General features: G+C 37.2%; 6 protein-coding genes across 10 annotated transcripts; 3 read left to right on the top strand and 3 right to left on the bottom strand.

Moving 5' to 3' along the window:
* Positions 1 to 27,791: 27,791 nt before the first annotated feature.
* Positions 27,792 to 28,520, top strand: LOC115959213 (protein RESPONSE TO LOW SULFUR 3-like). Its single transcript, XM_031077529.1, has one exon. It carries the CDS (start codon positions 27,916 to 27,918, stop codon positions 28,258 to 28,260), a length of 345 nt encoding a protein of 114 aa, XP_030933389.1. The 5' UTR covers positions 27,792 to 27,915; the 3' UTR covers positions 28,261 to 28,520.
* A 9,295-nt stretch (positions 28,521 to 37,815) lies between these two features.
* LOC115961121 lies at positions 37,816 to 38,751 on the top strand. The gene is made up of 2 exons (XM_031080154.1): positions 37,816 to 38,631; positions 38,743 to 38,751. Exons 1-2 carry the CDS (start codon positions 37,816 to 37,818, stop codon positions 38,749 to 38,751), a joined length of 825 nt encoding a protein of 274 aa, XP_030936014.1.
* A 4,972-nt stretch (positions 38,752 to 43,723) lies between these two features.
* On the bottom strand, positions 43,724 to 48,965 carry LOC115960933 (chloroplastic import inner membrane translocase subunit HP30-2-like). Its single transcript, XM_031079969.1, has 6 exons — positions 48,553 to 48,965; positions 47,136 to 47,251; positions 45,145 to 45,271; positions 44,213 to 44,361; positions 44,032 to 44,094; positions 43,724 to 43,952 (listed from the first exon to the last, which is right to left on the bottom strand). Exons 1-6 carry the CDS (start codon positions 48,850 to 48,852, stop codon positions 43,910 to 43,912), a joined length of 798 nt encoding a protein of 265 aa, XP_030935829.1. The 5' UTR covers positions 48,853 to 48,965; the 3' UTR covers positions 43,724 to 43,909.
* A 2,758-nt stretch (positions 48,966 to 51,723) lies between these two features.
* Positions 51,724 to 58,036, top strand: LOC115962191 (DNA-binding protein BIN4). 5 transcript variants are annotated; one of them, XM_031081083.1, is made up of 14 exons: positions 51,765 to 51,964; positions 52,078 to 52,113; positions 52,242 to 52,332; positions 53,088 to 53,403; positions 53,639 to 53,700; positions 54,938 to 55,217; positions 55,400 to 55,533; positions 55,617 to 55,670; positions 56,098 to 56,215; positions 56,678 to 56,724; positions 56,904 to 56,930; positions 57,150 to 57,225; positions 57,371 to 57,507; positions 57,663 to 58,036. In XM_031081083.1, exons 3-14 carry the CDS (start codon positions 52,285 to 52,287, stop codon positions 57,765 to 57,767), a joined length of 1,404 nt encoding a protein of 467 aa, XP_030936943.1. In that variant the 5' UTR covers positions 51,765 to 51,964; positions 52,078 to 52,113; positions 52,242 to 52,284; the 3' UTR covers positions 57,768 to 58,036. The 5 variants fall into 5 exon arrangements, with proteins under 5 accessions (XP_030936945.1, XP_030936943.1, XP_030936941.1 ...); XM_031081085.1 differs by lacking the exon at positions 52,078 to 52,113 and having other exon boundaries at positions 51,724 to 51,964; positions 55,478 to 55,533; XM_031081081.1 differs by having other exon boundaries at positions 51,765 to 52,113.
* Positions 58,037 to 63,516: 5,480 nt separating this feature from the next.
* LOC115959541 (thaumatin-like protein 1) lies at positions 63,517 to 65,984 on the bottom strand. Its single transcript, XM_031077979.1, has 3 exons — positions 64,644 to 65,984; positions 64,281 to 64,545; positions 63,517 to 64,142 (listed from the first exon to the last, which is right to left on the bottom strand). The coding sequence occupies exons 1-3, from the start codon at positions 65,125 to 65,127 to the stop codon at positions 64,004 to 64,006; spliced, it is 888 nt and encodes a 295-aa protein (XP_030933839.1). The 5' UTR covers positions 65,128 to 65,984; the 3' UTR covers positions 63,517 to 64,003.
* Positions 65,985 to 66,101: 117 nt separating this feature from the next.
* LOC115959542 lies at positions 66,102 to 69,509 on the bottom strand. Its single transcript, XM_031077980.1, has 2 exons — positions 69,339 to 69,509; positions 66,102 to 68,506 (listed from the first exon to the last, which is right to left on the bottom strand). Exon 2 carries the CDS (start codon positions 68,442 to 68,444, stop codon positions 68,004 to 68,006), a length of 441 nt encoding a protein of 146 aa, XP_030933840.1. The 5' UTR covers positions 68,445 to 68,506; positions 69,339 to 69,509; the 3' UTR covers positions 66,102 to 68,003.
* Positions 69,510 to 71,422: the final 1,913 nt, after the last annotated feature.

The raw sequence follows: 71,422 nt of genomic DNA on the forward strand, positions 1-71,422 counted from the left end.
AAGAGAGAAGGCAAAAATGGTCTATTGATGCATGTCCCTATTCTTGCCATATTTTCTCTCTTTGTTTTACCACTTTCTTTCTTTCTCTTCGTTCTTTCTTTACTCATAGTTTCTTATTACTCTCCTGTCGTGGGTTGTTCCCCCTTTTTGGTCTTTCCTTTTCCTGGGTACCTCTCTCTGAGTGCTTACTACTTTCTTACTATGAGTTTTCCCCCTTAAGTGCTTCCCTCCATTGGGTCTCCCTCTTTTAGTGTTTTTCTCTCTTCCCCTGTTTTTTCCTTCTCCTCTCCGTCTCCTGTTTTCTGCCATGGTTACCTTCCTTTTATAGCAAACTGATTCAATGAAATTTCTCCCTTTTACCCCTAGGGCTTCACCAACTGTTTTTGGTTTGTTGTGGGCATCCTTTCAAGATTACCCACTCACCCATTGGTTGCCCCTGTCATTGCTCAGTACATGTCTGCTGCAACGCTACTTATCTCACCACAAAATTCCCTTTTGTTTGTTCCTGCTGTATACCTCTACCTCTAGGTGACTAGAGAAGGATTGGGCTACCTCACTACCTAGCTCTATGGTATGCATCAGATGGTCCTAACCGTTTATTACTTCTTTTGGGTAAGATACCACCCCAGCAAGATATATTCCCAAAAGAAGTCATGGCAGGAAACCAAATATAGACCCCTTTTTCCCCCCACCACCAAACCACACCCTCTGAATCCCCTTGATCGTGGGTCCACCTCCCTTATATTGGCTGGGTACAAGTTGGTGGTGCCTCGGCCCTTCTGTGCTTGCTCTACTATCTTTTGTGTTTGCCTCCCACGTCGTTTCTGCCGTAGCAGATTAGTTTTGTTTTGGTCTGCTACGTGTTTTGTCTTATTTCTTTACACGTTTCCTGCTACGTTTGTCATTTTCCTTTGGTTTGGCTTTTCTTTCCTTCACGTGATTCCTGCTGCTGACACTTCCTGTCGTTCCTTATTTCTTTTCATTGTGCTTTTTCACATCAGTTTTCACGTCTATCCTTTTATACAAAAGAATTTGGGCCTTTGTGGGCCAGATAATGTTGACTGGATCAAAAGGGTCTTGAGCCCAATTTGTCTTTGTCTGCCGAAGCCATTCTGCCAAAGAACTGTATTATGCGGCAGATTTGTATTCTGCGACAGATTTGTATTTTGCTGCAGATCCCATTCCCTTGCACTTCTTTATTTGGACCTTTCTTGCTCCTCGGTCTTCTTGGTGGGTCTTTGGGCCTTGCTTTTCTTTGGGTTTTCCTCCGTATGGGCCTTTGGGCATGGATTCAAAAAATGGGCATCAATAGAGGTCAATGTGTGGTATAGCATTTTTAAATTTCATTCAAGTGATATAGACCTTGAAAGAGACAGTGAACCCCATCTTTTGTTTTCATTTTAAACTGGTTCCTGTCTAATCTTTAGGATGTTTTTGGTCTCCAAGTCAAGAATATTTCATCTGGGTCTTACTATTTTTTGTTTTTGACTTTTAAAGATAATGAAAATGATTTCACTTCAAATTAAATTTTTTTCAAAAAATTATAAAATTGGATGAAAAATATGATTAGATTCAAGTTCATAAAATATTTCTGAAGCTTGAAGTTTGTGTTTGATCTATTTTGCTTTATTGGTTTTTAGTGAGAATGTTTGAAAATTCTTGAAAAAAAATGTTTTCTTTCTAGGAATTTTCAATTTATTTTATTCTCAAGAAGGTTCCTTTTAGTTCTGAACACAGTAAAATTTAGTTTTCAATTTTTTTTTTTGTAAATTTTATATTATTAAGTGGATTATAAATATTTAAGATAGTAATTAGTATTTAAATTGTACACTGTGAAGTGATTTATCTTTATCTTTTTTTTTTGTATGGTACTTTAATTTCAAGAAATCAAGTATAATTTCAAGAAATCAAGTACTAGGTAAATTTTTTTTTTCTTTGTAAATTCTATATTATTAAGTGGATTATAAATATTTAAGATAGTAATTAGTATTTTGAGTGTGGACTATGCAGTGATTTATCTTTTTTCTTTTTCTTTTTTTATGGTATTTATTTGCAATAAAAAAAGTACTGGGTACTGGGTAATTTGTTTTCACTTTTTTTTTCTTTTGTAAATTTTATATTATTAAGTAGATTATAAATATTTAAGATAGTAATTAGTATTTATATTTTGGACTGTGAAGTTGTAAGGACGCGATTTGTAACGACCCGTAATAGTGTTGGGTTCGCACGTAAAAAGGCCCAAACAATATAATTTATAGAGCGTAGGTGTAAAGAACTAGGTTAACTTTTTTATCATGAAAAGATTCACTCTCACCTATATTGAAAGTTTAGAGTTGGCACAACGGTCCTTTTCTTTTGTAATCAATACCGTTCTTTTTCTCTCCTTTTGTTCTCCTTCTTTTCCCTGTGTTTTTCTTTCTTTTCTTTTTTTTATCTCCCCTTTTCTGCATGTTCTTCTTTCAGTTTATATACCCCCCTCTGTGTTCCATCCTTACCGCACACGTGTAGGTTGGGTTCGGAAGATTTCTTTCTGTCCCATCTAGCACCTCCTAGAACTTCCTATGGGCAGCTGTAAGGCTGCTCCCTTACTGTTCAGGTATCACCTCCACATTAATGCGACCAGAGAGTTGGTTGAGAGGTCATTAATGCGGAGGCAGCTGTAGTTACAGATATTTGTTTGCCTTATCTCTTTCATTCTTGGTCGGTTATTCTATCTTTAGTGGTGACTTAGTTCTGAGGTCTGGTTGCAACAAGACCGCGTTCTGATCATCCTCGGACACATGCTGCCGAGGAGTATGGCATCCTCAGACGGATACAGAACTCTACCCTCGTGATATTGACGACCACTCCCTTCAGTAATTACCTTATGACCTGACTTGGCCTCCTCGGACGGATATGCATCCTCGGATGGGCCACAGGCCCAACAATCCTGAACTTAATGGGCCTATTGATCAAACGGCCCCCACAGAAGTGATTTATCTTTTTTTTTTTTTTTGAATAGTACTTTAGTTTTAAGAAATTGAATACTGGGTAAATTTTTTTTTCACTTTTTTTTTTTAAAAAATTTTATATTATTAAGTGGATTATAATATTTGAGATAGTAATTAGTTTTTAGATTTTGGATTGTGGAGTGATTTTTTTTTTTTTTTTTTTTTGGTATGGTACTTTACTTTTAAGAAATCAAATACTAGGTAAATTTTTTTTTTCTATTATAAATTTTATATTATTAAGTGGATTATAAATATTTAAGATAGTTATTAGTATTTAGAGTGTAAAATGTGAAGTAATTTATCTTTATCATTTTTTTTTGTATGGTACTTTACGTTCCAAAAAACAAGTACTAAGAAAAAAAAATTCACTTTTTTTTTGGTAAATTTTATATTATTAAGTGGATTACAAATATTTAAGATAGTAATTAGTATTTAGATTGTGTACTGTGGAGTCATTTATTTTTATCTTTTTTTTTTTATGGTACTTTAATTTCAAGAAATCAAGTACTGGGTAAATTTTATTTTTATTTTTTTTACTTTTGTAAATTTTATATTATTAAGTGGATTACAAATATTTAAAATAGTAATTAGTATTTAGATTATGGACTGTAGAGTGATTTATCTTTTTTTCTTTCTTTCGTTCTGTATGGTATTTTACTTTTAACAAATCAAGTACTAGGTAAATTTTTTTTCGCTTTTTTTTTTTTTTGTAAATTTTATATTATATAGTGGATTATAAATATTAAAGATAGTAATTAGTATTTAGATTATGGACTGTGGAATGACTTATCTTTTTTTTTTTTTTCATTTTCTTTTTGTATAGGACTTAACTTTCCATAGATCAAGAAATAAATAAATAAAAAATTTCACTTTTTTTTTCATCTGTAAATTTTATATTATTAAGTGGATTATAGATATTTAAGATAGTAATTAGTATTTAGATTTTGGACTGTGGAGTGATTTCTCTTTATTTATTTATTTTTTGTATGGTACTTTAGTTTTAAGAAATTAAATACTGGGTAAAAAAATTTTCAAATTTTTTTTTTTGTAAATTTTATATTATTAAGTGGATTATAAATATTTGAGATAGTAATTAGTATTTAGAGTGTAGAATGTGGAGTGATTTTTCTTTTTTCTTTTTTCTTTTTTCTTTTTTTCTTTTTCCTTTTTTTATGGTACTTTACTTTCCAGAAATCAAGTACTGAGTAATTTTTTTTTTCACTTTTTTTTTCTTTTATAAATTTTATATTATTAAGTGTGTGGGGCCCGGCCCAAAAATAATGGGCTATTCCAAATCCAGGCCTGTCCGAGGAGGAGTTACTCCTCAGACATCACGAAGCCCAGACGAGGAACTCTCCCCATCCATTTCAGTTCATCCTCCCAACATATAAAATGAATAAAATCCAAAATATCTCATGGAAAGCTGCCACCACCACATTAATTGCGCCCCAACCATCCTCTTGGCCGCATTAATGAGGAAAAGACCCCTGAACAGTATCACCTTGGCCTCTGCAACTCACAAAGGAAGAGATGAGGGCGTCTGATGGGACAGGTGCTCAAGTAGATGCTTAGATGATCAACAAGTGTAGGGTGGAGATGAGAGGAGGGGAACTATATAATGTAGTGGAGTCCCTCAAAGAGGGGGACGGAAAAAACTGTATTAGGAACGGAAGAAATAGAATCATACGTGGGAGATCCATTCTTGTGTCTTTATTTTTTGCAACAATACTGTCCATGCATCAGACCGAATAGGCTCACTGAGGTCAAGTTCTTTGACTCATCCTCTACAAGTAATATATTGTGGGTTGAGCTTTGAGCCAAGGCCTGATCAATAGAATTTGGGCCAGGAAAATCGTGCAACTACAATTGGCGCCGTCTGTGGGAAGAACTAGGGCATCAGCTAGCACAACGGTCAAGCATGGCAGAACTAGGTCCACACCAGGAGAATCCTCACCAGGCTAACTCCCAACAGACACAACCCGCCGAGTCCCAGAGGCAAAATAACCCCGTCAACCCAGGCCACAGGGGAAATCGTGAGGGAAGTGTGCATACTATCCGGACAAGCCAGAGTCACACTCAGATAGGTAGTCATGTGTCCCAGAGGCGAAATAGTCACCAGGCCATGCAGCGAGAGATAGATGATCTGAAGAGAAAGCTGCGACGGGTACAGCGAAAACGATCTCCTTCAGACTCAGACGAGTCCTCTAATGCGGAGGATGCGAACTACCGACGGAGGTCAAGGAGCCCCCCAAGTGAAACCTTTTCCTATGAAAAGGAACCACGCCCTGTACGGAAATATGAGAGCACATCCAACAAGGGTTCGGGAAACGATGCCATGAAGAAGGCGTTGGACCAGGTTTCAAGGTCCCCCTTCACGTATAGAATTGAAGGGGTTAAGCTGCCTCGACGGTTCAACCAGCCGGCATTCGCCATCTATAACGGTCGAGCAGACCAGGTAGAGCACGTGAGTCAATTTAACCAAAAGATGGCGATCTACTCGCAAAATGAAGCCCTTATGTGTAAAATCTTCCAGTCCAGCTTGGGATCAATGGCGATGAGGTGGTTCAACGGCCTGAAGACAAACTCCGTAAGCTCATACAAGCAGCTCACTCGGGATTTCTGCTCCCACTTTATTACCAACACCAGAGTTCCCAAGCCCCTCGGTTCGCTATTGTCTTTATCCATGCACGAGGGAGAGACTCTGAAAGCATACTCGGATAGATATTGGGAAGTGTATAACGACCTGGATGACAACCATGATGCTGTTGCTATCAGCACATTCAAAAGCGGGCTCCCCACCGACCATGGCTTAAGGAAATCCCTCACTGGTAAACCGGTCGCTAACGTTGATCAGTTGAGGGATAGGATCGACAAGTACAAAAGAGTGGAGGAAGATCAGTTGCAAGGGCAGGGAAAGGAGAAGGTTATCCCCCCCAAAGCAAATGATTTCAGGTCGGAACGGCACAACCCTGGTCAGCCGAGGAGAGATTTTTCGCGACAGGCTGGGCAGAGCACCCCGCAAACAGTGAATGCCGTATTCAGAGAGCCAGTACAACAGGTACTGGAGAAAGTAAGGGATGAGCCCTATTTCAGGTGGCCGGGAAAGATGGCTGGAGACCCTCCCAAACGTAACCAGAACCTGTACTGCCACTATCATCAAGACCATGGGCATACTACTGAGGACTGCAGGAATCTATGGAATCACCTAGATCAGTTGGTCCGAGAAGGAAAGTTACGTCACCTACTGCACCCATCGAGTGGCCACCCCGGGCAAGCAACACAAGAGCCTCGAAAGGACGTGTCATTAAGACCCCCCACCGGGACGATACATGTCATCCTCGCTGCACCAGGAAGAACGAGGCCACCCATCCCTAGGGTGTTAGCTGTTGATCGGCTTCCCTCCGAGGGCAGGCAAAGGGAACCCAAAAGGTCGAAAAAGAGAAGCTCTTTGGTACTGGGATTCTCGGATGAGGATAAGAAAGGAACTATTCAACCTCACGATGATGCCTTGGTGGTCACGCTGAGGATTGGGGGCTTCGACGTGAAAAGGGTGTTGGTGGATTCGGGAAGTGCAGTAAAGATAATGTACCCTGATCTATACAAGGGGCTGAACCTGAAGCCAGAAGATTTGGCAGCTTATGACTCCCTCCTTCTCAGCTTCGAGGGAAGGATTGTTACGCCAAAGGGGCAAATCCGACTACCCGTACAGACTGGGGCGGAAGTGGTGGAGGTGAATTTTATCGTGGTTGACGCTTATTCACCCTACACCGCAATAGTTGCAAGGCCATGGATCCACGCCCTAGAAGCCGTGACCTCCACACTTCATCAAAAAGTGAAATACCCATCCAAAGGACAAGTAGAAGAGCTCCGAGGAGATCAGGTCGTGGCCAGGAAGTGTATGGTGGCCGCCATTTTACATCGGCCCCCAATCGAGTCCTCGGCCCCAGAGAGCTTATAGCAACCAACCCCCTCGGCAGGGCAAGACGATGGGCTGGCCGAGGAGATAAGGTGTGAAAGTTTAGATAGGATCACTGTCAACGACGACCCAGAGAAGTTCTTTCAGGTCGGCTCTGAATTACCTTCTCAGGAAAGAGAGGAGCTGATCAAATTTCTCAGAGAAAATGTCGACGTGTTCGCATGGGACGCCTACGACGCCCCGGGAGTTGATCCCAGCCTTATTTGTCACCACTTGAACGTCAACCCCTCTTCGGCCCCGAAGAAACAGCCACCCCGACGTCCTTCGAAGGAACACGCTAGTGCCGTAAGAGACGAAGTGGTGAAATTGAAAAGGGCAGGGGCTATCAAAGAGGTCTTTTATCCCGAATGGTTGGCGAACACGGTGGTGGTAAGAAAGAAGACAGGGAAGTGGAGGGTCTGCGTGGACTTCACGGACCTGAACAAGGCGTGCCCGAAGGACCCATTCCCCCTACCCCGAATTGACCGATTGGTGGATGCAACCGTGGGCCACCCTCGAATGAGCTTCCTGGACGCCTTCCAGGGCTATCATCAGATACCCCTTGCGCTGGATGACCAAGAGAAAACGGCTTTCATGACGCCCATCGAAAACTATCATTATAAGGTGATGCCGTTTGGGCTGAAGAACGCAGGCTCAACCTACCAAAGGATGATGACTCGGATGTTCGAGCCACAGCTGGGCAAGATCATTGAGGTTTATATAGACGATATGGTTGTGAAGAGCAAAAGGGTTTCCGAGCACGTGAATGACCTCGGAGTAATCTTCGCTATCTTAAGAGAGCACCGGTTGCGGCTGAATGCTTCCAAATATTCATTTGGGGTCGGGTCTGGGAAATTCTTAGGGTACATGGTCACCCACAGAGGAATAGAAGTAAGTCTCGACCAAATCAAAGCCATTAACAGCCTACAGGTTCCTCGGAATCCGAAGGAAGTGCAGAAGCTCACTGGCATGATTGCGGCATTAAACCGGTTCATATCGCGATCGGCGGATCGATGTCAGCCTTTTTACCTCCTGATAAACAAATGGAAAGGGTTCGAATGGTCAGAGGATTGCGCTCAGGCTTTCCAGGAGCTTAAGGACTACCTGTCTCGACCACCCATCATGTCCAGCCCTGAGGCAGATGAGGTGCTGTTTGCATATGTCGCTGTAGCTCCCCATGCTGTAAGCTTGGTACTGATACGGGATGATAATGGGGTGCAGCGACCGGTTTACTATGTGAGCAAATCATTACATGAGGCTGAGGTACGGTACCTTCCTTTAGAAAAGGCAATTCTGGCGATAGTGCATGCAACCCGGAAGCTTCCTCATTACTTTCAGGCGCACACGGTCATCGTTCTAACTCAGCTTCCCCTTCGAGCAGTGCTTCGAAGCGCTGACTATACAGGAAGGATCGCCATGTGGAGTACGCTCTTGGGAGCCTTTGACATTAAATATATGCCCCGATCCTCCATCAAAGGATAGGTCCTCGCAGACTTGGTAGCGGAGTTTGCTGAGCCCTCTATAGAAACAATAACCGAGAAGAAAGACATGGATGGAAAGTCGGTTGGTGTGATTTCAGCAGTTGGGACCATGCAATGGAAGGTCTACGTGGATGGCGCAGCTAACCAGAGAGGCTCAGGAGTGGGGATAGTTTTAACATCCCCGGACGGTGCTGTCATTGAAAAATCATTAAGGCTCGGGTTCTCGGCCACGAACAATGAAGCCGAGTACGAAGCCTTACTTCAAGGGATGACGATGGTTCAAAGATTGGGCGGTCGAATAATAGAAGCATTCTCGGACTCCAGACTGGTGGTCGGACAAGTGATGGGTGAGCTGGAAGCTCGAGATACTAGGATGCAAGAGTATCTGGGGCAAGTCAAGCGGCTACAGACGAATTTTGAATACTTCAATCTGACGCACATCTCCAGGAGTGTAAACACCCATGCAGACTAGCTGGCCACTCTCGCCACGTCCTCGACGCATAATCTGCCGCGAATGATCCTGGTTGAAGATCTAGCCCAGGCAAGCCCCATCAGCAGAAGCCCGGCCGGAGTCCATCAGATCAGGAAGAGTCACAGCTGGATGGACCCCATAAAGAACTTCCTTCAAAACGACGTCTTGCCGGAGGAAAAATTGGAAGCCGAGAGAATACGAAGGAATGCTCCTCGATTCTGGCTATCAGAGGACCACAAACTATATCGACGCTCTTACTCTGGACCATACCTACTCTGCGTACATCCAGAAGAATCCGAATCTCTGCTAGAGGAGTTACGCGAGGGGATTTGTGGAAGTCATACCGGAGGAAGGTCGCTGGCACACAGGGCACTTACCCAAGGGTATTGGTGGCCGAACATGCAAAGGGAGGCCCAAGAATACGCTAAGAAGTGCGACCAGTGCCAAAGATTCGCCCCGAATATCCACCAACCCGGAGGGGTTCTCAACCCCCTCTCTAGCCCATGGCCGTTCGCACAATGGGGCCTTGATATAGTTGGACCCTTCCCCAAAGCTGCGGGGAACAAGCAATACATAATAGTCGGAACTGATTACTTCACTAAATGGGTGGAAACTGAACCTTTGGCCAACATTAGGGACGTGGATGCCCAAAAATTTATCTGGAAGAACATCATCACCCGCTTCGGGACTCCGCGTACACTCATTTCCGACAATGGTCTGCAGTTCGACAGTAAGGACTTTAGGGAGTATTGCCGCGAGCTTGGGATCATTAACCGATATTCCACCCCTGCCTATCCCCAAGGAAATGGGCAGGTTGAGGCCGTGAATAAGGTCATAGTAAACGGATTGAAGAAAAGGCTGGATGAGGCAAAGGGGAGATGGGTCGAAGAGCTCCCACACGTTCTATGGACCTATCGGACAACGCCACGGCGGTCAACCGGTGAGACCCCCTTTTCATTGACTTATGGGGCAGAGGCCGTGCTCCCAATCGAGAACAACTTTCCCACGCTAAGATCTATCTCGTTTACCCCAGACGGTAACGATGAGTTGTTGGGAAGAAGTCTAGACTTAGCCGAGGAAAGAAGGGAAAAAGCAACGATTCATATGGCATATTATCACCAGAAGCTGAGGCAGGGATATGATGCCAATGTTAAACTAAAACCCCTCGGTCCAGGTGATCTCGTGATGAGGAAGGTTCTCGGCAACGCAAAGAACCCCTCTTAGGGCAAGTTGGGGCCCAATTGGGAAGGACCGTACCGTATAACGTCCGTAGCCGGGATAGGCGCCTACTATCTAGAAGATTTGGATGAAAAAGCTGTACCTCGACCATGGAATGTAAATAACCTCAGAAGATATTATTATTAATGAAAATGGCTTCGCCCACATTTTGTTTCGTGACTATCCACTACTTGCGGGTCTGCATGACAATTTTCATAGTTTTAAACAGAACCTAAGTCCTGCATGGCTCCTCGGACCACAGACTTAGGGGAAATTATTACTCATGACAATTTTTATAAGTTTTAAACAGAACCTAAGTCCTGCATGGCTCATCGGACCACAGACTTAGGGGAAATTATCACTTAATGCAACTATTCATAGTTTTAAACAGAACCTAAGTCCTGCATGGCTCCTCGGACCACAGACTTAGGGGAAATTATTACTCAGTTTTAAACAGAACCTAAGTCCTGCATGGCTCCTCGGACCACAGACTTAGGGGAAATTATCACTTAAGGCAACTATTCATAGTTTTAAACAGAACCTAAGTCCTGCATGGCTCCTCGGACCACAGACTTAGGGGAAATTATCACTTAAGGCCACTATTCATAGTTTTAAACAGAACCTAAGTCCTGCATGGCTTTTCAGACCACAGACTTAGGGGAAATTATCACTTAAGGCCACTATTCATAGTTTTAAACAAAACCTAAGTCATGCATGGCTCCTCGGACCACAGACTTAGGGGAAATTATTACTCATGACAATTTTCATAGTTTTAAACAGAACCTAAGTCCTGCATGGCTCCTCGGACCACAGACTTAGGGGAAATTATTACTCATGACAATTTTTATAAGTTTTAAACAGAACTTAAGTCCATAGTTTTAAACAGAACCTAAGTCCTGCATGGCTCCTCGGACCACAGACTTAGGGGAAATTATTACTCATGACAATTTTCATAGTTTTAAACAGAACCTAAGTCCTGCATGGCTCCTCGGACCACAGACTTAGGGGAAATTATTACTCATGACAATTTTTATAAGTTTTAAACAGAACCTGAGTCCTGCATGGCTCCTCGGACCACAGACTTAGGGGAAATTATCACTTAAGGCAACTATTCATAGTTTTAAACAGAACCTAAGTCCTGCATGGCTCCTCGGACCACAGACTTAGGGGAAATTATTACTCATGACAATTTTCATAGTTTTAAACAGAACCTAAGTCCTGCATGGCTCCTCGGACCACAGACTTAGGGGAAATTATTACTCATGACAATTTTCATAGTTTTAAACAGAATCTAAGTCCTGCATGGCTCCTCGGACCACAGACTTAGGGGAAATTATTACTCATGACAATTTTTATAAGTTTTAAACAGAACCTAAGTCCTGCATGGCTTCTCGGACCACAGACTTAGGGGAAATTATCACTTAAGGCAACTATTCATAGTTTTAAACAGAACCTAAGTCCTGCATGGCTCCTCGGACCACAGACTTAAGGGAAATTATTACTCATGACAATTTTTATAAGTTTTAAACAGAACCTAAGTCCTGCATGGCTCCTCGGACCACAGACTTAGGGGAAATTATTACTCATGACAATTTTCATAATTTTAAACAGAACCTAAGTCCTGCATGGCTCCTCGGACCACAGACTTAGAGGAAATTATTACTCATGACAATTTTCATAGTTATAAACAGAACCTAAGTCCTGCATGGCTCCTCGGATCACAGACTTAGGGGAAATTATTACTCATGACAATTTTTATAAGTTTTAAACAGAACCTAAGTCCTGCATGGCTCCTCGGACCACAGACTTAGGGGAAATTATCACTTAAGACAACTATTCATAGTTTTAAACAGAACCTAAGTCCTGCATGGCTCCTCGGACCACAGACTTAGGGGAAATTATCACTTAAGGCAACTATTCATAGTTTTAAACAGAACCTAAGTCCTGCCTGGCACCTCGAACCACAGACTTAGGGGAAATTATTACTTAAGATAGATTGGGAGATTATTACTTGAAGGAAATCATTTTAATTCGTGCGCGCAGTCTGGCATCATCGCAAACCTCAAGTGCGCAGCCCAAAAACCCATTTTTATTTTGACCATTCATCCGTATCTACATCGTTGCAAATGATTAAAGAAGAGTGCTACTGACATACATCCATAATAAGCAAAACGAACATTTTATATTAATATTCCGAGTACATTAGAAAGAGAGGTCCTTACAAAAGAATGGAAAAATAGGACGACTCTCATTCCAAAAAAAAAAAGAGTACAAAGATCAAAAGCCTAGAAGGCTAAGCCTTAGCAGGAGGATCTTCTTTCTGCTCGGGCTGAGGAGGAGGAACCTCAATGGTAGAGTCTGTGGCGGGATCCTTCGCCATATCAGGCACAAGGACAGCATTAGGCACCGCCAGGTCCTGCTCTAAAGCCACTTGGGCGTCCTCAGGCTTCTCTCGGATCTCCTGAGGATAGAAGATGTTCTCGGGCAGTCTTAGTGCCGAATCCGCAGGAACTCCTGCAGCATCGAGAGCATGAGCCCATGAAATACTGCAGTAATCCCTGCATACCTCGGGGATCTCCTCGGATAGCCTGGCCTCCGTCTCTTCGGCCCCGAGCTGGCGAGCAGCATTCTTCTCCGCCTCTGTAGCCTCTCGAATCAGCTGGGCCTCCTCTTTGACCAGCCGCAGCTCATCCTCGACTTTTTGCAGAGCAAACCTGAGATCTTGCACTGCCTGCCTCTCGGTGGCGAGGTTAATCTGTGTCGAGTACAGCTCTTTGCGCTGGTCCTCCGCCTGAGTCTCGGCACTCTTCAAACCAGCCTCTGCACTTTTGCGCCGGTTCTCCGACTCCTTGAACTCGTCCGTAAGTTTAAGGTGGTCGTGCTGGAGGGACTCCAAGGTTTTCTCCATCTCCGTCCGAGCCTGGGTCTCGGCCTCAGCCCGATTACGGTTACCTCGGCAAAATTCCTCAGCCACAAATACCTGCTGAGTAATCTACGGGCGAAACGAGAGTGCTTTAAAAAAAAAAAAATCTAGTTTAACGAGGTCAAATAAATTAATGAAACAGTAGAAGGATTGCTTACCATCGCGAGATCCCTCTTAAGGGATAGGAAGATCTCGGGCTGAGAGAATCGCCTATAAGCCTCCATGTCCCGAGGAAGGAGTAGGGGTTGCTCTAAGGCCTCGGCCACATACCCTGCCCGACCTCGGTTGTACTCTCGGACCGAAGCATTGTAGGGGATGGCAACCCCATCCAGCTCCAACTTGGGGCTCCATACACGCGGGGTAACACGTACCTCCGCAAGGCTCTCCTCGTCCCGACTCTCCAAGGAGTTGCCCCTTCTGCTCCTTGGTGCCCGAGCAGTCTTTTGCTGCTTGGTCGGCTGGGCAACCACCTCACCCTCCTCAGGGGTGTCAACCAGCCTCTTCTTCTTCAGGTCCGGATTAGCCTTAAGGCCAGGTTCCGAAATGCCCTGAGGGACCACAGGAGGAAGGGTTTTGACTTGTGATGGAGGTGGTCCCTTCGATGATTGACCTTTCCCTCGGGAGGCCATCAGCTCCTTTACAGATTTTCCCTTTCCTGCCATGGGCTCTGTCTCTTCGTCCGAAGTATCGTCCGAGCAGATAACGATGGAAGGAACGCCAACTGCAGAATGTCGGTCCCGCTCTCCTTCAGGATTGGAAGGTTCCACCAAAGGGGTTTGCTGAACTTCCTCCTCAAAATAAAACTCGTCTATCTCTTCCTCAAGGGAAAGACGAGATGATTCAGCTTCCTCTTCAACCTGAACAGCAACACCAGGCTTGTTTGGCGGGGGTAGCTGCTCTGCTAAGTAGGGATTTCTAACACCGGGCAACACAACTGGTGGCAGATCGTGTTCAGCTAGGAACCCGTCCTTGGACACGTCAATCCTAGCCAACCTCGGACTGCCAACCCTTATAGCGTGACCGATAGCTTGGAAGGAGTTGCTCAGAGGTTGATAGCCCAGAACCAGATGGGCCGCACGCAACTGTCCATCCTCGGAAACGTAAATCTCCGACCTGAGAAGGTAGTTCAACGCTGGCACGTTCACAAAGTTTAGCCGAGGAGCGACGTGAACTTTATCTGCAAATACCAAGAAAAGTGGGGTTAGTTCATGAAATTTTTCAATTACAAAGAAAGCAAGAAAAATAAACCCTCAATACTAAATCCTTTTCCAAAAAGGACCGATCCTAAAAACGCCGCACCTGGGTTTCCTGCCTGAGTTGGACAATGAATACCGTCGAACCACTCCCCAGAAGCAATAAGAAAGTCATTCTTCACGGTCTTATTGGATATTGGGAGACAAGAGATCAACCTAACGTCCTCGTTCCGGGATTTAAGATAATACCCATCATCCCCGAGGCGGTGACATTCGTACAGATAAGCCACATCATGCCAAGTAAGACCTAGATTCATCCGCTCGTCTAAGACATCTACACAGCCTAGTATCTTGAACATATTCAGGGCACACTGATACGGCGTCAACCTATGGTTGAACAGGTATTCTCTTGTGATCCTACGCATGGGAAGTGTCATCCCTTCCTCTATGAAAGCAATCATGGGGATAATGACTTCTCCCTCACCTCTATCTGTCAATACTCCTTCAAGAGGACAGTACTGCAGCCCAACCCCCGGGGGAATGTGGTATTTAGCCCTAAAGGCCTCCATAGCGGCTGGAGTTTTTACTAATTTCTCAAATCTACCCATCTGAACTGAACTGGGGAAACGAAAGTAAAGACTGAGAAGAAAAGTAGAGTCCGAGGAGGGAATTGAAACGGCGAGATGAACGAAATGTACTGGTACCTTCACAAAACGCTCGATGGGACCCCTGGAAATCTCTCTTGGACGAAACGCTTCACAAAAAACGGCTACGGTGGCGTAGCGGACGCAAGTTTTCGTATATCTCTGGGATTCGATGGAGTTCTCTAGAGTCCTTTGAGGTTTACAAAATGCAGATAAAAGAAGAAACTGAACCCCTCTGACGTCTTATATAGCCGGGAGGAGAGAGAAAAGATCACTCCTGCCTAAAAATACGAGAAGAGACGATGACCGTTCGATCCACGCCACACCGTTGGATGAAGGGAACATAACGCCTCCAGAAGTTAATAACCGCGCCTCGTAAATCGTAGCGCGTCAAAAGTAACGGTCCGCACGCGCGCCCCAAGCTCTCCTTATTTCCATCCTCTCACTAACATCAAAACCCCGCTTTTCTCCTCGGAAGGAGATAAAAACCGGAGTTTTGAGGGGCTATTGTGGTGCCCGGCCCAAAAATAATGGGCTATTCCAAATCCAGGCCCGTCCGAGGAGCGTCCTGCCCGAAGAGAAACCACATATGAAGTATTACTCAATCCAAATAACACCAAGGAAACCTGTCTGAGGAGTAACTCCTCCTCGGACATCACGAAGCCCAGACGAGGAACTCTCCCCATCCATTTCAGTTCATCCTCCCAACATATAAAATGAATAAAATCCAAAATATCTCATGGAAAGCTGCCACCACCACATTAATTGCGCCCCAACCATCCTCTTGGCCGCATTATTGAGGAAAAGACCCCTGAACAGTATCACCTTGGCCTCTGCAACTCACAAAGGAAGAGATGAAGGCGTCTGATGGGACAGGTGCTCAAGTAGATGCTTAGATGATCAACAAGTGTAGGGTGGAGATGAGAGGAGGGAAACTATATAATGTAGTGAAGTCCCTCAAAGAGGGGGACGGAAAAAACTGTATTAGGAACGGAAGAAATAGAATCATACGTGGGAGATCCATTCTTGTGTCTTTATTTTCTGCAACAATACTGTCCATGCATCAGACCGAATAGGCTCACTGAGGTCAAGTTCTTTGACCCATCCTCTACAAGTAATATATTGTGGGTTGCGCTTTGGGCCAAGGCCTGATCAATAGAATTTGGGCCAGGAAAATCGTGCAACTACAAAGTGGATTATAAATATTTAAGATAGTAATAAGTATTTAAATTGTGGACTGTGGAGTGATTTATCTTTTTTTTTTTTTTATTTAATATATAGGACTTTACTTTCAAGAAATCAAGTAAAGGGTAAATTTTGTTTTTCACTTTTTTTTTTTTTTTTGTAAATTTTATATTATTAAGTGGATTATAAGTATTTAAGGTAGTAATTTGTATTTAGATTTTGGATTGTGGGGTGATTTATCTTTATCTTTTTTTCTTTTTTCTTGTATGGTACTTTAGTTTTAAGAAATCAAATACGGGGTAATTTTTTTTTTTTTTGTAAATTTTATATTATTAAGTGGATTATAAATATTTGAAATAGTAATTAGTATTTAGAGTGTGGAATGTGGAGTGATTTTTCTTTATCATTTTTTTTTCTTTTCTTTTTTTTTGTATGGTACTTTACTTTCCAAAAATGAAGTACTGGGTAAAAAAAAAAAATCACTTTTTTTTCTTTTGTAAATTTTGTATTATTAAGTGGATTATAAATATTTAATATAGTAATTAGTATTTAGATTGTAGACTGTGGAGTGATTTATTTTTATCTTTTTTTTTATATGGTACTTTAATTTCAAGAAATCAAGTACTGGGTAAAAAAAAAAAAAAAATTCACCTTTTTTTTTTCTTTTGTAAATACTGGGTAAATTTTTACCCAGTATTTGATTTCTTAAAACTAAATTACCATACCAAAAAAAAAAAGGATAAAAATAAACCACTCCACAGTCCAAAATCTAAATACTAATTATCATCTTAAATATTTATAATCCATTTAATAATATAAAATGTAAGGACCCGAACTTGAGTACCTAGCCCAACACGTGGACGGACTTTGGCCCAAGAGGCCCACAACAATAAATTTGTAGAGGAATGGGTTAAAACACTGAGTTTTAGTTAATCAAACAGCGTTATAGATAGGCTTGATGGCAAAAAGATAAACATGGACTATTATGAAATGAAGAAAGAACGTCCTCGGCGAAATCCAAGGACAATAGTTCTAATATATTGTTCTAAGAAAGTGTTACAGATTTGATTGTGAATCGCTACAATATTTTTTCTCTCTTATTTCCGATCCCCCTTTTTTGTTCTTTCTCCTCTCCTTTTATACTCTCCACTCCTCTCACCTCAACCATCCACCTGTATGCTAGATAGTTAGGGTTGATACTTGTCCCATCAGTCTTTCTCATAAGTCTTCAAGTAATAGCTGTAAGACTGAAATACACTGTTCGGACATCACTTCTACATTAATGCGGTCAGGGGATTAGCTGCAGTGCATTTAATGCGAAGGTAGCAGCTTTCTTTCCAGATATTTTGGGGTTCATCCTTATCTCATATCTCTGCAGTGCTTATCCACCCCAAACGAATTTCAGGGATTGCCATCTTTGCTATCAATCCATTTCCCAGGACCTTGGCCAAGGAAGTTTTCGTCCTCGGCACACTTTCCAGAGCCTTTAGGACCAAACCCCTCCATTTATTCATCAGTGTAATTTTATATTATTAAGTGGATTATAAATATTTGAGATAGTAATTAGTATTTAGAGTGTAGAATGTGGAGTGATTTTTCTTTATCCTTTTTTTTTTCTTTTCTTTTTTTTGTATGGTACTTTACTTTCCAAAAATGATGTGCTGGGTAAATTTTTTTTTTTTTCACTTTCTTTTTCTTTTGTAATTTTTTTATTATTAAGTGGATTATAAATGTTTAAGATAGTAATTAGTATTTTGATTTTGGATTGTGGAGTAATTTCTCTTTATTTTTATCTTCTTCTTTTTTGTATGGTAGAATTACCCAACATACTATGTGACAAATGGCTACACTTGGCATGCCAAATAACTTTTTTTTGGGGGTATGATTTATGCATAGACAGTCTTGTTTGTACGCTGCCTCGGCCATAAAATTACTTTATATTTTATTAGTTTATATTCTATAAATTGTTATGGTGGTTTAATTTAGTTGAAACTCTACTACTCAAATTAAAAAATATATATATATTAAACATTACATTTCAACTAAAATTTATTTATTTTATGAATCGATATGATAGTAGATATAATTCTATTATCTAAGTTTCAATTAATTTTGACTAAAAAAAAAGTTTCAATAACTTTAAAATTTTTCTCCACCTATTATTAAAATTTTAAAATAAATTTTAATATTTATTTTAATTATCTTCAATCATAATTTTGTATTTTGACGTGATAAAATTTACACAATATATATTGTCCTTATATATATATTTTGTTGAATTATCATTTTATAGTACACTAAATTTAGACTTTGTTATTTTTCGTCTATTAATTTTGACAACTCTAATGTATTTTTTTAAGAGAGTTAACAGAAATTTTCAAACAACAATGATAAAATGACTAAAACAACAAAGTTAATGGATTGAAATGACAAATTTTGAATTTAATATACTAAATGAAAATTCACTAAATTAAAAGAATTTTTTTTTTTTTTTGGGGTTTATTACATGGCAGTTGGCACTTGTTAGCTCTTTTGTGGGCCTTGATTATTTTATTTTATTTTTTGGAAAGCCCATGTTGGATTTAGATGTCCACTCCTCGTGTGCTATAATTAAAACCTGTTCCAAGTGAGCAGAATTTTTATTCGGCTCCCTCAATGAAATGTAGCCCGTTGACTCTGTGGTGCAGAGCGTTGTGACAGTACCCGGGCCACTGGCTCTTAACTGGGCTTATCATTGGGCCTAGACCTCACCAGTAATCAGCCCATTTCTAATGGATTCGTCATATACACGGCCCACGTAACAAAAGGAGCACCTTAACTATAGAGTAGTCCAATTTAATCATTCAAGGCCACCACTACCTTAATTACTAATAATATAATACAACTATACTAGGTATTGAATTTTTTTTTAGAGTAAACAGTAATATTTATTAGAACACATATGAAAATAGTAATACTAGTATTTTTAATCTGGATTTATAATACATTATATAACCAAAGTACAACTACAAAATGATATAACCTTAGTAGTTATAGACTGGAGTTATAAACAACGACTAGGTATTGAATTTGAATTTGATTGCTTGAGCCCATAATTAGGGAGATTTTGAATTTTATGTTCTTTCTAAGGTGAATTACACTCTTCTCCTTAACCATTGAGTACACTTTAATCCTCCTAGACTTTAATAGATCAATGTCCCAACATATTATTCATAAGCCTACATAATGATATGGATATCATGCTCATTAGTCATAGTTTAAGACTTGTGTAATTTGATATATGGAAAAATAGGTTATTTTCTATGTTTTCCACCAATAGTTTATAAGATTTAGAGTAAATAAAACTTATGAATTTTATCCATAAATGATAAAATAATTTTTAATTTTTAGTATGTAATACATAACTAAAGCTAAACTATCTAATTTGCAAAGTTGAAACAACCCAAATTTTCAATTGACCTGCTTATTTTGGAAGTTGGTGGATTAGCAGTGGTGTAGAATTTTTCCAACCTGCCTGTAAGGGTAAAATTCCCAAGTCAAACAACGGGCCTTGGGCCCTATACAGAGTCCAGCGACAACCAAGGAGAAAATGGGGCGCCAAAAAACTTCCAGCCCAACCCTAATAAGTCCAAACTTATTTAAAAAGACGTCCGAGGAGGAATGTCTCCTTGGACGTGCCAAATATGGGCCCAACATGCACCCTATCCATAATGATGAGTCAATCCAAACAAATATTGGTAGTAAGGATGAGCCTCACCAAGCAGGGAGAAGAATGAGAGCATAGGATGTTCAGGGGGAGACCACAACTGCCGCATTAAATGCAAGGAAACTACTTTTCTGGCCGCATTAATGTGGAGAGGACAGGCGAACAGTGTTACCTTGACCACTGCAACTCACAGAAAGGTAGGGTGGATGTCCGATGGGACAGACACTCAAGTGAAAGTCCAGATAATCAACAAGTGTAGGGCTCTTATTACTTTAAGGAGTCTATATAAGAGAAGGGCATCCCCATGAAGAAGAGATCGGAAAAAGCCAGAAGAAAGAGATAAAGACTATATCCTTCAATCAGGAACATAGGTGCACCCACACATTTCCTCGAACCAAACACCCAGTGGAGATAAAGGAGATATTCTTACGTTCAACCGCTGCATGGCCTAAAATTAATTAACATTCACTTTGTTGAGTCCTAGTTCTGTAACCCGCTCTCCACAAATTTATTGTATAGGGTTCTTTGGGCCATGATCACCTACTTGTTGGGCTTGGGCTCTAAAAACCGACCCTACACTGCCAATGGCAGTTTGGTTGGAAAATTTTCCTGCAACCTACCTAATCCAACCCACATGCAGTCTTACTTAAGGGATGATATTATGCAATTTTAAATTTTAAGGGGGATTGAAGTGTACCCCATAGTTAATTAATGGAATTATTTTATGAAACTTGTGCATTCTTCTTAATAAAATGTCAACTAAATCTTTCCTAAAAACCCAAATACTTTTTTCCCATATAAACCAAATTGGGCTAAAAAAAATATGTCAAGAATTTTAATGGTCATTTATTTTTCTTAAATTGTGCATTTCTAAATTTGAATGGAACCTCATTAGGTTGAAATAATAATTCTTAGATTTGTGATATTACTATTTTAATTGATTTAGAATGAAATAAATTTATATAATTTATATATTTACAATTATTCAATTTATGTGCTCACAAAATATAAAAATGTTTTAATAATTTTGTGTCCTATTTTTTAAATGGGTTAAAGTGAGCTATTTCTTTGTCAACCCAACGTGGCCTATTTATTTAGAATATTATGTTGGTCAAGTTGTGTTAACCTGCCTAATAAATGTGTAATGTTAGGGTTAAACACTATTATTAAATGGGTCATGGGTAAAATCATGTAAATGAATATCCCTATCTCAACATAGAACTTGCCACCCCTAAGCTACACTTGTGGCCAAGGGAACATCAACAGGAAAATTGTGAATCAAGAATGGCATATGTGAGACAGAAGCCAAATATTTAGTGAGGTGTTTGAGCAAATGTGCCTTTATGTAACCAAACATGTGCTTGATTACAATGCCATGTTAAAATTGGTTTAGGATTAATGGCAAGTAAGAAGAGTGGATAAATAAAAGAAAAAGTAAAAGCACATATGAAATTGGTGTGGTACATAACTAATGACCTATGTTTGTAGTGGAAAATCGTTACGGATACTTCTTAACTATCTTTTTTTTTTTAGGAGTGTTCCAATTTATGGCGTCCGCTCCTGATGATAACTCTTTATTATTAGACCAAAACGTTAATTGGTTTTTGGTGTAGGCAAGAATTGAACCCAAATCTCTTAATTATCTTGAATTATATTCAATGTTACAATAAGTCCATTGAAAGTTTATATAAGGAGAGACTAATATTTAACTAACTATAAACTAATCATAAGATGTAATACAAGCTAGAATGTGTGTTCCTATACAATACAATAATACCCAAAAAAAAAAAAAAAATGAAGAAAAAGAAAGCAATTCACATCCAAGATGCATCAAACTATCAAAGTCACCAACTACCGACATAAATATGAAGTTTTATTTTTAGTGGATTTCTTACAACTTTGATATTTTGATGCATTAGAGCGGGTATGATCATACCCTATTTGACTATGATTCAAGCCCCAAATTTGTAGACAACAAAAAGTTATGATTCTTCTAGGAACATTATTTGAATGGGAATAACATGAGTTTTTAGAACAACTCATAATCTTTTCAGAAAAAGGGTTATCTTTTAAAAATTAAAAAAAAATTCATAACTTTTAAGTTGATTATTCATATCACATATGTCCATAAATTCACTCAATTATTTAACCTATTAGGCCTTATTAGTATTTGTATTACTTGACATACTAATTAAAAGATTTGTAAACTTTAAATTTGGGACATACATTAAAACACAAACTCACCTTCTTATTTCCATATCACAATATATTGAATCGAACTTAGATCTCTAACATATATTTTTGAAGAGAGTTTTAACCTATGATATTCAATTTTGATAATAACTTTTCATCATTAGATCAAGACACTAATTGATTTTTGGTGTAGGCAAGATCGAATCCTAGATTTCTTATTTGATGATAAGAGACTTTATCAATTACACAAATAGAAACCCATAGGTCTCTAACATATTGTTAGTTCAATTACTAATAAACTAAAATGGGTTTGGTTAATGTGTGCCTTAAGGCATATATTAACTATCCATTTTGGAAAATTTTTTTATGAGAAATTGAAAAAATTGTCAAAACAGTAAATTATTTTTTTATTTTTTCATAAATTTTTTTTAAAATAGTTTACTAATATGTACCCAAAGGACACACATGAGTAAATCCCAACTAAAAACTGTCAATATAAAGTTGAGGACGCTGCCACTTGCCACCTCCCATGAAAAGAAAAGAAAAAATTATTGATATGAAATGTGGACAAAGACATGAGTACGTGAGATTAGACATTGGGCCTTCATGATTGGGGAGGAGGGCCCTTATTCATGATAAATTTTAATTTACGATAATGTGACATGGGAATCATCAACAGTGTAGTCAAAAGCCCACTAATGGCTAGATTCGAATATTCTTGTAATATTCTAATGGTGGGGTTTGGGTGGCAAAAAAAAAAGGCTTGGATATTGAGTTGAAAATGAAATCTTTACTTAATTTATTTTAAACACATCATTATTCATTGTAATTGATCCAAATTTTGTCGGCTTAATAATAAATTTCTTTTACTCCTTTAACCTTTCGGAAGGTGAAGAGGCTAAAACCATTATAAATTAAGAAATAGATAGTTATTATTTTTTTTAGAAGTGTTACGTTTATAATATTTTCACAATAAATTATAGGTGATAAGTTGTTATTAGTTTTAATTTGAACATACCACTGAAATTACTTTTTTGCCCACTCAATAACAATCAATTATAACCTACCGCTTACGATTTGTTGTAAAAACGTAATGGATGTAGCATTTTTTTTATTTGATTGTTAAAATACAAATTGCATGCTTTAAGTTTGGCTAAAATTGATTTCAATTATTTAATTTTATCTTTATTTAATTGAGTTCTCTAAATTTCAAATTTAATCAATTTAGTATTTTCACATAAAAAAATTATAAAATTAATAAAAAACGGAGTAGTTTATAGATTTTTTATGTGATAATTTTTTTTTCAAAAAATATTTTTTCATTAGTTAATTGATAACATTTAAAAAAAAAAGGGAATTGGATAAGTTTGAAACTTAGATGACTTAATTAAATGAAAATGAAATGAAGTTTAGCCTCTCTTTTTTCCTTATAAATAGAGAGTATGATTTGAACTATAGATCTCTTATTCAATGACAAAATTTTTATTAATTAAGCTAACTATAATTCACATAAAATAATTAGTTAACACTTTCATAAATTTATATATCTTTATTCCCTCACAAGTCACACCTCCCCTCCCAAAAAAAAAAAAAAAAAAAAAAAAACCACAAAGAGAACTTTAATGAAGGACCCAGTACCCATTTTTTAATTAAGGGTCCTTGCCCGTGAATTTAACAATTGTATTTAGTACTCATCAGTCACCACATTTCCACAACCAACAAGAAACTGATTTCTTTCAAGTCCAACAAGGCCACACGAATTGGATAAGCAATACATAGGTTTTTTTTTTTACCCATTTTTATATTCATATTCGATTGGCAATAGACGTGGAGATGTTGATTAATTGACAAGATTTGTGGCTCATTTTCACCAGGAAGCCAGAGAAGTAACAAAGTTTCTTACGACACCCAAATCTACAGCATGGAAACGATCGAAGTTGCTCATAACAGCTAAAGCCAGAGCAAGCAATTGCATCACTCATCACTGTGTCAAAGACTTTTTAATGTTAATTGATTGGTTTAGTTAATGAAGGTTGCCTAATTTTGTGTCACAAAGTGCAAAACACTTGATGTAGATATTGATTTTTGGCTCGAGCTTAATAAAAGCCAATAGTTCATGGGATGACATCCTCTATGCATGAATTTCGTTGGGTTGAAATTTTTTATGTGTATAGACTATTGTTTTGCTTATTTTTTAGCTAAAATTGCTTTAAATATTATTGATTTTTCCATTTGGATTGAAGAGAGTTCTTGTTTTCTACAATAAGCTCTTCTTCATGATGTATCTTTTGCTTTTTATTATGAATAAAATTTGACGCTTTCCGTAAAAATAAAAATAAAAATAAAAACCAATAGTTTAATTGCATCAAATGTTTTTTTTTTTCTTTTCCTCTCCCTCTATTTTGTCAAGTATCTTTCTTTAAATGAGCTATCTTGCTAATTGGAATATTTGTTTGTCTTAGATAACTTGAGATTATTTAGTACTATTTATTTATACAAAGGGTCCTTCAATTAGTTTTTGCCATAAGATCAAGATGTTGTGTTGTAAATGAAGCTTTTGACACCATACTCATTATATAAACTTTAATGACAAAGAACCCAATGTAGTCAAAAGGCAAAAAATTAATATAAAAAAAAATCCTAAACCCTTCATATAAAAAAGAGAAGTGCTATCTTGAATTTTGAATATAAAAGCAATTGACTATGTTAAAAGGAGAAAGGGTCCTTCAATTAGTTTTTGCCATAAGATCAAGATGTTTTGTTGTAAATGAAGCTTTTGACACCATACTCATTATATAAACTTTAATGACAAAGAACCCAATGTAGTCAAAAGGCAAAAAATTAATATAAAAAAAAAAAAAATCCTAAACCCTTCATATAAAAAAGAGAAGTACTATCTTGAATTTTGAATATAAAAGCAATTGACTACGTTAAAAGGAGCTGAACCATCAAAAAAGTTGAAGCACAATTGTATGATGTCCAACACGAGTCTATAATTTACGGTATAAACTGTAAATAATTCAAACAGAACTATTTGGCTTTGTAAACTCCACAATCTCAAGCAATTGAATTTAAATTTAAGCAAGTTTATCAAAAGTTAATGGGCAAGAAATCTTTCATTAACATTCGCAGTATCAGATTGACCAATATGGATCATGTGTGTGGAGTCTGTGGACTCTGGATTCATACGTGTTTCATGCTTAAGTTATTCAACCAATAATAACAGTTATATTGATATTGATAATTATTTTGTTCCCAATTGTTGTTGACTTACTAAAGCACTAATAGATTTTTTTATTCAATTTTTTTTTAATAGATTTGTTTATTCATTGATTGGGGTAGATAGTGCTTCTCAGGTTAGTGGCGCAAGACAAATTATTAGAAGATATTTTGTAATAACCAATCAAAATAAAAATAAAACCTAGTAAATTGAAGAAATAGATAGCAAGTGGGAGAGCAACTTGGTTATGGTGTACTTGAATCTGACTGATTAATTTGGTTTTTTTTTTAAAAAAAAAAAAATTTAGTTTGGTTCCGTTTTAAATCAAACAAAATTAAATACAATTTAGTTTGATTGAGTTAAAAGGTTAATATCACTTTTTATCCTTTTGGCTAGATGAATTTATGGAGGGATTAAATCATAAGCATTGACGCACTGCAAAGGTGCTGGTGCTATTAGACCGAAAGGTCATTAGTAATTAGGGGGCTAATGATGGTGCATAAGATCGTTTATCTGATAGAAAATCTTTCACATCATAAGACGATTTAGAGTCTATTTGATTAGACGATTTGAAAAACACTTTTTTTAAAACCTAAAACGCCGTTTCACAATAAGAATTCTCATAACTTTTTTAACAAACGCTCATTTTAAACTCAAAGCGCTATTTTATAATAGTTTATACAAACACATCCTTCCAATGTGCTAATATAGTTATATATTTTCTACCAAAAAAAAAAAATATAGTTATATAAGGCACCAACACCATGTTCAAAATTCGAACAGAGAACCACAAACGTAAATAACTAATCTCCAAATGATTAAGGTGATTAATTATAATTAATAGCAAATTATCAACAAGATCAATGCCTCAAAAGCCTAATAAATTGAGGATTTAGCGAACCACACAAGGTATAAGCAAGAACCCATATATTCACTATTCGCTGAAGGATAGAGAAATCTTTTTGACTTGATCGTTGGAGGATCTTAGCGCTGAACCACACCGGTGTCACCTCGTAGCTCTTTTGTCCTGTCTTTTTTTTTGTGGAGAAACTCTTTTGTCCTGTCTTTGATTGTGTGGTGTGTGCAACAAAGTTGAGTTATTCAAGATAAGCATCTACCCTGCAACAAGCCAGCAACTTTTTTTCCTTTTTTTTTGAGAAACCGCAACAAGCCAACAACTGATCCTTCAGTAAATATGATATGTCAATTGTCAAACACAAAAATATCTTAATGTTTTTTTTTTTTTTAATGAAATAGAAAAGTTTTATTGCCAAAATGAACCAGCAAGGAAGGATACAAAAGGCTAGGGATCGAAGACCGAGCTTCCTCATAAAGTACATTTACAAATGTGTGGATCAAGCCATTCTAAAGAGGAAAAAAAAAATAAATAAATAAGGAAAGAGCTATCTAAGGACCACCAGGTTAGAACATGATTGATCAGCCTTATTTGCTTCTCCAGGGTAATATGTTTTTGCCTTATGAAATTATAAATGCATCATACTTCTTCAACCCATAAAAAGTTCGTACGCTTCTTTAGATATCGTAGAGCACAATATTATATCCTTTTTTTCTCTCAATTTCCATTTACTCATTTTGCATTTTTGTTAAACTGAACCAACCCAACAATTGAGTAAATGAGCATTTGGATGCAGCTTTTTTTTTCTTTTTTTTTCAATGCTTATATGTTGAAATTTGATTAAAATATGATTGATGGCAAATAAACAAATAAATTAAATACTTTAAAGCAAAAATTGATGGCAAGCCCACGTTATGTATCTAGACACAATTATTCATAACTTATTGAGTTTATAAATTATGATTGATAAGAATAAAAAAGATGTTAGTAGTCATTATCCACTAATCAAAATTACCAAAATAAAAAATGGATCAACAGAATAATTTCAAAGATATATTTTTTTTTTGCCAAGTAAGATACTTTGTTTTATAGTAGTGAATCTGTAACAATTTATCAAACTAAAAAAAAAAAAAAAATTGTGTTTGATGGTTGGTAACAAATATTGTTAGTTTGTTTTAGATTTTGACTTTATTATGCGGTTATTATATTAGTAAATAACTTATATTCGATTTCGGCTTAGTGTTGAATGAAACGAGATTGATTAATGATCCATGAGTTCTTATTTTAGTTAACGGAAAATGTTAACGAATATCTTAAAGTATTATATTAAAAGGGTCATGTTAACAAGTGTCGTACGGTATTGGTTAAGAATCCATTTTAGGAAAATTTTGACATCACTTTTATAGGAAATGAAAAAGACTGTCAAAACTTTAATTTTTTTTTTCTTTTTTCATAAAAACTTTCTTTAATTAGATTTTTAACCAATGAGGTACGACACTTGTTAACATTTTTCATATTAAAATATTAATTTTTTTTACGGCTTTTTATATTTCCAAAACTTTTTTACTTAATTCATTAACAAATATTAATATGCTAACATTGCCCAGAGTCACAATTATCATCTCAAACCGTCGAGATTCAACCTCTGATAGCAAAGCAAACACGTAAGCAAAAAAATGAATCTAGAAAAGGACGAGGTACATTGAACCTAGACACCCATGTTCTACACATCTGTAAGTCTATATATTCAACATCTTGCTAAGCCTAATTATAAGCAAAACAGAGAAAGAAAGGCAGAGAGAGAGCTAAGCACTAGTTAAATATAGCCACCTTTTAAAGAATAGATATAAAGAGAGAGAGAGACAGAGAAAAAAAAAAAATGGCACCAACAATGGGAGCTTTTCTAGTTGTTGAAGCGAAGAAGAGCAGAGAAGAAGAGGAGATTAGGCTTAGGAAGAGGAACATGGAGTTGGAGAGAGAGCTTAGGAAGAGTCAGGAGAGAGAGGAGGAGATGAGGAAGGAGCTACAGAGAGCATGGGAGAGACTCAGAATTGCTGAGGAGGCTGAGGAGAGGCTGTGCTCGCAGCTTGGTGAGCTCGAGGCTGAGTCTGTACACCAGGCTCGTGAGTACAACGCTCGGGTTCTTTCTCTCATGGACCAAATCTCAAGGACCCACCTCCCTCAATCCTCCACCTCTTCCTCTCCTGCCTTGTTTCAATACTGAAACCGAGGTTGAGATGTTAAGAGTCTTGTAATTTAATTGGTTTATATCTAGAAACATCAAGATTCAAATCACCCTTTTTCGATTGTAATTATCGATTTATCCAGGGTGAAAAATATCATTAACCCCTCATGCATCCTCTCTTCTTTTGTGTGTGTGTGTTTGCGTGTGAATTGAGAGAGATTTGTGTGGTGGTAATTAGTGGTGTAAAGTTGTGATTTTAGGAATGTAATGTAAGAAATTTTTGTTCATGATTTTGTTAATCTTTTGGTTTTTTTGATGTCAAATTTCTGATTTTACTTCTGCATCTAGACTTTTTTTTCACTTTTTTAGTCTTAATAACTTGATAATTACATTGGAGAAAATGAAATTTAAAGTTGAATGTATATTTATTAAATAAACAATAATAATTATCAGTTCAACTCTTGGAGCCTCTAGATCATCTTGATCTAAAGCATTCAATTCAAGGCCTGTATGTTCTTTGTCTTTTTTTTATTCGTCCACTGTTTAAAAATGAATTATTAGATAAGTTTTGATTATGATGATAATCTCGCTACAACCGTCATTCCTACGTGTAAAGTCTTCAAAATTGTGACTTGTGAGATGAGAAGAGTGGATGGTGTAGAAGAAAGAAGATTTTGGAAGGCAAAGTAAAGATAAAATATGAAAGAGAAGCCGACATATAACTATAGAAGAAAATTGGTTGCAAGTAATGGTGAATACCCAATAGAGAATAGGAAAGCACGAGATGGGGTCCTATTTATTTTCTATTGGAAGAAAAAGGTAAAATGATTTTGATGTAAGCTCGTAACAGAGCAGTGGAATGAACGACTGTTAGCTCATGGGCCAGGTTTGGTTTTTGATGTAGACGGCCCTACACCTTGGAACACAAAAATATTCACAATTTTTATTTGTGAACAAAAGTGACGAGTTGCGAATGATAGAGTAAAATGATGGATCCACACATCTATTACTCATAATTCGTCTTGTTACAAGTCTCTAGTATCTTACTGCAAAATTTCAGCAATAAGTTCCGCAAATGACAAAAAAGATAGAAAAAAGAGACGCCAGAGGGTGCTTTAGTCTTCACCGTAAAGTGTTTAGACTCTTTAGAGGTGGCAAGCAACGGTATTGTGAAATGAGGCTTTGGGTCTTTTTTTTTTTGACGCTTTGGATCTACTTTTGACATTATGGTAAGAGAAAACTTTTCATTGATGGCAGTCAATTTATTCTTTGCAAAAAGTCATAAACACTCCACTCACACCGACGCACAATCTTTTTTTATGAAATAATAATGAAAAAGAATCCATCAAATCAATGATATTAAAGTTACATATGTACATTTACCGTCGACATTGAAGATACCCCCAACAAAAAATTGGCACTGCACGACATGAAAATGAAACTGGATAGAATGGAATCGGATAAACATTGATAGAAGTTTTTGATGGTATTTACACTTTATATAAAATTTGAATTGTTCTCAAACTCAAGACTATTTCTTTTCTTTTCTTTTTTTTTTTTTTTTTAAGAATCAACTCAAGATTAGATTGATCTTGAATTCATCACCAAATTAGAGCATATATGTTCCCATAAAAAAAAATAAATTAGAGCATATATGTGACAAAGAAAGATGAAAATGAAATAATGCAAGAGGAAAAAAAAAAGTGATCGGAATGATTTATACAAAAAAGTCTCAAACATATTGAAATCTCAAGATAACACCATCAATATATGTAAAAGGAAATTCATTTAGGAATGTTTTAAGTACGTGTTAACAAATAGTAACTGTAAGGACACAATTCGTGGCGGACCGTAACGGTGTTGGGTTCGCACGTAAAAAGGCTCAAACAATATCATTTGTAGAGCGTGGGTTTGAAAGGCTAGGCCTGGGTTGCCAAACAGTGGGTTTACGTGATATGCATACATGGTTAAGTCGTCTTCGCCTTAGGAGTTTTTCTCCTAGAGGCGGGCTGGGAGGATCTGGTTTTTGGCCATTTTTCCCAGCCAGCCCTATGAATTACTTACCTTTCCTTTTATACTAGCCTGTGTTTTTTATCCTTCGTCCACGTGTAGGATCGACATTCCAAGACTGATACTTGTCCCATCAGTCCATACCCGGAGTGGTTGGGGGTGGTTGAAAAAGCTGGAGAGTATGGCTCTGTCAGGTACAGAGTATTGAATGGCAGTAAGGACAGCTTTCTCCGGTCATTTACGCTTTCCAGCATCCCTTTTTCTACTGGCACAGATATTTTAGATTTTCTTCCAAGTTGTTTCTATACCATTTTTACCCTTTCTTCCGAGGAGACTTTGGACTAGCCGAGGACTGAATCGTCCTCGGCTGTATCCCAATGCTATGTTGTACTTGCATTACAGCGCCTGGGCCATAACCTTCCTCGACTTGAGCCTTTGGGTCCCAACGAATAAATGGAGCGGGCCCAAAATTTTGTTGGGCCCCACAACAGCCCCTCAAAACCCTGCTGTCCGACCTCTTGGTTGGAGAGGAGGATTTTAGTAAGACCGAGCTTTTATTATGACTCATTTAATTCGACCTTTCACTAATGCTGGCGGTTCTCCATCTGCCCAGGAAATGTACCGGTCGACGAGACATCCTTTTGAATTTACTCCTGACGCGTTCTCGTCGTTTGGTTATCCAAAACGCGCTTTTAATGACCTCTATTTATGAGACTATTTAAATTCGACGGTTTGTTTGATGAGGTGGGGAAGTGGAACGGGTACATCTTTGTTTACAGATTCTCTTGGAAATCTGGACAAATTTAATACCTTCCGTTTTGCCCTTCCTATAAGAAGACAAGTTAGGAGGCTATCGTTCTCATATAGAGACCCTTTTTATCCTTCTGAGATCTGAAATCCTTAGCCTCCCCTAGAGTTTACTTTACCCACTAGTTATACACTAAATCGTGATACGCTCGCCATAACAACGAGTAATGAAGGAACCATACCCTCCCCGTAAACACCATGTTCCAATAAAACTCGTAATGGCTCGGCCAGGGCAGGGATGACGAAGACTCAAAATCTGTCTCACCTTCCTTTCAGCCAAAATCCGAAGCAGGGGCTCGTCACGTCAAACATTCGGCGTGACTGAGCCGAGGACACCCATTATCAAAACCAGCCGCTCTCTGACGAGCATAGCTAACATGGCACCAGCGTGTTAGGAGTCAGGATTGAGGTAGGGACTAAGTGCCCCTGCTTCTTCCTCTCTTCATTCACTGGTGCCTCCTTTTGCCTCTCTTTCTTCTTCTTTCCACCACTAGATCTATCTTGGTGCTTTTCCTTCTCCCTCTTTTACTCATTTTTCTTTCTTTTCATCTCTTCCCTCTTCTTCTCCTCCTTCTTTTCATTCATCTCCTCCATCTTCTTCATTCATCTCCTCCATCTTCTTCTGAAGAAGGTCCTTCTCTCAATATGGGCGCTACTGAGGCAGAGTTTAGAAGGACTTCGGAGACGAGTTTAAAAAGACATCTGACTGTTTACTTATCTGTATTGCTGTTTTTTTTTTTTTTATTGTTTCGGCAATCCACCTTTTGTATAAGCTTGTTTAGGCCCCTCTTTGTACGTTGTAATACATCTTTATATTAATAAAAATTGTTATCACTTTACTTCACATGTTCTATCTCTATATTTCCGAAATGATAACGCAATGAATAGACATACAATCTTGCGAATTTTTCTTTTATTTTTAAACCGTGATCGACGTCTAGGACCAAAGTCCCAGTTAATAAAAAGATCTTGCTCTGTGTTTATAAAAACAATTCGGCTTAATAATACTAAATCGAATAAGTGATACTTAGGGCTGAAACTCCCATTAGGCAGGAAAAGAAAGGACATTATGATGAGCTTACTGAGTCGGCCTGGCACAATACCGCCGACCTTAGAGTACAATACTTGGGGCCATAATCCCTTATCAAAGAGAAAGGCGCTATTATGAATTTGCGAGTGCTGTTCGGCACAATAATATAGCATTTGAGTCAATGACACCTAGGGTCAAAAATGCTTGCTAAGAAAAAGATATCACCATAACTTTAATAGAGTTGTTTGGCACAACAATGCCGACCTGTGAATAACGATACTTACCCCAAAACTAGCCGAGATGATAACTGAATGCTCGATGCGGTGTAGGAAGTAACTATCCGAAGACATATCACCCGCAAAATGAACAGCCCCCCTAGGTTGCTGAATAGTGGGGCGTTTCACCACCTTCTTAACACTCTTATTGGTTTTAACCTTTTACAGTATTTGAACCGAGGATTGAGTAACTTAGAATTTTTATTAAGTAGCCGACCTTACGAAACTCAATCTTTTTCTCATCCGAGTAGTTGGTTTCCCCATAGGCTTGAGTCCAAGGACCATGCAATGCCTTGGTTCTGTCCAAAACTCAGTTTTCTCATCCAAGTAGTTGGTTTCCCCATAGGCTTGAGTCCGAGGACCATGCAATGCATTGGTTCTGTCCAAAACTCAGTTTTCTCATCCAAGTAGTTGGTTTCCCCATAGGCTTGAGTCCGAGGACCATACAATGCCTTGGTTCTGTCCAAAACTCAGTTTTCTCATCCAAGTAGTTGGTTTCCCCATAGGCTTGAGTCCAAGGACCATGCAATGCCTTGGTTCTGTCCAAAACTCAGTTTTCTCATCCAAGTAGTTGGTTTCCCCATAGGCTTGAGTCCGAGGACCATGCAATGCCTTGGTTCTGTCCAAAACTCAGTTTTGATAAGTAGTTGGGGGAATTATCCCCTCGGCTATGGCATAGGATCTTGGTTTAACGGGACCAGCCCCTCGGCCAAGCCCCTAGAACCATCTGTGCTATTGACGCTACAAAGCGTAGCCCCTAGTGAAGAAACGTAGCCCCTAGTGGGACTTTACTGAAGATGATGTGAAGGATGGTATCAACCCACCACCAGTGCCAAGACACAAGCCTTCCCCACAGACGGCGCCAATTGTAAGGACACGATTTGTGGCGGACCGTAACGGTGTTGGGTTCGCACGTAAAAAGGCCCAAACAATATCATTTGTAGAGCGTGGGTTTGAAAGGCTAGGCCTGGGTCGCCAAACGGTGGGTTTACGTGATATGCATACATGGTTAAGTCGTCTTCGCCTTAGGAGTCTTTCTCCTGGAGGCGGGCTGGGAGGCTCTGGTTTTTGGCCATTTTTCCCAGCCAGCCCTATGAATTACTTACCTTTCCTTTTATACTAGCCTGTGTTTTTTATCCTTCGTCCACGTGTAGGATCGACATTCCAAGACTGATACTTGTCCCATCAGCCCATACCCGGAGTGGTTGGGGGTGGTTGAAAAAACTGGAGAGTATGGCTCTGTCAGGTACAGAGTATTGAATGGCAGTAAGGGCAGCTTTCTCCGGTCATTTACGCTTTCCAGCATCCCCTTTTCTACTGGCACAGATATTTTAGATTTTCTTCCAAGTTGTTTCTATACCATTTTTACCCTTTCTTCCGAGGAGACTTTGGACTAGCCGAGGACTGAATCGTCCTCGGCTGTATCCCAATGCTATGTTGTACTTGCATTACAGCGCCTGGACCATAACCTTCCTCGGCTTGGGCCTTTGGGCCCCAACGAATAAATGGAGCGGGCCCAAAATATTGTTGGGCCCCACAGTAAATATTCGACACAAAAATATTTAATTATGAGTTGTAAATCTAATAAGTAGATTTTTTAAAAAAATATATATATAAACATCTATCAATAATTTATGATTTGTACACAAACTCTTTACGACGTGGCTCTTTATGATATTTGTCCACAATTTACTTTATTTTTTATATAAAAAGAATGTATATAATTATCATTTTGATGAAATATTAAATTCATCTTAATTTCTATCGGTACAACATTCTTTAACAAAGGCAAATGTAAAAAGGACGCAACAACTTATCAGCTATGCACTTGCAAAAAATTGGCACTGCACGACATGAAAATGAAACTAGATAGAATGGAATCGGATTAACATTGATCGGAAGTTTTTGATGGTATTTACACTTTATATAAAATTTGAATTGGTCTCAAACTCAAGACTATTTCTTTTTTTTCTTTTTTAAGAATCAACTCAAGATTAGATTGATCTTGAATTCATCACCTAATTAGAGCATATATGTTCCCATAAAAAAAAAAAAAATTAGAGCATATATGTGACAAAGAAAGATGAAAGTGAAATAATGAAAGAGAAAAAAAAAAAAAAAGTGATCGGAATGATTGTTACAAAAAAGTCTCAAACATATTGAAATCCCAAGATAACACCGTTGACATATCTAAAAGGAGCTTCATTTAGGAATGTTTTAAGTACGTGTTAACAAATAGTAAATATTCGACACAAAAAAATATTTAATTATGAGTTGTAAATCTAATAAGTAGATTTAAAAAAAAAAAAATATATATATATATATATATATATATATATATATATATATATATATATATATAAACATCTATCAATAATTTATGATTTGTACAAAAACTCATTACGAAGTGGCACTTTATGATATTTGTCCACAATTTACTTTTTTTTTTTTTTTTATAAAAAGAATGTTGTGGTTGCACGATTTTCCTGGCCCAAATTCGATTGATCAGGCCCTGGCCCAAAGCGCAACCCACAATAAATATTTGTAGAGGATGGGTCAAAGAACTTGGTCTCAGTGAGTCTATTCGGTCTAATACATGGACAACATGATTGCAGAAAATAAAAACATCAGAATGGATCTCTCACGTATAAGTTTATTTCTTTAGTTCCTCATACCGAATTTTTCGTCCCCTTCTCTAAGGGACTCCACTACATTATATAGTTCCCTTCTCTCATCTCAACCCTACACTTGTTAACCATCTAAGCACCTACTTGAGTGGCTGTCCCATCAGACGCCTTCATCTCTCCCTATGTGAGTTGCAGAGGCCAAGGCGGTACTGTTCAGGGGTCATTTCCTCATTAATGCGGCCAAGAAGGTGGTTGGGGCGCAATTAATGTGGTGGTAGCTCTCCATGGGATATTTTGGATTTTATTCATTTTATATGTTGGGAGGATGAACTGACGTGGTTGGGGAGAGTTCCTCGTCCGGGCTTCGTGATGTCCGAGGAGGAGTTACTCCTCGGACAGGTTTCTTTGGCGTTTATTGGGATTGAGTAATGCTTCATACGTGATTTCTCTTCGGACAGGACGCTCCTCGGACGGGCCTGAATTTGGAATAGCCCATTATTTCTGGGCCGGGCCCCACAAATGTATATAATTATCATTTTGATGAAATATTAAATTCATCTTAATTTCTGTCGGTACAACATTCTTTAACAAAGGCAAATGTAAAAAGGATGCAACAACTTATTAGCTATGCCACATCAAACTTGTAATGTAATGGGTGGCATGTTCTAGGCATCCGCATGCCTTAATTTGCCATGTTTCAATCATGGAATAATTACAGTAAACCCACCTGTGGTATGATCCGTTTTTACTTTGCCTACTCATGGTTTAAAATTTTACACTTTACCCACCTGAACTTCAATCTGTTACCCACCTCACCCTCAGACGTTAGAAAAACACCCTTTTATTAAAAATCATAACATAACAGGGATAAAAAACACAAACCATTGAATCCTTTTCTCACGAGCCCTAGAAACACAAAAATCCCAGTAGAAACCCCATTCTGCATCTAATATTGAAATAGTGCTGCAAGTATAAACTTAGACGAGCAATAGGTTGTTCGAGGGACTAAAATCCTGGTAAGAAATCAGTCACTGTTTGGGTTTTTAATTTGGGTTTGTGGTTGTTTTATAGTTTTTTGAGTAATTAATCAATGGTCAATGTTACATGTAATGTAATGAGAATATTGGTTGTGTTTGTTGATGTTTATGAAAAATGTGACCACCTGTTGTTTGGATTTGTGTTTGTTTATGGGCATTTTGTCTATCGTGGTCATTGTGTCTCACAATAGACCTAAGTTTCTGTTGGGTTTAAATTTTAGTGTTTGCATGTGCTTATTAGTAAAACAAAAACAAAAGTAAAGCAAAAAATGCGGTCCCTTTGATGTGTGTGTTGCATCCTAAAAGCAAAATAGAAACTTGCAAGTGTTTACTCTTTTGTGTCTATTGTTTACAATTCTTTAATTGTTAATTATGTATGTGTCAAATGGTAATTTGTTATTGCAGATGGCTGATGAGGAAGTGAAATTTGAGGTACATTATGGGGGTATTTTTTTGTGGAACCCTAGTTTAGAATACTTTGGTAGGGCTGTCCACGGGTCGGGTCGGGTCTGGTCGGTTTTGGACCCAGCCCGGACCCGACCCGCTGGCGTTGGGTGGAAGGCGAGGGACCCGAAACCGACCGTCGGCTTCACTCGGTCGAGTTGGTTTTGGGTTTTGGTGGTGTTCGGGTCGGTTGAGAGAGTCGCTGGATCCTGCAAACGTCGCCGGATTCTTCAAAAAATTCGCCGGAATCTGTAAAAACCCAGTAGATCTGCACCAAAAATCGCCGAAATCAGCCTGGATCTCCTCGAATCTCACTGGATCTCACCAAATATGGTCGAGATCTTGCTTGGATCTCCTCGAATGTCGCCGGATCTCACCAAATCTCGCTTGAATGTCGCCGGATCTCACCAAATCTCGGTTGGATCTCCCCGCATATTGCCGGATTTGTATATAACGTTGGTCGAGTCGGGTGGCTCGGGTTTTGGAGAAGAAAACCCGCCACTCGACCCGTCGGCGTTGGGTCTTAGGCGCGGAAACCTGTCACCGACCGTCGAAGTGGTCGGTTCGGGCGGTTGTCGGTTCGGGTTTGGGCGGGTTGCTCGGGTTGGTCGAGTTCCGGGTTGGGTTGGACACCCCTATACTTTGGTGTTAAAGTTGAAATAGTGTATAGGGATCCTGAGAGGTTTAGTTATTTTGAAATAAAAGGTATATGTAAGGAATTGGGGATTGATGAACCGTGTAGGGTTCATCAATTAGGTCTTGGGGGCAACTTGGAGCAAGACTTGAGGCTCATACAAGATGATAAAGATATGGTGCCCATGTGCAAGCTTAATGAGGGAGGGCCAAGAGACACCATCATACTATATGTGGAGAGTGGTTATGCTCCACTTGCAGTTGAAGTTCCTGACGGTGTAGGGGTTGGTGCAGGGGCTGGTGCAAGGGTTGCTATAGAGGGTGCAGGGGCTGGTGTAGGGCGTGGTGTAGGGCGTGGTGCAAGAGCTACTACAGGGGGTGATGCTAGTGTGGGGGTAGAGGAGGAGTTTGATTGGTTGAATAAAGGTCTGGAAGGAGAAGACTTTGTTGATGACATTTTTGGCGAGTCTTCTCCACCTCACATAATTCCATTTGACCCTAACATTGTTCCAACCACTGATACACCTCAACCAACCACTGATACATCTCATCCAAACACTAATACACATCAACCAAACATAGATACACCTGGCCCAAGCAATGTTCCTCTTCCAAACATAGATTTAGATAAGGAGTGAGCTGAACCAACTTTAGAGGATGATATTGTAAGTGTGGATGGTTCTGATGATGACCAGAGGCCTGGCAACCCAGAATTCATTGAGAGTACTGATATGACAAATGTTAGGTTGGTGGTAGGGATGAAGTTTCCAAACTCCAAGGTGTTTAGAAAGGCTTTGAGGGAGTATGTGATTCAGCATCACATTGATATCAAGTGGAAGTTGAATGAGAAGAAGAAGATTTCTATACATTGTAAGAACAATTATGGATGGAGGTTTTATGCCTCAATAGTGACTGGAAAGTGCACATTTAAGATCAAGACACTTAATCCTGAGTGTACCTGCCCCCTAACATTTCAAAATGGGCAAGTTACATCAGCCTATGTGACAAACAAGTATTTGGAGGATTTTGATAAGAATCCTAATTGGGAGGTCTCAGGCGTTAAGCACCTTGTGATGCAGCAGATTTCAGTTGATTTAAGTATTAGCCAGGTGTATAGATCAAGGAAGGCAGCTAGGGGTTTGATTACTACGAATGAAGAGGCTCAGTATGGCCTACTTAGAGATTATGCAAAAATGATAAAGAGGACAGATGTAGGAAGCAAAGTGATTTTGCAAACAGAGATGGAAAATGAGAATGTAGAACCCAAATTTAAAAGGATGTACATTAGGCACAATGCTCAAAAAGTTGGCTTTCTAGGTGGTTGTAGACTTTTTGTTGGGTTGGATGGATGCCACTTGAAGGGTATGTTTGGTGGGCAATTATTGTCTGCCATTGCCAAGGATGGAAATGACAATATATTCCCAGTGGCAATGGCTATAATTGAGCAAGAGAATAAGGATAGTTGGATTTGGTTCTTGGAGCAGCTTGCAAATGACATTGGCAGGCCAGAGGAGCTCAATCTGGCATTCATTAGTGACAGGCATATGGTATTATCATCTAGCTCATGTTCATGACTTCATTACTTGCTTACTTGCATATTTGCTTACTTGAATGCTTACATGCTTACTTGCTGACATTGAATGCTTACTTGATTGCAGGGCCTTTAACTTGCAATGGAGACTTTATTCCCAATTGCGGAGCACAGATATTGTGTGAAGCACATATACAACAATTTCAAGGTTAACCACAATGGCATGGAGTTGAAGAGTGTACTGTGGAGGTATGCTAGCATAACATCAGTCAGGGAATTTGAGAGGGGGATGGAGCATCTTAAGAGTTTGGATGAAGAAGTTTGGAAGTACCTCGTTGATATAGAGCCCACACAGTGGACTAGATCCCACTTTTCTCCAAGAGCTTTGACAGATAGTTTGGTAAAAAATCTAAGTGAGAGTTTTAACTTTATGATTGTAAAGGCTAGAGACAAGCCAATCTTATCAATGCTGGAGTGGATCAAAGTTAGACTTATGAGCAGGCTGTATATAAAGAAGATTGGCGTAGAAAAGTATGGTGGCAAGTTGTGTCCAAGCATACAGGACAAGTTGAAGAAGTTAAAATTAGAGTCTAAGAGTTTCTATGCAATGCCATCTAGGAGGTTTGTGTATGAGGTTGACAATGAGAGGGAAAGGCATGTTGTGGACTTGGTAGAGAAGACATGCAGTTGTAGAGTATGAGACTTGACAAGAATCCCCTGCAAGCATGAAATTACAACCATTTTTGTGAATCCTTAGAAACCAGAAGACTATACCCATCCATGCTACTACAAGGATGCTTTTGTGGAGACATACAAGACACCCATACCTCCTATGCCTGGCTAGTCTGAGTGGATGTCAAGTGGCCAACCTAAGCCTACTGTACCTACTATCTATAAGCCACCAGGCAGGCCACCCATAAAGAGGAAGAGAGATGCTAATAAGCCAAGGAACCCTTATAAGGTGTCTAGAGCAAACAAGCCAGTGAGGTGTGGAAGGTGTCAAAAGGAAGGGTACAATGCAAGGGGATGTAAGGCCAGTGTCACTGGTGAGACACCATGGGAGAGGAGGAAGAGATTGTAGAAAGAAAAATTTGTAAGTTTTTACATTTTTTTTTTATTAAATGCAAAATGCCAATAACTGACACTGTAAACATACTCATATTTGGTTGCAGGGAAATGGAAGACCTTCTACATGCAGTTAAGCCCCATCCTCATCTCAGGCCCAATTTGCTTCCCAAGCCCCATCCTCATCTCAACCCTTAGCATCATCTCAACCCCCACCAACACATCAGCTTGACGCTATGGCCTCATCCTCATCCAACTAGGCAACAAGGTCACAGTCACCAGCTCCACAGCCACCAGCTTAGACTCCATAATCACAACAACCAAGTCAGTGGTACTCTTCAAACTTTAGGTACACAGTTAGAGGAGCTCCTTGGTTTGCTTCAAGCTAGCTAGCACCACACACCCCTGCAAAAACATGGGACACTAGAACACCATCATCACAGGTACTGTAATTTTAGGTTTGATGTTTTATTTATAAAACTGCGATATTAGTAGCTAACATGTGAATTCTTGTACTTTATAGCCTACAAGACCACCTACTACCAGAGAAGCTACTTTGAGAGGAAAGGGTAATGCAGCTAGGACTCAGAAATGTAAAACAAAAGGTGGAAAGGCCAGCTGTGGTGGGAGAGGTAGGGGCAGGGGCAGTAAATGAAGATTATGCCAAGACACTTTTGTTGCTATGCATTAAGGTTATGTAGTGTTAGGGTTATTTGTAATTTGTAGACAATGGTAGGGCAGACAATGGTAGGGTAGACAATGGCAAGACACTTTATTATATATACTGTTCAAACACTTTTTGTATTTTTGTAAGTTTTGTAAACAAGGGTTGGTGCAACTATTTTGGTTGTTGTTGTACCAAATGCCCTATATTTACTGGTGGTCGATGAAAGACTATTCAATGCCACCTTAAATATGTATACAATTTCCCAACTTAATGGCAGGTGTTCAGAATTATTATTTTGATTATTGCAGTTGAACATATATGAGTTTGTTTATGTGTGTATGTATTGAATATAGTAGTCACTTTTGAATACAGCAAGTGTATGCGTTGAATAGCAAGTTTGTGTGTGCATTTGTTATCTTTTCTTACAAGTTGACAGATAGTTGTCATGCACTTTAAACTTTAAACAATTCATTTTCAACACAATTATCTTCACACAATGCACTTTATGTACAAACCAACACAGCTCACAACATCCAACAAAACACCAACAGCTCACAGCTCATAAGTAGCCAATTCACTTTAAACAAAAATACCAACAACATCTAACATAAATAATACTTTATCTTAAAAAGGCTTATATTATTAAGTGGTTTCAAGCCAACAACATCTACCATCTTACATAGTTCTATTACAATACAATTGAGGACCAACTTATATTACAACCCACCAGGAAGACTCAATCTCATCATTCCAATATTCTCACTTGAGCCAAAACATGAAACCAACATAACCAAAAAAAAAAAAAAAAACCCATGACAGAATTAGTGCAATTCTGTACTTTCTCTCTTGCTCTAAAGCTCTTACTGCTATCTCCTTGGCTCGAACAGAGGAAGTTTGAAACTTTATCTCCCTCTCAGTGGCTTTTGCTGCCCTATCTTGAGCAATTTCTGCCATTTGGGTAGTTTCTGCTACTGCTTGGGTAGCTGCTATTTCCCTTTCATGTGTAAGTTGCAGCTCACTCCGCAATAAATCCAACTTTTGTTGCACCAAATGGGCAGTTTCATTCCCACGCATACAAGTGGGATTATCAATCCATTTAAAGAAAGGGCACTTAGGGCCAACCTGTTCATAAATTGAATTGAACACATCACATTCCAATCTCACGTGAATCAACTAGATTAAGTAAAAAGTATACTTACCTTATATCAGCTACAACCCAGAAACCTTCTCCCAAAATTATCCATTGTCAGACTTGTTCTCAACACACAAGTCTCATATGTACACATATGCCCACTTGAACCTGAGTAATTTCCACTCGAAGAAGACATCGCTTATCAACTTCTTGTGAATCAAAGCTACCATCAAAACTTGAAACCCCAACCCACATAAAGCAGAAATGTCATACCTGGTGATGATTTATCTTTGAATATTCAATGCCTCAAGACAACCCAAAAGTCAGAAACTCACCCTCACATGAAAGCACGATTAGAAAAATCAAAACCCCAACTCAATAGAAGGGATTTTCATGTTTCTAGGGCTCATGAGGAAAAGATTCAATGGTTCGTGTTTTTGATCCGTGTTATGTTTTGATTTTTAATAAAAGGGTGTTTTTCTAACGTTTGAGGGTGAGGTGGGTAACGGATTGAAGTTCAAGTGGACAAAGCGTAAAGTTTTAAACCACAGGTAGGTAAAGTGAAAACGAGCCATATCACAGGTGGGGTTACTGTAATTATCCCTTCAATCATTCTATGAAATCGAGCTAATCTTTTCCATGTACCACGTCCATTTGTTGTGAATTGGTGACAGACCTGAGAAGAATGAGATCCTAGGCAAGAGCAAGCATGAGAACAAGAACACTTATGAGATATCAGGGCGATTTTAAGAGTATTTGTTGAATGAGGAGAATCTAGTTAACATATTACAAAAGCAAGCCCCAACTTTGCTGCTTCCAAAATGGCAAGCAAAGTTGTATATGCTTCTGCCCATAAAGGACCACCTTGCACAACTATATTTGTCCAAGCGTAAGATAAGATGATATGAGTGGTCACAAGAAAGTTCTCAGCAAAAAATAATAGTGGTCACAAGAAAGTTCTCAGCACCTTCTAGATAGTTGCATCAAAATTAATTTTGTACCCACCTTTCTTTTGGGGGGGGGGGGGGGGGGGGGGGGGTGTTAAAAATTTGTGGCTAGAAATGCTTGGACCTATAAATTCCTAATCTTCTTAGGGTCAATTTGGAGAGAGGGATAGTAAAGTAGAATTAGCCAAAAATTAGTGCATTATTGATCACTTATTTTTATTTTTAGTCTTTTTTAGAGTGAAATTTTGAAAAGATAAAAAAGTTGATAGATGGATAAAAGCATTAGCATTAGATTTTGTTTTTAAAAGATATTTTAACACATCAAAAAGTTATTTTTATCTTTTTTAACATACCATTTTACAATACACCCTACATCACATTTTCTATTTTATGATTACAACACGTTAAATTTTTTTTTTTTAAAACCTCATCTATATTTAAAAAAAAATAACAAAACAAATATATTTCATCATGTGACCCCATATGATGAAGAGAGAGAGAGAGAGCCATGAGAATGTGATGTGGTAGGGAGAAAATTGAATAAAAAATACCGAAATATATTTAGCACATATAACTGTACCATCTTATTGTTAGAACAACATTATAGCAACTGCCAAATTTATTTGGCATTTGACACATCTTTGAAGATTTTTTTTTTTTTGGGTGTGTGTATTTGGTGTGCTAAATACCAAAATTTTAGCATTTGGGATTTTTTTTTACCTTCCCCACTAGTTGGGATAGTAGTCACGCGAGAGAGAAACTTATAAGTGGTACTGTGGAAGATACTATCAAGATTAGTGAGTAAAATACATGTATCCTTATTTTCATGTTGTTATATGTTTATAAAGTTATCTTTGTCTTCATTGAGATGGAGAGATTCCAACTAAATAAATAAAAGCTCAAACGGACGATGAAACTCTCATATTATGAAATTGGGTTGGACCGGGTTGATCCTGGACTCTGGGTAATAAAATGTCACCCAAAGTTGATTGGTGCATGATCCTCTATATTTGAAAATTAAATTGATTAATTTCTTAATTTAGATAAATATTATAAATCTAAAAATTTACTTAGTATCATATCATTTAAGATAAGAAATATTTTAAAATTATACCTTAGTTTAGTTTGCTCAGTCATTCTCATTCTTCTATTTCTAGTATGTATTCACTATTTTCCTGCGAAATCTCTCATATAAATTTAAATATTGGCATATGAGGTAATCATGTTAACACCATGTGACCTAGAGAGTACTATGTTCAGTTCAGTTATAACCATATACTTTACCCATAATACCACATTCAAGCTCATAAACAGCATTATTTGAACCCATTCATTGCACCATGAAAATCAAAACTACTCGAGCAGAACTTAATCTGTTAAACCACCAAAATATGTTGTTCTCATATAAAACATAGACTCCTGTGTTTTCTAAGGTTTAATGGGTAAAAGATAGTTGGCAGCAAACTAGATTGATAGATGATATTCAACGACCACTTCCTCGCCTATTATCTTTGATCTCCGGGTCCCTGCAAATATATAATCAAAGGTGAGATGCATACATAAATTCAAAGGAAAGTATTGATATGCATATATCATGAGTCAGACCTCTGAATGTGATCAAGAATGAGAAGCCTTGGTCCGGGAGGTATTTTCACATCTCTAAGGGCACTGAAACACATCATGACAAGGTCAGATTTTACCTTAAAACAAATTGCTAATAAGTAATGAACTAGAAAGACAGTAAAAATATATAGGAATATAAGAAGATGAAAATTCAACTACTAGCCTATCAGTGAGCAGAGGCAATGTGGTGTCTGTTAATAAGCCTTTCTTGAAATTCTTCTCGTAATTCTGGAGGCCAAGGTTATTCAACATAGATCTTGTTTTGGAATAGAAAATATCTTCAGTTGGTGGTTGAGAGAACTTTTGCCCTATCTGCATAGCCACACCTTAAGTGCTCAGCACACATAAGTAAGCTCAAATAGAATAGAAAAACATATTACAATATCACATACATACAAAGGAAAAATTATGATGAGTTGCCACCTTGTCACCCATTATACGTCAACCTGTGAGTTGCGAGACCATGAATTGATCCCAACCTTTCACATTTATAATTGTTGAGAAATTGAATATTTCAAGTTTTGCAACATCAATGTTGCAGGATGATATATATCTTTACCTTTTTTTCACGTGAACATTAAGACAATGTATAGAAGCAAAATATTTAAATGTATTTTCTTGATGAAGATGGTCATTTTTCATACTTGTATTTGTTATCACTCATAGTAGAGGTCAATAATATATTGTTGTTCTAGAAAATCAATTGCAGCCATCATTTTGTACATAAGATGATGGTTTCCTATCAATTTTGAAGGGGTGCTACCACACCATAGATTGTCTCATTTACAAAAATATAATTTTATTTTTATTATTATAGGTAAGTGTGTTTGTGTTTGTGTTTGTGTGTGTTTATATTAGATTGCAAGCATACCTCAATCTGACAAATTAATGTCAGAACTTTTGCCCCACCACAGGCACAGATTCATGTTACAATATTAGACTAACATCAGGGAACTCCACATTAATAAATGATATGTGCAATGTCACCTTGTCACTGTGACGTGTATGTAGATTCTACAATAATCATGCCTCTCGTTGCAGTTATTGAAAGTTAAGGACTAGAAATAAGAATGCTGAAAAATATGAGCCACTCACCTGGAAAAGTCCACCTTGAACAAGAGCAAAAAAAAGCCCAGAAGTGACAGCATTTGCTGCCAGATTTGGACCACCCATGCCACTCACCAATGAAAACATCGCTCCAGAACCAAAGGCTGCCACCATGCTGCAATGATAAAACTACTAATTGTAAGAAAGTACATGGGATAGGAATGAGGACAACACATAACTAAAACACTGTGTTGACAGTTGATCAATCCCCACCGCCCCCTCTCCTTATTTACAAGAGAGCAACATCCTATTAAAAAAGAAGGCTCAAATTCAATTTAGTCTTTCAACTTTTACTTCAATTGTCAAATTATTCCTCAAGGTTTATTTTCTTGTCAATTTAGTCCCTCACTTTGTCAAAATGAGTCAATCCAGTCCTTTCATTCAAATCTGTTTGCAAACGTTGCCATTTAAACATATTTTTAGCTTAAAACACATTCATGAGAAGTGCCATTAAATAGATCCTGTTGTTTGATAAGTATTATTTTAAAAGTAATAATAACAAATGTTTGAATAGTTTCAGTATCTAACAAATTTGGACTGAAGGACCAGAATGACTCATTTTTACAAAGTGAGGGCCAAAATTGACAAAATTAAACCTTATGGACTATTTTGACAATTGAAGTAAAAGTAACGGGACTAAATTCAATTTTAGCCCAAAATAAAAGGTCAGTCTCAATTCCTTCCCCCCCCCCCCTCTCCTTTTTGATACATCAGAGTTTGATGGCAAGATTTATTTGTACAGTATCCAAGGACATCTTCCCATATACATTTAGAAGATTCTTTTACCAATACACTAATGAGACCCAACACAAATTTCTTTGGTCACATTGAAGTGCACCCTAACATGAATCCATTATGAGAGGAAATGCCCACAGAGAGAGAGAGAGAGAATTTGAAAGCTTTATGGCAGCATTACCAGAATCTCCTAAGAAAATAAAAATTAGTCCCCAGAAGCAGCTCCTGTCTAAAACAATGAGTTCTGATAGGTTTCAGGCTTTCAGCAAACAGTGGGAAGGCTAACATTTTTTTTGTTCTCTATAATAGTTTCTGTACATACGTATGTATGCCCATTCAGCCACTAATGGTGCCTTCTAGAACAATCAGGAAAGCTTAATCCATGGATGTATTAAATTGAGTATGGAAGGAAAAAAAATGCCTAATGTATATCACTTTAATCAGCTTTGAATCTGAATGATATAATTTCAATTAATAAACTCTGCATGATCTTTCCTACCAATCAATGAAAACAACAAAATATCCGAAAAAAATTATTGTGCTGAACCAGTCTGTAACACAAGAGTAATAAACAAACTATTCTACTTTGCAAAAAAAAGAAAAGGTTCTTTCACAATTTACATATAAACTTTTTTCTATAGGTGAATTACATGCACCCTCCACTCACAATTGTGGAAGTAGGAATTTTCATTTGAGCTAGGGCTCGTTGGCACAATTTACATATAACTTTTTATAACTAAATAAGCAATTCAGTAGTCCTAAGCAAGGATGGATGTAGAATGTTTTCTTGCAGTGCAGCATGGTTTTTTTTATATATTTTGGGTTGGTGTGGGGGGGTGGGGGTTGATGACAAAAGCAGATATATATATATATATATTTATATATATATATAAGAACTTGGATGCAAAATAAAAAACTAGGGGGGCATTTGGAGGTTCCTCCTCTGGGATATGTAGATCTGAGCAGTATTACTCACTAGCTTAGGACACTTCCACACCAAAGACAATAACAAAAGTTATAACATTTCTCAAGAACATAGAACTCTTTCACATTGGCTGCTAAGACAAAATAGAAGATGAAAGGTGGTAAAAATTTCTAATAAGAAGCTGTAACACCACATGAAGGTAAGTACGGATATCTTAAACAATAAAAAAAAAGTCAACAAAGCCCAAATTCCATCTAATTGGGATTGGCACAGCATAAACAATACCACATAAATAAAGGGAGAACTAGTGAAAGCTCACCTAGACTGGACATCCTCCTTGCCTCTCAGTCGTTTCATGACACAGGATATGCCAGCATTGACACCTGTCATCACAGCAAAGTTGCGAGCTTGTACCAATGGACCCCCGGCAAGAGCCTGTAATCAAAGTAAACCGTTTCTCATATATCAAGGAAATACTATAACCCCTCCATATATTAAACTTTATCACTACTTCAACTAACCAGAAGTTTTTACAATGCCAACCTCAATTCAATTTTTGCATTACTAATAACTAGATACTTACTTTCATATGATGTGAAACCAATTTTACAACCATGGATAAAATCATAATAGTTCACAATATGGCTATAATCATTTAAAACCCAATGACATAAAAAAAATCCAGCTTTTCAACACAAACTAAATCTTTTAAATAAACTATAATCATTCAGTTCAAAACAAAGTGTTGTAATTGAATCAAATTTGGGTTGTATTGATAAAATTGTGTTAGGGTTGAGTCTAACTTAGAAGCTACTCAAAGAAGATGAGGTTTTAATTTGCTCAATTATAATGAGTGGATGACCTTTTTCCCATAATGAATTTTTGAGTGAAACTCGTTTCATAGAAAGGTAGACATTCGGGACTTCAAAAACAGTCACAAATTTGATCCAATTTGGATTTGAAATTGGTGAGACATGACCATTGAAGTTGGTGCAGCCGTGTTGTCCTTGAGAGTTTGCTCGATCCTCACTCGAGCAAAATTACGACAAACAGTTTACTTAACCTAACGATTCCCTATATAAAGCCAACCTTTGTTGCACAGATTGAGAGGAAAGAGAATGTTGTATCAATATTACACCAATAGCAAAATTTCTTGAGCCTAAACAATTTTAAATTCCTTTCCCATGTGAGAGATTTTTGGAGTTTCTCCTTGTACCCAAGCCATTGATACCTTGAAGCCATAGAATTAGTTCCTCAACAGTAGGTTGTTGTTCTTGAATTCTTGTTGTCCTGAGTTTCGGGTTGCAAACAACGTTTAATAGTGGAGCAAGTTTGCTTAGGAGGATTCCAAATATTTTGCTTAAGGTTACAATTTAGAGTTTAGTTGTACAAAGGTCTTAACTGGATTGAATCTCAGAATGGTTTTTAAATTGAAGAGGTTTTTCACAGTTCATTATCAGATTCGTGTGCTTGTTTTATATCTTTGATACTATTAATAACTGTGGTTGAAACAACTGTTTGTTTGGAACCAATCATACCTTGATCAAAACAAATCCACTGATTAGTTATTTGGGGGTCAAAATAAGATTTTTCAAATAGTATCAGAACAGTTGGAACACAAATTTTCAAATCCTAAACTTCAAAAATTTAACCTAATCTACAAAACCCAACAACGTTGTTTACCTAGTACGAAAACAAAGATGGGTAATTGAGTTTAAAAACAAAGAAACAAAAACCTGGGCTTGTTTGAAAGAGGCCATGGCTTGTGGGTTGAGGGAGGCGGCCTGAGGAGGAGGAGTTGGGATAGAAGACGAAACGTCGTTGGTGAGAGTGCCCATGAAGCCACCTATGGCGGCGCCCTGGGCGGCGCTGGTGGCGGTGACGACGGCGACCTCGACGGGCAAGGACTGCTTGGCTAGCCAAGCCCTGAAGCTAGCTTCCAACTCCTTGAAACGAGCCTGTAGCTGCTCTATTGGGTTCTGCTGCTGCTGATGCATGAGCTTCGCAACCATCACTCCCTGTTTTCCTTGCTCCATTTCCTTTGAATCAATTCCTTTGCTGCTGCTGCTGCTGACTATGGTTTATTTGTTGTGTTTTTATGGATGGATAACCGATAGCAGTACAGTCTGTACTGTACAGTAGGGCTTTCTGTTTATTTTTTTACCTACCTAACCCTGATCTTAAAATTTATTTGCATGCGGTTAATGTATATTTTTATGGCACATATTAATTATTTACTTTTAAAAGTATTTTATAAGAAATTGAAAAAAAAAAAAGAAAAATTGGTAAAGTTTTTATAAAATTTTTCTTAAAATAGTTTAGTAATGTATGTCTTAAACGCACAATAATATAAAATAGTAAAATACAAGTGGTGATCGGTAAGTATAGGACTACATGAGGTAGGAACTGATTTAAGAGAGGAGAAAATTAGATAATAAAAAAAACACACACATACATGATACAAGTACAGCTAAGAACGTAAAGATAAGAACTCACAAGCAGATTTTTTCCCCTTTTGGGTAAAGAGTAACATGGGTTTGTAAGGGAGTAGTTCAATGTTTCTAAGGTTGAATGGAGGTTTAATCGTGATTTGTTATGTAATTTTTTTAAAAAATATATCTTGTACTTAAATTGTCTTTATATTTATTAATTTTCCATTATTGACGTTAACCTAGTCGAACCGTTTGATTTGTATTGGGTTTCAAAACAACTAGTCGCTAACCCGTGCGATGCACAGGATAATTAAACAAAATTTATACACATTCACTTTTATTGGTACAATCATTTGAAAATAATTCTAACTAATACCCAAATGTAAGAGACACATTGACTTACTATTTAAAGTAGCTTTTTGAAGAATTTACACATATTGTGCAACTGAGCCTTAATTTTTCATCAACAATAAAAACATGGAAATTCAAAACATGGAAAGAAAATAAAAATTATAACAATTAATTCCATTATCTTTCATGCTATACTTTGTAATTGTACGGAATTAAGTCAACCCAATTTAAGTAATTATAATAAAATTGGCTTCTACTATTCTTTATTCTATAGAGATATGAACATATTGGATTTCTCAAACAATTACTGGTATTGCAATAAAATGATTTATTATTGAAAATAAGAAACAAAGAAAATCTATCTATAGCTTAAGAAACACAATATACTAAAATTAAAGAGATAAAATTTTCGGAGGATAAAATATTATAGATAATTTTAAAAACAAATTATACACTTAAAAGAGTTAGTAATTTATAGCACTTACCCCCCACTATTAGTATACAGACATCAAGTGCGGTCGTCGTAACCCTTTGAAAGAACCTTCCCCTATTGGATCCTATCAAAAAAAAAAAAAAAAAACACCCAATTAACAAAATTGATCCAAAAGGGTCTAAAAAGCATACAAAATCAATTCAAAAACAAAAATATGAGACAAAGTAATTACTTTCCGCTGCCAATGAAATCGTCTTTTGTATTGTTGTTCCAAACTGCAACACTTATCTCTCTAAGGCTTTCAATTAACGAAAACACAAACTTCTCTTGGAATACCGGAGTATTATGACCATCTATACACACACACACACAAAAAACAAAATCAGCATAACTCACTATAACTCTATAGAAGCCTCAAAAATATAAAGAGAAATTAAAGGGGTTGAATTTGATATTTATGTTTGGAGAGAGAGAGTTTGCAGAAACTGTGACTTTATATTTCTTAACTTGAGAGAGGGGTAAGGTTGCTAGGGTTTTGAAGTGTTATAATGTTTTTATTTTTATTTTTTATTTTTTAAATATTGTGCTGACGTGGAAAAATGTGGTGTCAGCAGAGGCTTCGGTTTTATATATATAATATATAGATGAAGAGTAAGATAATGGTTCTTACTAGTTTTATTATATAAAACTTTTTCTTCTTTTTCATAAACAAACACAAAAGATGAGGGATAAGGTTATAACTTCTAACACAAAGATGTACCATAAATTTCATTCAAAAATCATGATAACTTTTATTAAGGAATGATGAGGTAAATTATAGTACACAACACGCAATAGTGTATAGGAAAAACGAAAATACATCAAAACATTGTACACGCGTCAAAACAAAAAGATGGAGGATAGGTATATGAAAGATGGAATTATTCTTGCCCAAAAAAATCCCTAAAGATGGAATTTGGAAGATGTGAAGATGGGCATCCAAAGCAAGACAACAATGAGCTCTAAAATGGCTTAGGCTTTCTCGGTTTACTTAGTTTATTATGATTTAAAAAAATATATATAATTAGGAAAATTACACTCGATCTCCTTTAATTATACCTCCGTTTACATTTACCCTTAAACTATAAGAATACAAGATCAACCCCTAAACTAATGCTTAGTAATACTTTGCACCATATCGTATATTTTGGTAGTTAAGTTGGACAGAAAAACAAGTCGTGCCATAAAACTTAGCTCACAAACTTAAGAGAATCATAGTATCCTAAATTAGCATGGACATCTAACGAATTGTTGTTAATAAGAGTTTATTTTGGGCATATAATTAGAAATAGAGTGGTTAGGTCTGTTGCCTCACATGCTAGGTCTTGTTCTTAATGTTAATGTTTGTTTTACGCGATATATCCCCTTGCGGATATTATACATTCCTTTTTAGTTTATGGATAAAATTTATAAGGATACGACTTTGGTTAATATCAAACAGATCTAAAACATTTCAAAACTTGCCAATATAGCCCTTAAACCCAATTTAATTCCCAAACAGTAAACATTGTTGGCCCGTTAATCTGTTTTCTCTTATTTATTAGGAACCAAATTGGTCAATTTTGAAATGTCTTGGACTTGTTTGGCATTAGCCCAAATCTCACAATAAGGTAATGAGATTTACTAATTTCCAAACTTTTTTTTTTTTTAAGCATGGACATCTGGTCATTGCAGAATAAAGGGTTCAATGCGTTCCAAACAAACACCTTAAGAGTTATTAATGAATCACATCCATGGGTGGGAATAGTGTAATCCAAGAAAACAAACGATCTCGCCCTGAAGAAAAACTCGTCCCGCCTAATCCAATTCCCATTTCCCTCCCTCCCTCCCTCCTTCATTCATAAACTCAGCCGGAGCTCTCTTATTCCCGCACAATCGCCCACTCTATTTCCGGTACCATCCTATTCCTATTCCCATTCCTCTCATTTTCGTACAAACCCACTTTTGCTCTCAATAGCTCCCTTATATTCCATACCAACCTTTTCTTTTAATTAAAAAATTTTCAGGAAAGTTAGGGCTTAGTGTTTCTGCTTCCCAATTATGTATGTAGCTAATTTTTACGATTTTTTATGTTTTCACTTTTTTGCCAATTACTTTTGTATGATACATTAACAAGTAACACTATTTTTTGTATGTTGAATTTTATTTACTACTGTTTTGGTGGAAGTAGATCCACATTGAATCAGGACTTGGAAATTTCGGCTGTGGTTAGAATGAGCGACTCAAGGGAGCAATCTCCGGATTGGTTGCGTACTTTTCAGGTATCGAAAAGTAACCAATTTAGTCCTTACTTTGAGTAACTATAGAATCATAATTATTAATTATGGTGTAATTTAAAGTTGAGATTACATAATTGTGTAATTTTGTGTTTGGCAATGTTGTGATAAATGCTATACTAGTAGGTAGGGTTGTAGGTCGTGATCTGAGAATGCAATAGATGTAAGAGCTAAACGCATTTCTGTTGGAGATGTTTAGGTCTGAGCTTGAAGTGAAATGTGGAGAGTTTGACATCACGTATGAAACTTTTCTGTGTTTCTTTTTTCGAGGGAACAATTTGATATCTGTTGGTACAATTGAAGTGCCGGTGAAGATTGCTAATTTTCATGGTTCAAGGTGCTTTCGGGTATGGCAATGTTGTGATAGAATGCTGTGCTAGTAGGTGGGGTTGTAGGTCATATTCTGAGAATGCATGAAATAGATATAAGAGCTAAACCTGTCGTGGGGTTTGTGTGTTGTTTTGACGAGTGGCTCCTGCAGAATGTGTGAAGCTAAAATTACTTTTTAGTTTTGGACATGATGTATCAAAAATTCAAAATCTTCTTGTACTTCTAATTGGATTCTATTCACGTTATTGGTCATCCTAGAGCTTGCTAAATCTTAAGGTTGCGATCATTGAATTGTTTGTCTTTTTTACTTTCCATTCGAAACCCTTGATGGTGCAGCTATTGAAGTTCCCTTTTACCTTTTTACATCTCTATGTTGGTGCTAACTGTAAAAGTCATGCTTTGTTGAACAGGCGCCAACTCAGTCAACACTGACATTGTCGTCAGATTCTGAGCTGTCACCAAAAGGTAGCCCTTCATCAGATTATGAGCCTTCACCAAAAGGTAGCCCTTCAAGGGCGGACATATTTGATCTTGACGAGCCAACTCCGGATAAATCATCTAAAATTCCAGAGAAAGACATGAATCAAGGTATTGTTCTTGGTGAAAGTGGTGCAGGTTCTTCGTCCAGTAAGCCATCCAAAGCAAAGTCTGCAAAAAGAAGACTGAAAGTAGAAGATCAAACACCTCGGCAAAAGAAGAACACAGCTAACAAAAAGAGAAAAAGAGGTATGTTAGGGTTTGGGAAAACCATTTTATGTTCCTCTGAATATTGGGTCCAAATTGAGAGGCTTTAAAGAGATGAATCACATAATCCCTAATAATATACAAATAAAATAAGAATTTCTAGTTTTATGTCTTTTGACAAAAGCTTTAAAAGCCTTTGATTTATACTTTTAATTTATGATACTTAGAATGTATTCCCTGGAAAATCCATAACATTTGTTTTCTGATGATGATACAGGAGATGAGAGTGACAAAAAAGTTGCCAAGGAAGAATCATTAGAGAAGAACATAGAACCTCATGTAAGAAGCATTACCCAGTCATTGCTTCATGACGTTAATTTGGTGAATTGCCTTTGATGTATAATAATAGTCAGCCTCCTCTTAATAAGTGGTCTAAGGTCATCACTCATTAATAGGCTGCGATTGATCCTTATCATTTTTCCTTTAAATTTGTTTTGGGGCCTATCTGGTTCAAGAAAACAACCATTTGCATTTTTGTTTTCTTGAATAAATGAATTTAAAAATAGAGCATGGCCCAAGTTTAGTTGTTTGACCAAAGGAATTGTAACATTAATGTAAATAATTAATAGTACATGCGTTGAGAAGGCATTTCTGTTTTATCTTAATCATCAAGTTTTCTTAAGCACTCCTGGACATGCCAAGGACTTTTTAACACATGTAAAAGTAAAACAGATTTTGCATATATTCAAATTATTAATTGCTTGTAAGAGAACTTATCTAGTGTTTCCCTGTTAAAGTAAGTCTTTATATGAGTGGTGCTCAATGACTTCTTTGATTGAGGGGTTCTTAGATTTCATGGACTCCATGGGTTCTAGATAACTGTTTTGTTCCTTCTTGTTTTGTCTTTATTTTTTTTAGCTCTCTTCTCTTGTATGCCCCTGTGTACTTGATGAGTTTATTTATTATTTTTTTAAGTTCTTCACCACCTATCAAAAAAAAAAAAAAAAAAATCCCTGTTAAATTAAACTAGAAAAAATATAATTTCTCTTAACTAAACAATTATAATAATGAAAAGACATTAATTGACAAGGATCCATAGAGCTGACCACAATTTAATTATAACACTGCATTCTTTTTACCATCTCATGTTGATTAGCTTGCAAGTTCACTAATTTGAAGGAGATATTTGGGAACTAGATGCCTCTGGGTTGTTTTTAAAGTAAGAGGGCACTAGTACTTTAAGGTAAACTGGATTTTATTACTATAGAAATGGAACAATTGCTTGGAAAGGTCTACTTATGGTGTAAATTGGTTTTTTTACTTCTTCATGTGCAGTTAGTTCTTGCTTGCACACTTTTAAAATCCATTCAGCGTTCCACTTTCCTCTATAGGTAGAACTTCCAAAAATTTAGTGGGCTAATCTACCAAATTTTGCAAAATGTTATATCTAGACCTCTTTGTGGATCAGAAATTGTAATGGTGTGATATCTTAATTGGGATTAGGTTGATTTTAAGCATAAATCTAGCTTGCTTTCATTTTGTCTTTTGCTGATGACAAGAACTTAATGTTGAACAGGAACCAAATGCTTCAGTTTTGACACTATCATCAGATTCTGAGTCTGGTCAACGCTATAGACCTATAAATGAGGATCAAATTCATCATGGAGAATCTTCTGACCAGAAAACCTCTGAGTTCCAAGGGGGAGCAAAGGGTGATGATGATGCTCTTATTGGCAGTGATGGAGAGTCTCCATCTAAGAAGGCTGCAAAAGAAAAATCTCCGAGAAAGCGGCTAAAAGTAGAGGGTCACACAGCAATTAAAGAAAAAAAAATAAATGAGAACATTGAAAAAAAAGGTATGAAGTGGGGCTTGTGACAGATGTGAGTTGTTTTTTGCTAGAAAAAGTAATAAAATCTCTATTAAGGTAGTTTTTGTTTATTCTTTACTTAACTTATAAAAAAAGGGTAGAGGTTAATATTAAACCTTTTCGTAATGAATGCAAACGTGATTCTCTCTCTCTCTCTCTCTCTCATGCAGACACAGACACACACACACACACACAGGCATGTACTGTCTGTAGAGTTTTGATGCTTGTTGTATCTGTTAATGGTGTAGGAAAGAGTGGCAATGTGGAAATCGCAGAGGAAGAAACGTCGCATATGGAACCCCGTGTAAGAGAGATGATTAGTTGCTGTAATACTTTCTTATCTAGTCGTTGTCTTAATGAAATGTCTTGTCAATTTATAACTTGCAGGCCTCCTCCTCAAGGTTGCCTTTGGTACTCTCTGACAAAGTCCAGCGCACGAAGGTAGGATAACAACTTATCTTGATTCTTTTCTTGACATTTGATGTTGGGATATTAACCTGCTGTTTCAAAATGAATAATGCTACTATAATCAATTTCCTAAGTATGCTCTGAGGTCAATTTTTCGTTATGGTTTATACTGTGGAGAAATATACACTAGGGTTTAACTGTCCAAGGGTGAGATGACAATAGTATTCTGAGAACTTACTTGGTTCATTTCTGCTTGCCTTCTTTGGTTCCTAGGTGGATTCACTACATATTCCATGCTCTATGAGTCTATGGATTTTCTGGCGAAATATTTCTACGCATATTCGCATATTCATTATTAAGTAGTGCTGCTGCCTTCTCAACCCCCACCCCAATTAAAAAAACCCCAATTCCCACTCAAAAAAAAAAAAAAAAAAAATATTAAGATTTGTCATTTGTGCAGGCACTTATTGAATGTGAAGGGGATGCCATAGATTTGAGTGGCGATATGGGTGCTGTAGGACGAATAATAGTTTCAGATACACCGTCAGGAAATCATGACTTGTATTTAGATTTAAAAGGTAAATTGAAATGTGCAGTTTCTCTCAGGTTGATGATGATCCATGGGTCTTCTTCTATATGACGTCTATATGTGTACATAATAATTTCTTCCTGTTTATAAAAGAACCATAATATAGATTGACATTTTTTCAGTTTCTATTAAAAAATTCTTCTGCAATGTGTTTTCAGTATTAAAAGAACAATGTCAAAACTCAAAAGACATCATCTGTACCAAATTTCAAAGAATAAGTATATATTTCTCAACTTTACACTTATATTGTTTGTCCACATGTTTCTCAATGTATATGCCCTCATGACCTAACCTCTTCTATTTTCCTATATAGATTTTTTGTAGGTTATTTATCAAAAAAATATATTTTTTGTAGACCTTAGTTTTGTTTAGACTAAGTGACAGCTATTTTTTTGCATGTTCCATACATAACAGCCTGCTTCTGATCGGTTTAATTTGGCTACTATTTCAGGAACCATATACCAAACAACAATAGTTCCTTCCAGGACATTTTGCGTTGTAAGTCATCAATCTCGTTAAAAAATATTGTAGTGAACATCTTGGTCTCAAAAGTTACCAGTATAAATGTTTTGTAGAAACCAGAAATCTCTGTTATGATTTAAATAATAAACTACTTTTCAATTTTTATCCTTAAAAGTGACTTTGCTATGATATGACACATATCTTTTCTTGTTCAGGTTAGCTTTGGTCAGTCAGAGGCAAAGGTGTGTTAATTTTTTGCTTAAGATATCTTCCTTGGAAGATGTATATATGTAGTTGATAAACTTCTGAGATTTTTTTTTCTTGCTATTCATATCTTCCCTTCCTTATTGGTGCTATTTCCCTAATTGTAGCATGCATTAGAGAGTACAGTGAAATATATAGCAGAATAGTAGGAAGTGTTATCTGATATATTGGCTCAACATTGTATATTTGTTGATCAGATAGAGGCTATCATGAACGACTTCATTCAGCTTAACCCACAGTCTAATGTATATGAAGCTGAAACTATGGTTGAAGGTTGGGTTCTGTTTCCAAGATTTTCCATGCAGTGTTTGTCTCATCATTTGACTTTCTTCTTTTCCTTTTCCTTTTTATTTTTATTTTTATATTTAAAAATCCCAAACATTGCTCTTCCTTCACATCCACCATTTTGTTTGAACAGGAACAATGGATGGTTTCTTGTTTGATTCAGATGATGAGGCTGATAAGATGCCTAAAGCCATTTCTTCTAATCAAAATGATCAGGACATTGAAGGACAAACCAATGGAAAGATCAAAGGGAAAGCTGAGAAAAAATCGGTATGTTCCCAACCTTCTTCCTTTATAGAGCATCTCAAATTAATTAAATTACACTGCTTCTGTTTTAACAAGTTCCCAACCTTTTTTTTTTTCCATAAAAAAAAAAAGTTACATGGTGGTGCATTTATGCTTATTTGAGGGAAATCTGTATGCAGGGGGGTGTCCGGAAGAGAGGCAAAACTGCAGGCGGAAAGACCCAAGCTCCAAAAAGAGTAAGAAAGAAAAATCAAGTTTCAAAGAAAGGCAAGAGCAAGAAATGAGAGACAAATACGCTTTGTATTTTGCATACATGTCATAAGATATAAACCATTAATGACCAGATATTAGTTCTGATAGTTGACAGGAGTAGGAGTAGAATTGCCTTGTATTAATTTCAGTGACAGATTATAGTCAAATGGTGGTCATTGGTGCTTAAATTCATAAAATTTAAGGTTTTAAGGAGTATATGTTGTAATTTGTTTCTTTAATTTGACTGTTTCTGCTGGTGGGTTGATGAATTACTTACTATGTTCAAAATAGATTACTCTGCTTTTGATTTCTACAATTTAGTTAGCCAGAAAGTTGCTTCATCAAACTTATTGAAAATGTATAATTTTCCCTCTTTTTTTTTTGGTACCGCAGTTTCTTTCTTAAACCATTATATTGATGTGTTTCTCATTATGAGTCTGACTAATTGGATATTCAATGATACATCTTAAACTGTTTCAATTCGGAAAGACATGCAATATGAGTTTTGCCGTGCTGCATTCCTTCCAAGATTATTATGAATATTGTGGCAATTTGTTGTGAACTGAGAAAATAAAATATAAATTGAGTGTGGTCAATTTCAGATGATCAATCTCTTGAACTCTTTTTTTTTTTTTTTTTTTTTTTTTTTTTTTAATGAATCATCAATCTCTTGAACTTGAAAGAGGAAATAGACATTTTTGATTAATTTTTTGCTTAATTTGTTGAAGTGGGCCCGTGTGTGGCTTGAATTGCCACAAGCCCACCTTATTTGACCAAATCCTATTTGGAATAGTAACCCACCTTTTAGCTGACTTTGACATATATATATATATATATATATATATTAGGTTTTGACAAGTATGTGTAGTCGTGAGATTAAAAAAAAAAAGGAGTAATTCTAATTAACCTAGTTAGCAGCCGCGTGAGAGAAAATAGAGAAAAGAGAGGCAGTCAGTTTCTATTCTTATTTTTTCTGTGAGAGAGTGCTAGGGTGTAATTGAGATTTGGGTTTCTTGAGAGTGTTCTTGTGCACTATTGTATTTTCCCTGATAATAGTGAAATCTCTGCAACTCCGTGGACGTAGGCAAATTGCCGAACCACGTAAATATTGTCTTGTGCGTGTGATTCTTTTCTTTGGCGTGTGTTTTCTCTATTTATTTTGTTTCTCACAGGTTGGGATTTTTGGTTAAATTCCCTATAACTGGTATCAGAGCCTAGGGTTAGGTTTGAGTGGGAGCAATGGCAGAGGAAGCAGGAAAGGCGTCTGGAATAGAAAAATTTGATGGCACAGACTTTGCGTATTGGAGGATGCAGATTGAAGATTATCTCTATGGGAGGAAATTGCATCTGCCTCTTTTAGGGACAAAACTTGAGGCTATGAAGGCTGATGAATGGGCTCTTCTTGACAGACAGGTACTAGGAGTTATCAGGTTAACTCTATCTAGGTCTGTTGCACACAATGTTGTAAAGGAGAAGACCACAGCAGATCTGATGAAGGTTTTGTCTGGTATGTATGAAAAGCCGTCAGCAAACAATAAAGTGCACTTGATGAAGAAACTGTTTAATCTGAAGATGGCAGAGAATGCATCAGTAGCACAACATTTGAATGAATTTAACACTATCACAAATCAATTGTCGTTTGTAGAAATTGACTTTGATGATGAGATCCGTGCACTGATCGTTTTGGCTTCTTTGCCAAACAGTTGGGGGCAATGAGGATGGCAGTAAGCAATTCTACAGGAAAGGAAAAACTCAAGTACAATGATATACGAGATTTAATTCTGACTGAGGAGATTCGCAGAAGAGATGCAGGTGAATCCTCAGGATCTGGTTCTGCCCTAAACCTTGAGACAAGAGGCAGAGGTAATAACAGAAATTCAAATCGGGGCAGATCAAAATCCAGAAATTCTAATCGGAATAGAAGTAAATCTAGATCAGGCCAACAAGTATAATGCAAGAATTGTGGGAAAACAGGTCACTTTAGGAATCAATGCAAAAGTCCTAAGAAGAAGAATGAAGATGATTCTACTAATGCTGTAACAGAAGAGGTACATGATGCATTACTTCTTGCAGTAGACAGTCCACTTGATGATTGGGTTTTGGATTCAGGAGCTTCGTTTCATACCACTCCACACCGAGAAATCATACAGAATTATGTTGCAGGTGATTTTGGTAAGGTGTATTTAGCTGATGGTTCAGCCTTGGATGTTGTGGGTATGAGAGATGTTCGGATATTGTTGCCCAATGGGTCTGTTTGGTTACTGGAGAAGGTTCGACATATTCCTGACCTAAGGAGGAATCTGATTTTTGTTGGACAACTTGATGATGAAGGGCATGCAATACTATTTGTTGGTGGTACTTGGAAGGTTACAAAGGGAGCTAGGGTATTGGCTCGTGGAAAGGAAACTGGTATTCTGTACATGACCTCAAGTCCAAGAGACACAATTGCAGTTGCTAATGCAAGTACTGATACAAGCCTATGGCACCGCAGACTTGGTCACATGAGTGAGAAAGGGATGAAGATGCTGCTGTCAAAAGGAAAACTACTAGAATTGAAGTCCATTGATTTTGACATGTGTGAAAGTTGCATCTTAGGAAAGCAGAAAAAGGTGAGCTTCTTGAAAACTGGCAGGACACCGAAGGCTGAAAAATTGGAGTTAGTACACACTGATTTGTGGGGGCCTTCTCCGGTTGCATCCCTTGGAGGTTCAAGGTACTACATCACTTTTATTGATGACTGAAGCAGAAAGGTATGGGTTTATTTTCTGAAAAATAAATCTGATGTATTTGAAACCTTTAAGAAGTGGAAGGCCATGGTTGAGACAGAAACAGGTTTAAAAGTAAAATGTTTGAGGTCAGATAATGGAGGAGAGTACATAGATTGAGGGTTCAGTGAGTATTGTGCTACACAGGGAATTAGGATGGAGAAGACCATTCCTAGGACACCACAGCAGAATGATGTGGCTAAGCGCATGAATAGAACTCTCAATGAGCGTGCTAGGAGTATGAGGTTGCATGCTGGACTACCAAAAACTTTTTGGGCTGATACTGTTAGCACTGCAGCTTACCTGATAAACCGAGGACCTTCAGTTCCCATGGAGTTTAGACTTCCTGAGGAGGTTTGGAGCAGTAAAGAGGTAAAGTTTTCACACTTAAAAGTTTTTGGTTTTGTTTCCTATGTTCATATTGATTTTGATGCTCGTAGTAAACTTGATGCAAAGTCTAAAATATGTTTTTCATTGGCTATGGTGATGAGAAATTTGGCTATAGGTTTTGGGATGAACAAAATAGGAAAATCGTCAGAAGTAGAAATGTGATATTTAATGAATAGGTTATGTACAAGGACAGGTCAACTGTAGTGTCAGATGTTACAGAGATAGATCAAAAGAAATTTGAGTTTGTCAACTTAGATGAATTGACTGAAGGTATTGTCCAGAAAAGGGGTGAAGAAGATAAGGAGAATGTAAATTCACAGGTAGATCTGAGTACACCTGTAGCTGAAGTCCGCAGATCTTCCAGGAACATTAGACCTCCACAGCGTTATTCACCCACTTTAAATTATCTCCTGTTGACTGATGGTGGTGAGCCAGAGTGTTATGATGAAGCCTTGCAAGATGAAAACTCAAGCAAGTGGGAGTTAGTCATGAAGGATGAGATGGATTCCTTGTTGGGGAATCAAACATGGGAACTGACTGAATTGCCAGTAGGAAAGAAGGTTTTGCACAACAAGTGGGTATACAGAATAAAGAATGAGCATGATGGTAGCAAACGTTACAAAGCCAGATTAGTTGTTAAATGGTTCCAGCAGAAGGAAGGCATTGACTACACAGAGATATTTTCTCCAGTTGTGAAGATGTCAACAATTAGACTGGTACTAGGAATGGTGGCTGCAGAAAACTTACATCTTGAGCAGTTAGATGTGAAGACAGCATTCCTTCATGGTGACTTGGAGGAAGACCTTTACATGATTCAGCCAGAAGGGTTCATTACTCAAGGACAAGAGAATTTAGTTTGCAAACTAAGAAAGAGCTTGTATGGCCTAAAACAAGCTCTTAGACAGTGGTACAAGAAATTTGACAGTTTTATGCATAGAATTGGGTTCAAGAGATGTGAAGCTGATCACTGTTGCTATGTTAAGTCTTTTGACAATTCTTACATCATATTACTGTTGTATGTGGATGATATGCTTATTGCAGGGTCTAGCATTGAGGAGATTAAAAATCTGAAGAAGCAATTGTCTAAACAGTTTGCAATGAAGGATTTGGAAGCTGCAAAGCAAATCCTTGGTATGAGAATCATTAGAGACAAGACTAATGGTACATTGAAGCTTTCACAGTCAGAGTATGTGAAGAAAGTTCTCAGCAGGTTCAACATGAATGAAGCTAAACCAGTGAGCACACCCTTGGGTAATCATTTCAAACTAAGCAAAGAGCAATCACCGAAGACAGAAGCAGAAAGGGACCATATGAGCAAGGTGCCCTATGCTTCAGCTATTGGAAGCTTAATGTATGCTATGGTGTGTACAAGGCCAGACATTGCACATGTAGTGGGAGTTGTGAGCAGATTCATGAGTAGGCCTGGAAAGCAGCATTGGGAGGCAGTCAAGTGGATTCTGAAATATCTGAAGGGCTCATCAGATACATGTCTTTGTTTCACAGGTGCAAGTTTGAAACTGTAGGGTTATGTAGATGCTGATTTTGCTGGTGATATTGATAGTAGAAAGAGTACTACAGGGTTTGTTTTCACTCTGGGTGGTACAGCTATATCATGGGTTTCAAATCTGCAAAAGATTGTCACTTTGTCTACTATAGAAGCTGAGTATGTTGCAGCAACTGAAGCTGGAAAGGAGATGATTTGGCTACATGGTTTCTTAGATGAATTGGGTAAGAAGCAGGAGATGGGCATTCTACACAGTGACAGTCAGAGTACAATCTTTCTTACCAAAAATTTGGCTTTTCATTCAAAGTCGAAACACATACAGACAAAATATCACTTTATCCGTTACCTTGTTGAAGATAAGCTGGTAATACTTGAGAAGATTTGTGGATTTGAGAACCCGACAGACATGTTGACTAAGGGTGTCACTATTGAGAAGTTGAAGCTGTGCGCAGCTTCAATTAGTCTTCTAGCTTGAGGACAGGAGGATGAGTTGCAGGATGAAGGATTGTGTTATGGAGGATTGTGGATGATGTTTGCAGCTTGTGAGCCCTTAAGGGCTAAGGTGGAGCTGATTGAGGAGTTTGCTCGTGTAGCTTGATCAATTCAAGCCAAGGTGGAGATTTGTTGAAGTGGGCCCGTGTGTGGCTTGAATTGCCACAAGCCCACCTTATTTGACCAAATCCTATTTGGAATAGTAACCCACCTTTTAGCTGACTTTGACATATATATATATATATATATATATATATATATATTAGGTTTTGACAAGTATGTGTAGCCGTGAGATTAAAAAAAAAAAAGGAGTAATTCCAATTAACCTAGTTAGCAGCCGCGTGAAAGAAAATAGAGAAAAGAGAGGCAGTCAGTTTCTATACTTATTTTTTCTGTGAGAGAGTGCTAGGGTGTAATTGGGATTTGGGTTTCTTGAGAGTGTTCTTGTGCACTATTGTATTTTCCCTGATAATAGTGAAATCTCTGCAACTCTGTGGACATAGGCAAATTGCCGAACCACGTAAATATTGTCTTGTACGTGTGATTCTTTTCTTTGGCGTGTATTTTCTCTATTTATTTTGTTTCTCACAGGTTGGGATTTTTGGTTAAATTCCCTACATAATTCTCATTAATGCCTTCCATGTACATATATAACCAAGGAAGAGATTACCTCATCACAATCTAATTCTAACAAATAGGAACCAAGTCCTATTTAAATTTCAATACAACTTGAAATGAAATTCAATCCTAATCTCCTAATCAGCTACATGATATTATTTGAATCCAACTTAAGTACTTTATTTGAATTTAACTTGAATCTATCCCTATCTTATGTTGTCTAATTTCCGGACACAATACAATTAAAATAAATGGTTAAGCACATTTTGACAACAGGTCACAGAATCATGTATTTGCTACCATGCACTTGGTACACTCAGCAGAATGCGCTGTCAATTCCTTAACAAAAGAAATCATCTAGTTTAATTGCTTTCACATTTATGCTGTCTTGCAATCCATTGTGCTTGATTCAGTCAATATTTTCTTTCAAAGGCACAATTAAGGTTCTCTTCTACGATCGAGGCATGCTGTCAAATGCTGTGAAGTAGTCATAGTATACTCAGAAGAATAAGTTTAAGATGAATAGAAGGATTGGCATTGGAAGGGGTAGGTGGATGTTCGAGGAAGAAACTTTGCTCACTACCTCCCCGTTGCTCGGCTCTTCAATTGGAACTACGGGATCATCAGATTTTTTCACTCTGCATCACAAATTATTCTCAAATTTCAGGTTCTAAGGTAGGAGTGGCAGCATGTGCACTTCATGTATATCTGCTGCCGTGATAGAAAAAATGATATTTAGCAGTTGAATTTAACAGAATTGAGGGGAGAAACAGTACCCATTAACGCTAGGGCAGAAAACAATGGCATATTCATTAGCCTTGCATGTAAAAGTGCTTGTGCCATCATCAAAAGCATAGCTATAAGCCCTTGGACAAGCGCTCTTAAAGATGGTTGAATAAGAGGAGGGTTGGCATGTCGTTGGGTTCGCAAACTCACCACTGCAGCAGTACTGGTCCAAGCCAAATGCCCCACATGCACTCCTACATGCAACCACCCCTCCTTCCTCTTCTCCACCAACTACTTGAAGCTCCTTTGGGCAACCTGTTTCATTTCATGGTTGCATTTAGGGGGGGGGTTTCAGGTTTGATCATTTTATAAGTGAAGCCAAATCATCTTGCAAAAGTAATTTAAAAGCTTACCCATGTTGATATTTGCAGCGCAGCCTGTGGCATTGCATGCTCCAGACGCCCCCCTTGGTGCGGCAATAAGCGGTATATTGTAGCCATCTACAAGGCTGACATCATAAAAATCTAACCCATTGCCTGTTCCGAGGGTTATCTCAAAGAGGGATGCAGGTGGAGTGGCACCCATGCCATCACATTCCAGCCTTCCTCCACAGTCCCCTGTTTGACATGTTCCAGCTCCTGACTCGTCAAATGTGCACCCGGTCCTTGCCCATAGTCGTCCTGACCATCCTGGAATAGTTGGAATGCTGACACTTTGGCCTGAGTCTAACCGGAATCCAGTTGATGGTAGTTGAGGTGTCCCAGCACCCGCAAGGGTTCCAGGCCATATGGTGTTGGGGCAGTTGTTTGTTATTGTGAATGTGCAAGATGAGCAAGAGAAAAAGAAAGACATGACAAGAAAGCAAGTAGGGAACACCCAGGATGTCATCATTGGCATTGTTGAGGATTCTGATTTGTTCTTTAAGTTGTACTTTCTTCAGGTGAATGGGAGGGAGGGAGGGAAGAGCTATGGAGAAGGATATTTGTAGCTTAAAAAAAAAGAATCTGTGAGGAGGGGATAAATTGTGTGTAATGACAATACAAAACCAAAGGGTTACGTTGCTTTGATGAAATTCTCAGCCACAAGATGATCTTTTTGGGTTTAGAATTGCTTTTATATTGGATGGCCTCATTAAGAAGCAATTCCTTTCTTTCGCAATTGTTTGGTGACACATTATACACGATGAAAGCCAAATGAGATCTCTCTGATCAGAGAATCTCATAGGTTTCCTTTTGACGAATCAATTGCGCGGTTCAGATTCGAAAAATGCAATATTATGGATAGAATGCACCTGAAAAAAGTGACCTCTGATTCTTCATGTTGGAGAAATACATTATTTAACCAGACAATCAATTCTAATTTAATCTTTTCAAAGAAACAATATTATTTTGCAGACCCAAAAGAAGAATTTGCTTTAAAAAGTAAGTAAATCACTTTCTATCCTCTTAATAACTCCTAAGATTGGAGGAAAGTATCCAATCTAGTTTCACTATACATGATAGTATCCAATCTAGGTTTACTATACATGATAGTACTAGGTTATAAACAATAAGTGGAAAGACACGGTCACATGTAAATGTTAGCATGTAACCAGCCTCTTTAAAGATCTTTTTGCTGTAAGAAACTGTGTCAAGTGCATATCACCTGAGTCACCTGACCACTTATCCTTGCAATTGGATCTACTGTTCCCAGTACAGGAAGTTATCAGATCCACTCTCCATAGAATTTAACAAGCACTCCCTTAATATTTGTAACAGCTTTGATAAATGGTATTATGAAGACAGTACCATCTGGATCAATTAATCCATCCATAATAAAAAGAACAAGCAGCAGGGGACAGACAGAAGTAGACCAATAATTCAATGCATCAATAGAAATTAACAAACTAATTTGATGCAAACAAAACTGTCTAAAACACAATTTTACAGAACAATCTTTGGACAAGTAAGGATTTGCTATTTCCTACAAAAATTGAACAAAATTTACAAACAGGGAAGCACTTTTCCACCATTTTAGGCCTTGTGATATCTTACAGGCAAGTAGCTGTAGATTTAACAGGGCTTAAACAGAAATAGCTTAGGGACCAAATACCATGGTAGATACCGCTGGTTGGAAATTAAAATTGCCTTCAGCCCGGTTCACAAGGTTCCAATGCTTCCATTAACAATTGTTTTCTCTTAAGCTTATCAGCTATAAAGACCTCCCTTTGCCAGCCAACTCCCAATAAAACTTCAAGAAAAGTCAGCCACAAAATTTATCCATACCAGCAATTTGATCAACAAATCATATAGTTCCTGAGCAGAGGACTTCCTACCACAATAGCCTTCTGATCTGCCATACTAGAGGTTGTGGCTAACCAGGAGGATGAAGGATAGGACAGGATGTAAACCTCAACAATTATCAGAGAATATACTTGGGCTAGATCAAACCCGTTTTGTTGGAGCCATGGTCATACCGGTGACCATAGATGGGTAAGGTAATGACAAAATACATCCTTGATCCCACATAATCCAAAGAAAAGATACAACAAAGGCTGTAGCTTGTCAAAGTTACCACTAAGTATGGCTTACAATAGTCAGCAAACCAGGAGAAAACTAACCATCAAAAAGGATGATATCACAAAAAAAAACAAGTTTATGGATAGATGAGCATAAGGTCTTCTGATTTTTCTTCCCTAACAAGGATGTACAAAGAGCATGACTAAGGGAATTGTTAATCACTGGGAATTCTTCCATATTGCTACACGCCATTAGCAATATTATTTTAGATTAAATTCAGCAGGCTGACCTATGTTTCTATTATATAGTCCCTCGAACAACCCACAAGTTTGAAATGAACAGGAAGGATACTGTTCTTCAGTTCACCAGCATCATCAAATGCATCCCCCGTCTCCACCAAGAAAAGAGCTTTATCTCCATGAAAAGGACACCTACATAGGAAAGAAATAAAATCATATATCAGAAATTCTTATTACCAGTTGGAGAAATTGTAAAACAGATAAAATTGATTCATAAAAACAACAGGCATTTTCAAACTCTTATGTATAGTGGACTTGAAACCTGCAAAACTAAAAATTACTTCAGAAATTCATGTCAGCTCAAACTGAGGAAAGGAAAAAAGTAATAAAAAGATGAAAATAATATACAGGAGTAAAGCCGGATCATTCCTTTTAAACCTGCCATATAACCAAGTTAAGATTATGTCAGACAACAATAAAAAAATGTCATTAATATGAAGAATCTGGAAAAACCTGTGCTGTACAGCTCAGCAGTATAAAAGAACCGATTAACCATCAAGGGTCACCATACATAGGCGAATACAATACAAATGATATGACCACATAAATTGCCTTTATACAATACAATTTGCAAATTCACCAAAATGATCACAGAAAGGGAGGGAAAATATCAAAATTAAGTACACCACTACAATCAACACTGTAAAGTTGAATCAAAATCATGGTTCAAGTCACCTAAAAGTACCCTGTAACTATCATAGTTCAAATCTCAGACCAGCTGAGAAAGAAACAGAATTCAATTCAAGTTTCATAAACAAGTAACAGAGCCTGTTTAAGAAAGAGCTAAATTGCAGTAAATGAGATTAGAAATATATAGAGTTCCTACAGACAGGAAGGACACATCTGGTCCACCATTTAGTTAAGAGAATTAAGTTCTATTATTCTCCATAATCGTTCCAGAGAAAAAAGAAAGGGAAAAATTCAAAGGAACATGATTAAGAAAATTGATACTTGTCTTTTCAGTTATATAATAGATCTAGCTCATATCCATGCCATCTCCAACTTGGCTGCAGATAGGACTGACAGCTGAGAAGGACCTCTCAAAAGGAGAAGGATGAAGCTGTGCATCCCGTCTGCGCTTACAGGCATAGCCATCAGTAGGGGAATTCTCTGGCTCAAGCTTCCTCCGGATGCCTCTCACAGCCTGTTCCTCCACTGGTGTAAGGGGGAAAATTTGCCCGCTAGCTCTGCAAAGGGAGCTATGGTTATCATATAGAATTCTCTGGTTACAGTTTTTGTCACATATGTGAGTCAGTCCTGTTAGTTTGCAGCGGTACATATTTCCACAAACACGCTCATTTTCACATTTCCAGTCGCATTTGTGAACAGCAGTCGGCCCATCTCGGCCTAGTATAGTTGACAGAAAAATAACGTTTGCAGGCCCTGCTACCACCGTGGATTTGCCACACACCTCCATTGCAAAAATCAGACTTCCTAAGTTTCAAACTTTATAGATTCCAAACTCCAGTCCCAAACGCTCTGCAGAGCCCAACATAACATAGAAAATTTGTCAATTTCATCGCTCTAATGAGATGACTTTATGGTAATGTCCTAGCTCTCGGCATTCTTAAACGAATTCCTCTATAATTATTCCGGATAAATATCTGTAAGTACTAAAATCTATCTAACAGGATCTTACACTCTTATTCAAATCATGAAAAAACATAAAATAAACTTAAATGTCTAAGATTCTAGATCCTTATATTATAAAATAATATCCACTTGAAAACCAGATAGCTACTTTCAATTAACAATAAAAATATTTCCCCACACATCCATATTCTTTTTCTGTTCTCTTTGGAAACAAACTGTGCCTAGAGGACATTTAATTTTACATAAAGGTATATACAAGGAAAAATAGCACATGGGTTGTATAAAAATGGAAAATTTTTAGTGGCATTAACGCAGTACAACTCAAAGAAGCTGATCTTTCCCCAAGAAAATAAAAAAAAAAAAAAAAAAATTCCTGTTTTGCCCCTCAAAAAAAGAACTACATGAATAAATTGGACCCTTTTCTTTCTAATTACATTCTTTCATCAAGTAACAGTAATTTCATCAACAGATCTGTGCTACCACCAACTGAAACTACCTCTCAAAAACATAAAATCTCAGAAAAATTGAAAGAACAAACACATAATGATTAAAAAAACTGAAAATGATACATGGGTTGTCGGCTACATATTAAAAGCTAGGACTTCTATTTCAAAAACAAACAAAAAAACATAGACGTAGACATAGACTTATGTATACAAAATAATAGCCAAGACATAGACATGGACATAGACATAGAATTATGTATAAAGATACGTACTTTGTTGCCGTTCCAACAGTGAAGCAGGCGAGTCTCCACCGAACCTGTATATAAGAAAAAACCAAACCAAACCAAACCAAACAAACAAACACTAGAGCCTATACCTCTCTCTCTCTCTCTCTCTCTCTCTCTCTCTAAACAGTGGCTATAAGGTGAAAAAGGGTAGCAAGAGAAGAAGGGGAAAAAATGTGAGAACAATGGGAGTGGGGTGGGGTGGGTATTTATAGATATTAAAGGAGACTACTATTCCTATGGTGGTTGGGTTTTGGGTTGGGGTTGACGTCCAAGTAATAAAGAAAAAAAACAGACTTTAAAACTTAGATAAGACACAGTGTCTATGTGAGAGAGACACACAGAAAAAGAGAGTTAGAGAGAGAGAGAGATGACTTTAGGGGAGAATGCAAATGAAATTCACATGAAATTGCAATGTACATGACATTTCTCTTTCTATCTTTATTATAGAAATAAGACTAAAACAAGAAAGAGACACTTTGGTCCTTAGACTAAAGTTTTCAATTTTCTATTAATCTATAAATAATATTTGAGGTAGAAATATCTTAGAGATATATTTTTTTTTTATCTTAATTCTTTATCTTTTGACCCATTTATATTAGAGCAAGGCTACATTCACAAATTATTTCATAATTATTTTTATTATAAGTAATGGTTATGGTAAATTTTTATGGATTTTTATTTAAACTTACCATTGATATCACTCCCTACATTACTAATTTGTAAAAAATTTATAGCTTTAACATTTTTTTTTAAATATTTTTGGTTCTGTTTTCATTTGTAAAATTTGTAAAAAAAGATCACTTCTTAAATAATCATTTTTCTAGAAGAATTTTCATTAGTAATCTAAAAGCATTCATATTAAAACTCTCAAAGGCTAAAAATACTATTTTTTAGCATCTCGTTCTAAAAAAGCACACTACCCACACTAGACGTGGGATATGTGCCAAATGCTAAATATTTGGCACATATCCCACACCAAATCCAATTTTAGCCCATTTAGTAGATGTGGTATATTGTTTTTTTTTTGCAACATTGAATAGTACCGTGGCAAATTTGCCACGGTACGGAAGAGATGTGATATATTATTTGTGGTTTGTTTATTGTGTTGATGAGTAGTAAATATTATTTTAATGTGTAGTAAATATTATTTTAATGTATAAAATTGAATTATAAAACATCTGATAAATGGGATGTTGTAAAATGATGTGGTAAAATAATAAAGTAGACATTTAATGTGGTAAAATGTCATAATTTTTGGAACATCTGCTACGGATGCTCATGTTAGTGTCAAATCTTATAAATATAATAATATTTTAATACTATTTTAATTAAAATATTTTTTTTCTCTCACTATTCCTCTTTTCTTCTCACCAACTCTTTCTCACTATCTTTTCTTCTCTCTCTCTTACTATCTTTAATTAATGAGTGGTAAAAAATATAAAACTTTTGATGTCGGGTGTCTTGTAAAATAAGTTGTTAAAATAAATAAAGTAGATTTTTGAGATGCTAAATGCTAAATTTTTTGAGATCCTTAATGAGATGCTCTAACTCTTCATAATGTATTTTTCCTATCAACAAAAATGTAACTTATGTATTTGGCAACGTTTAAAAAAAAAAAAAAAAATCATGAAAGGTTATCATATTAACAGAAATTGAAAATATAACAAAAAAAAATATTTATACGTCCAAAATGACAATAATTGGGAAAAAGGCACTTCAAAGTTCAATTTTTTTTTTTGGTCTTCTTCTGCTAACTTTTAATTTTATTTAATAAATATATTAAATATACAAAAAAAAACAAAAGTGGGTAATATGTATAGGCAAGTGCAACGACTGTGACGGACTTTAAATTAATCAAAATTTTCATCACGTGTCCTCCCAACGGTTCTCTCTCTATCTTTATACCTTTTTTAACGGTTCAAACGCGCTCTTTACTTGTTAATGAGAACGAAGACTTTTATTAGCCAATCAACACTTGACACGTCTGAATACCCACCGTATTCCTCGCTACGCTTCTGGCCACGTTTACTTTTCTCTTTTCTTTTTTTTTTAATTTTTAATTTTTAAAT

Source organism: Quercus lobata, chromosome 9 (genome assembly GCF_001633185.2).
Source record: "Quercus lobata isolate SW786 chromosome 9, ValleyOak3.0 Primary Assembly, whole genome shotgun sequence".
NCBI classification, from domain to species: Eukaryota; Viridiplantae; Streptophyta; class Magnoliopsida; order Fagales; family Fagaceae; genus Quercus; species Quercus lobata.

Excerpts from the sequence above, each read along its gene's own strand:
- LOC115959213 (XM_031077529.1), top strand. The coding sequence starts at position 27,916 with ATGGCACCAACAATGGGAGCTTTTCTAGTTGTTGAAGCGAAGAAGAGC.
- LOC115961121 (XM_031080154.1), top strand. The coding sequence starts at position 37,816 with ATGACAAATGTTAGGTTGGTGGTAGGGATGAAGTTTCCAAACTCCAAG.
- LOC115960933 (XM_031079969.1), bottom strand. The coding sequence starts at position 48,852 with ATGGAGCAAGGAAAACAGGGAGTGATGGTTGCGAAGCTCATGCATCAG. Across the intron at positions 44,362-45,144 it reads TTCAAGGTGGACTTTTCCAG|ATAGGGCAAAAGTTCTCTCA; the intron begins GTGAGTGGCTCA and ends GTGGCTATGCAG. Across the intron at positions 43,953-44,031 it reads ATTCTTGATCACATTCAGAG|GGACCCGGAGATCAAAGATA; the intron begins GTCTGACTCATG and ends ATATATTTGCAG.
- LOC115962191 (XM_031081081.1), top strand. The coding sequence starts at position 52,285 with ATGAGCGACTCAAGGGAGCAATCTCCGGATTGGTTGCGTACTTTTCAG. Across the intron at positions 55,218-55,399 it reads TGAGAACATTGAAAAAAAAG|ACACAGACACACACACACAC; the intron begins GTATGAAGTGGG and ends TCTCTCATGCAG. Across the intron at positions 55,534-55,616 it reads CGTCGCATATGGAACCCCGT|GCCTCCTCCTCAAGGTTGCC; the intron begins GTAAGAGAGATG and ends TATAACTTGCAG.
- LOC115959541 (XM_031077979.1), bottom strand. The coding sequence starts at position 65,127 with ATGCCAATGATGACATCCTGGGTGTTCCCTACTTGCTTTCTTGTCATG. Across the intron at positions 64,546-64,643 it reads CGCTGCAAATATCAACATGG|GTTGCCCAAAGGAGCTTCAA; the intron begins GTAAGCTTTTAA and ends GAAATGAAACAG. Across the intron at positions 64,143-64,280 it reads TTCTGCCCTAGCGTTAATGG|AGTGAAAAAATCTGATGATC; the intron begins GTACTGTTTCTC and ends TTTGTGATGCAG.
- LOC115959542 (XM_031077980.1), bottom strand. The coding sequence starts at position 68,444 with ATGGAGGTGTGTGGCAAATCCACGGTGGTAGCAGGGCCTGCAAACGTT.